Source organism: Cyanistes caeruleus, unplaced genomic scaffold, assembly GCF_971803275.1.
Source record: "Cyanistes caeruleus unplaced genomic scaffold, bCyaCae1.hap1.1 HAP1_SCAFFOLD_128, whole genome shotgun sequence".
In the NCBI taxonomy this organism is placed as follows: Eukaryota; Metazoa; Chordata; class Aves; order Passeriformes; family Paridae; genus Cyanistes; species Cyanistes caeruleus.
The window spans coordinates 60,605-129,465 of record NW_028255925.1 but is presented as its reverse complement, the minus strand read 5'-3'; the positions used below and the strand labels follow the sequence as shown (position 1 = coordinate 129,465).

At 46.7% G+C, this 68,861-nt stretch overlaps 3 protein-coding genes and 1 long non-coding RNA gene across 7 annotated transcripts; all 4 read right to left on the bottom strand.

Annotated features, from left to right (window-relative positions):
• Positions 1-17,902: 17,902 nt before the first annotated feature.
• LOC147646050 (maestro heat-like repeat-containing protein family member 7) lies at positions 17,903-57,169 on the bottom strand. 4 transcript variants are annotated; one of them, XM_086873978.1, is made up of 16 exons: positions 56,284-57,169; positions 56,026-56,184; positions 55,691-55,755; positions 55,424-55,573; positions 55,087-55,235; positions 54,615-54,762; positions 54,178-54,365; positions 53,951-54,088; positions 53,554-53,668; positions 53,235-53,375; positions 52,867-53,043; positions 52,574-52,729; positions 52,309-52,410; positions 18,849-18,951; positions 18,512-18,568; positions 17,903-18,227 (listed from the first exon to the last, which is right to left on the bottom strand). In XM_086873978.1, exons 1-16 carry the CDS (start codon positions 56,408-56,410, stop codon positions 18,028-18,030), a joined length of 2,175 nt encoding a protein of 724 aa, XP_086730104.1. In that variant the 5' UTR covers positions 56,411-57,169; the 3' UTR covers positions 17,903-18,027. The 4 variants fall into 4 exon arrangements, with proteins under 4 accessions (XP_086730104.1, XP_086730103.1, XP_086730102.1 ...); XM_086873977.1 differs by having other exon boundaries at positions 56,026-56,494; XM_086873976.1 differs by lacking the exons at positions 17,903-18,227; positions 18,512-18,568; positions 18,849-18,951 and adding exons at positions 50,902-51,239; positions 51,524-51,580; positions 51,861-51,963 and having other exon boundaries at positions 54,178-54,762; positions 56,284-57,125.
• Positions 28,965-30,085, bottom strand: LOC147646051 (uncharacterized). Its single transcript, XR_015281984.1, has 2 exons — positions 29,772-30,085; positions 28,965-29,453 (listed from the first exon to the last, which is right to left on the bottom strand). It is a non-coding gene; the product is annotated as an uncharacterized LOC147646051 (long non-coding RNA).
• A 2,990-nt stretch (positions 57,170-60,159) lies between the features above and the next one.
• LOC147646049 (uncharacterized) lies at positions 60,160-62,038 on the bottom strand. The gene is made up of 5 exons (XM_086873981.1): positions 61,783-62,038; positions 61,518-61,619; positions 61,103-61,205; positions 60,766-60,822; positions 60,160-60,481 (listed from the first exon to the last, which is right to left on the bottom strand). Exons 1-5 carry the CDS (start codon positions 61,888-61,890, stop codon positions 60,282-60,284), a joined length of 570 nt encoding a protein of 189 aa, XP_086730107.1. The 5' UTR covers positions 61,891-62,038; the 3' UTR covers positions 60,160-60,281.
• Positions 62,039-62,043: 5 nt separating this feature from the next.
• On the bottom strand, positions 62,044-68,126 carry LOC147646048 (uncharacterized). The gene is made up of 3 exons (XM_086873979.1): positions 64,900-68,126; positions 64,633-64,782; positions 62,044-64,444 (listed from the first exon to the last, which is right to left on the bottom strand). Exons 1-3 carry the CDS (start codon positions 65,617-65,619, stop codon positions 64,004-64,006), a joined length of 1,311 nt encoding a protein of 436 aa, XP_086730105.1. The 5' UTR covers positions 65,620-68,126; the 3' UTR covers positions 62,044-64,003.
• Positions 68,127-68,861: the final 735 nt, after the last annotated feature.

The window sequence follows — 68,861 nt, the reverse complement described above, 5'->3', positions numbered from 1 at the left end:
GTTTTTGGAATTTGTTAGGATTCTGAGAAGATTTTGGGAATTTTTTGGGAATTTTCTAGAATTTTTTGGGATATTGAGGAGACATGAATTATGATGGATTTTTGCTAGATTGTGTGGAATGTTGTCAAGATTTTGTGGTATGATTTTGGAATTTGATAGGGTTTTGAGAAGATTTCGGGAATTTTGTGGGAAGTTTCAAGAATTTTGTGGGAATTTTTGGGAATTTTGAGGGATATTGAGGACACATGAAGAATTTTGAGGGATATTTCCAAGAGAGTGTGAAAAGTTCTCAAGATTTTGTTAGATGTTTCTGGAATTTGGTAGGGTTTAGAGAAGATTTAGAGAATTTTGTGGGATGTTTCTGGAATTTGGAAAGATTTTCAGAAGATTTCGGGGATTTTGTGGGATGTTTCTGGAATTTTTTGAGATATTGAGGAGACATGAAGAATTTTGAGGGATTTTTCCGAGATTGTGAGGACAGTTATAGAGATTTTGTGGGATGTTACTAGAATTTCAAAGGGATTTGAGAAGAGTTTTGGAATTTTGTTGGATGTTTCTGGAGTTTGGTAGGGTTTTGAGAAGATTTTGGGAATTTTGTGTGATTTTTGTGGATTTTGTGGGATTTTGAGGAGACAAGAAGAATTTTGATGGATTTTTCCTAGATTGTGTGGAAAGTTCTCAAGATTTTGTGCGCTATTACGGGAACTTCGAAGGGTTTTGAGAAGATTTAGTGAATTTTGTGGGATGTTTCTAAAATTTGGTAGGGTTTTGAGAAGATTTGTGGAATTTTTTGGGATGTTTCTGGAATTTGGTAGGGGTTTGAGAAGATTTCGGGGATTTTATGGGGTGTTTTTGGAATTTTTTTAGATATTGTGGAGACATGAAAAATTTTGATGGATTTTTCCTGGATTGTGTGGAAAGTTGTCAAGATTTTGTGGGATGTTTCTGGAAGCTGGTAGGGTTTTGAGAAGATTTTGGGAATTTTGTCGGATATTTCTGGAATTATTTGGGAATTTTGAGAAGACATGAAGAATTTTGTGGGATTTTTCCTAGATTGTGTGGAAAGTTGTCAAGATTTTGTGGGATGTTTCTCGAATTTGGTAGGGTTTTGAGAAGATTTTGAGAATTTAGGGGGATATTTTAGGAATTTTGTGGGATATTGAGGAGACATGAAGAATTTTGACGGATTTTTACTAGATTGTGTGGAAAGTTGTCGAGATTTTGTGGGATGTTTCTGGAATTTGTTAGGGTTTCGAGAGGATTTTGTGAATTATGTGGGAGGTTTCGGGAATTTTGTGGAATTTTTTTGGATATGGAGTAGACATAAGGAATTTTGTGAGATTTTTCCTAGATTGTGTGGAAAGTTGTAGAGATTTTGTGGGATGTTTCTAGAATTTGTTTGGGTTTTGAGACGATTCATAGAATTTTGTGGGATGTTTCTGGAATTTTGTGGAATCTTTGTGTAATTTTGAGGGATTTTGAGGAGACATTAAGAATTTTGATGGATTTTTCTGAGATTGTGTGGAAAATTGTCAAGATTTTGTAGGATGTTACTGGAATTTCGAAGAGTTTTGAGAAGATTTTGGGAATTTTGAGGGATGTTTCTGGAATTTGTTAGGGTTTTGAGAAGATTTTGGGAATTTTGTGTGATGTTTCTGGAATTTTGTTGCATTTTCACAAGGTTTATCGCAATCTGTGGGATGTTTGAGAAATTTTGTGGGATTTTTGTGGGTATTTGAAAAAATTTTAATAATTTTGCAAGATTTTCCTGAAATTTAGTGGCATTTCTTTGCAATGATCTGGGATACTGAGGAGACTTGAACAATTTTGAGGGATTTTTCTTCTTTTGTGTCAATTTGTGGAGATTTTGTGGGATGTTTCTGGAATTCTGTGGGATTTCTGTAGAATTTTGTGAAATATTGACATGACTTGATGAATTTGGATGCATTTTTTTTAATTTGTGGGGGAAGTTGTCAAGATTTTGTGGGATGTATCTGAAATTTGGAGGGATTTTTGTGGAATTTTGATGAATTTTGAGGCGACCTGAAGAATTTTGAGGGATTTTTCTGAGATTATGTGGAAAGTTGTCAAGATTTTGTGGGATGTTTCTGGAATTTGTTAGGGTTTTGAGAAGATTTCAGGAATTTTGCGGGATTTTTCTGGAATTTTGTGGGAATTTTGTGGAGTTTTGAGGGATAATGATGAGACATGAAGAATTTTGATTGATTTTTCCTAGATTGCGTGGAAAGTTGTCAAGGTTTTGCGGGATGTTACTGGAATTTCGAAGGGTTTTGAGAAAATTTTGGCAATTTTGTGGGATGTTTCGGGAATTTTGTGGAATTTTTTTGGATATGGAGTAGACATAATGAATTTTGTGAGATTTTTCCTAGATTGTGTGGAAAGTTGTCGAGATTTTGTGGGATGTTTATTTAATATGGTAGGGTTTTGAGAAGATTCATAGAATTTTGTGGGATGTTTCTGGAATTTTGTGGGATCTTTGTGGAATTTTGAGGGATTTTGAGGAGACATGAAGAATTTTGATGGATTTTTCCTAGACTGTGTGGAAAATTGTCAAGATTTTGTGGGATGTTTCTGGAATTTTGTGGGATCTTTGTGGAATTTTAAGGCATCTTGATGGATTTTTCCTAGATTGTGTGGAAAGTTGTCAAGATTTTGAGGGATGTTTCTGGAATTTTGTGGGATATTGAGGAGACATGAAGAATTTTGAGGGTTTTTTCCGATATTTTGTGGAAAGTTCTCAAGATTTTGTAGGATGTTTCTGGAATTTCGAAAAGTTTTGAGAAGATTTCTCGAATTTTGTGGGATGTTTCTGGAATTTGGTAGGGTTTTGGGAAGATTTTGGGAATTTTGTGCAATGTTTCTGGAATTTGGTAGGGTTTTGGGAAGATTTGGGGAATTTTGTGCAATGTTTCTGGAATTTGGTAGGGTTTTGAGAAGATTTGGGGAATTTTGTGCAATGTTTCTGGAATGTTGAGGGATTTTTGTGGAATTTTGTGGGATTGTCAGTAGACATGAAGAATTTTGATGGATTTTTCCTAGATTGTGGGGAAAGTTGTTAAGATTTTGTGGGATGTTTCTTGAATTTGGTAGCGTTTTGAGAAAATTTTGGGAATTTTGTGGGATCTTTCTGGAATTTCATGTAATTTTGTGGAATTTTGAGGGATTTTGAGGAGACATGAAAAATTTTGAGGGATTTTTCCGAGATAATGTGTAAAGTTGTCAAGATTTTGTGGGATGTTTCTGGAATTTGGAAGGGTTTTGAGAAGATTTCTGTAATTTTGTGGGATGTTTCTGGAATTTTGTGTGATTTTGTGGAATTTTGTGTGATATTGAGGGGACTTGAAGAATTTTGATGGATTTTTCCTGGATTGTGTGGAAAGTTGTCAAGATTTTGTGGGATGTTTCTGGAATTTGTTAGGGTTTTGAAAAGATTTCAAGAATTTTGTTTGATGTTTCTGGAATTTTGTGGGATATTGAATTTACTTGAAGAATTTTGATGGATTTTTCCTAGATTGTGGGTAAACTTGACACAATTTTGTTGCATATTTCTGGAATTTGGTCGGGTTTTGAGAAGATTCATAGAATTTTGTGGGATGTTTCTGGAATTTTGTGGGATTTTTGTGGAATTTTCAGGTATTTTGACAAGACATGGAGAATTTTGCGGGATTTTTCCTGGATTGTGTGGAAAGTTGTCAAGATTTTGTGGGATGTTTCTGGAATTTGTTAGGGTTTTGAGAAGATTTTGGGAATTTTTTGGGAATTTTGTAAAATTTTTGGGGATATTGACTAGACATGAAGAATTTTGCTGGATTTTTCTTAGATTGTGTGGAAAGTTCTCAAGATTTTGTGGGATGTTTCTAGAATATGGTAGGGTTTTGAGAAGATTTCGGGAATTTTTTGGGGTTGTTTCTGGAATTATGTTGGATTTTTGTGGAATTTTGAGGTATTTTGAGGCGACCTGAAGAATTTTGATGGATTTTTCCTGGATTATGTGGAAAGTTGTCAAGATTTTGTGGGATGTTTCTGGAATTTGTTAGGGTTTTGAGAAGATTTCACGAATTTTGTGGGATTTTTCTGGAAATTTGTGGGAATTTTGTGGAGTTTTGAGGGATAATGATGAGACATGAAGAATTTTGATTGATTTTTCCTAGATTGCGTGGAAAGTTGTCAAGGTTTTGCGGGATGTTACTGGAATTTCGAAGGGTTTTTAGAAAATTTTGGGAATTTTGTGGGATGTTTCGGGAATTTTGTGGAATTTTTTTGGATATGGAGTAGACATAAGGAATTTTGTGAGATTTTTCCTAGATTGTGTGGGAAGTTGTCGAGATTTTGTGGGATGTTTATTTAATATGGTAGGGTTTTGAGACGATTCATGGAATTTTGTGGGATGTTTCTGGAATTTTGTGGGATCTTTGTGAAATTTTGAGGGATTTTGAGGAGACATGAAGAATTTTGATGGATTTTTCCTAGACTGTGTGGAAAATTGTCAAGATTTTGTGGGATGTTTCTGGAATTTTGTGGGATCTTTGTGGAATTTTAAGGCATCTTGATGGATTTTTCCTAGATTGTGTGGAAAGTTGTCAAGATTTTGAGGGATGTTTCTGGAATTTTGTGGGATATTGAGGAGAAATGAGGAATTTTGATGGATTTTTCAAAGAGAGTATGGAAAGTTATCGAGATTATTTTGGGGATGTTTCTGGAATTTGGTAGGGTTTTGAGAAGGTTTTTGAAATTTTGTGGGATATTGAGGAGACATGAAGAATTTTGAGGGTTTTTTCTGATATTTTGTGGAAAGTTCTCAAGATTTTGTAGGATGTTTCTGGAATTTCGAAATGTTTTGAGAAGATTTCTCGAATTTTGTGGGATGTTTCTGGAATTTGGTAGGGTTTTGAGAAGATTTGGGGAATTTTGTGCAATGTTTCTGGAATTTTGAGGGATTTTTGTGGAATTTTGTGGGATTGTCAGTAGACATGAAGAATTTTGATGGATTTTTCCTAGATTGTGGGGAAAGTTGTTAAGATTTTGTGGGATGTTTCTTGAATTTGGTAGCGTTTTGAGAAAATTTTGGGAATTTTGTGGGATCTTTCTAGAATTTCATGTAATTTTGTGGAATTTTGAGGGATTTTGAGGAGACATGAAAAATTTTGAGGGTTTTTTCCGACATTTTGTGGAAAGTTCTCAAGATTTTTGTGAGATGTTACTGGAATTTGGAAGGGTTTTGAGAAAATTTGGGAATTTTTTGGGATGTTTCTGGAATTTTGTGTGATTTTGTGGAATTTTGTGTGATATTGAGGGGAGTTGAAGAATTGTGATGGATTTTTCCAAGATTATGTGGAAAGTTGTCAAGATTTTGTGGGATGTTTCTGGAATTTGGAAGGGTTTGGAGAAGATTTCTGTAATTTTGTGGGATGTTTCCGGAATTTTGTGGGATATTGAATTTACTTGAAGAATTTTGTGAGATTTTTCTGAGATTGTGGGTAAACTTGACAGGATTTTGTTGCACATTTCTGGAATTTGGTAGGGTTTTCAGAAGATTCATAGAATTTTTTGGGATGTTTCTGGAATTTTGTGGGATTTTTGTGGAATTTTCAGGTATTTTGACAAGACATGGAGAATTTTGCGGGATTTTTCCTGGATTGTGTGGAAAGTTGTCAAGATTTTGTGGGATGTTTCTGGAATTTGGTAGGGTTTTGGGAAGATTTTGGGAATTTTTGAGGGATTTTTCCAGAATTTCTTTGGGTTTTTTTAAAATTTTTAACGATTTTTGTGGAGACATGAAGAGTTTTGACGGATTGTTCGTAGATTGTGTGGAAATTTGTCAAGATTTTGTGGGATGGTACTGAAATTTCGAAGGCTTTTGAGAAGATTTCGCGAAATTTGTGGGATATTTCAGGAATTTTGTGGGAATTTTGTGGAATATTCTTTGGGGATATTGAGGAAATATGAAGAATTTTCAGGGATTCTTCCTAAATTGTGTGGAAAGGTGTCCAAATTTTATTGTATATTTTTGTAATTTTTTAGGGTTTTGAGAAGATTTTGGGAATTTTGTGTGATTTTTTTGGAATTTTGTGGGATTTTGAGGAGACAGGAAGAATTTTGATGGATTTTTCCTAGATTGTGAGGAAAGTTCTCAAGATTTTGTGGGCTATTACGGGAATTTCGAAGGGTTTTGAGAAGATTTAGAGAATTTTGTGGGATGTTTCTAAAATTTGGTAGGGTTTTGAGAAGATTTGTGGAACTTTGTGGGATATTTCTAGAATTTGGAAGGGGTTTGAGAAGATTTTGGGGATTTTATGGGGTGTTTTAGGAATTTTTTTAGATATTGTGGAGATATGGAGAATTTTGCGGGATTTTTCCTGGATTGCGTGGAAAGTTGTCAAGATTTTGTGCAATGTTTCTGGAATTTGTTAGGGTTTTGAGAAGATTTCGGGAATTTTGTCGGATATTTCTGGAATTATTTGGGAATTTTGAGAAGACATGAAGAATTTTGCGAGATTTATCCTAGATTGTGTGGAAAGTTGTCAAGATTTTGTGTGTTATTTCAGGAATTTGTTACTGTTTTGAGAAGATTTTGTGAATTTTTTTGGGATGTTTCGAGAATTTTGAGGGATTTTTGTAGAATTTTGTGGGATTGAGGACACATGAAGAATTTTGATGGATTATTCTTAGATTTTGTTCAAAGTTGTGAAGATTTTTGGGGGTGTTTTTGGAATTTGGTTGTGTTTTGAGAAGATTTTGGGAATTTTGTGGGATGTTTTTGGAATTATTTGGGAATTTTAAGGAGATATGAAGAATTTTGATGGATTTTTCCTCGATTGTGTGGGGAGTTGTGAAGATTTTGTAGGATGCTTCTGGAATTTTGAAGGGTTTTGAGAAGATTTCGGGAATTTTGTAGGATGTTTTGGGAATTTTGTGGGATATTGACTTGACTTCAAGAATTTTGATGGATTCTTCCCAGATTGTGTGGAAAGTTGTCAAGATTTCATAGGATGTTTCTGGAATTTTGAGGGACATTGAGTTGACTTGAAGAATTTTGGTAGATTTTTCCTAGATTCTGTTGAATGTTGTCAAGATTTGCTAGGAGGTTTCTAGATATTGGTGGGGTTTTGAGAAGATTTTGGGAATTTTGTTGGATGTTTCTGGAATTATTTGGGAATTTTGAGGAGACATGAAAAATTTTGATGGATTTTCCCTAGATTGTGTGGAAAGTTGTCAAGATTTTGTGGAATGTTTCAGGAATTCTGTTGGATTTTGATATGATTTGGGGAATTTTGCGGGTTGTTTCTGGAAGTTTGTGCGATATTGAGTTGGCTTGAAGAATTTTGATGGATTTTTCCTAGATTGTGTGGAAAGTTGTTGAGATTTTGTGGGATGTTTTTGGAATTTGGTAGGATTTTGAGAAGATTTTGGGAATTTTGTGGGATGTTTCTGGAATTTGGGAGGGTTTTGACATGACTTTGGGAATTTTGAGGGATGTTTCAGGAATTTTGTGGGATATTGAGTTAAGTTGAAGAATTTTGATGGATTTTTCCTAGATTGTATGGATCGTTGTCAAGATTTTGTGGGATGTTTCTGGAATTCTGTAGGGTTTTGTGACAATTTTTTAAATTTTGTTGGATGTTTCTGCAATTTTGTGGGATTTTTGTAGAATTTTGAAGGATTTTGAGGATACATGAAGAATTTTGCGGGTTTTTTCCTAGATTGTGTGGAAAGTTGTTCAAGATTTTGTAGAATGTTTCTGGAATTTTGAGGGACAATGAGTTGACTTGAAGAATATTGTGGGATTTTTCTGAGATGGTGTGGAAAGTTGTCAAGATCTTGTGAGATGTTTTAGGAATTTGGTAGGGTTTTGAGAAGATTTCAGGAATTTTGTCCGATGTATCTGGAATTATTTGGGAATTTTGAGGAGACACATTGGAATTTGAGGGATTTTTCTGAGATTGTGTGGAAAGTTGCCACGATTTTTTGGGTAGTTTCTGGAATTTGGTAGTGTTTTGAGATGATTTTGGGAATTTTGTGGGATGTTTCTGGAATTTTCTGTGATTTTTGTAGAATTTTGTGGGATTATGAGGAGACATGAAGAATTTTGATGGATATTTCCTAGATTTTGTTCAACGTTGTCAAGATTTTGTGGGATGTTTCTGGAATTTGGTCGGGTTTTGAGAAAATTTCAGTAATTATTTGGGATGTTTCTGGAATTTAGAGGGATTTTTCTTAGATTGTGCAGAAAATTCTTGATATTTTGTGGGATGTTTCTATAATTTCATAGGATTTTTCTGGAATTTTAAGGCATATTGAGTTGTCTTGAGGAATTTTGAGGGATTTTTCCTAGATTGTGGGGAAAGTAGTCAAGGTTTTTTGGGATGCTTCAGGCATTTTTTAGGGTTTTGAGAATTTTTGGGGAATTTTGTGGGATGTTTCTTGAATTTTGTGGGATTTTTGTGGATTTTGAGTGATTTTGAGGAGATATGAAGAATTTTGATGAATTTTTCCTTGATTGTGTGGAAATTTGTCAAGATATTTTTTGATGTTTTTGAAATTTGGTAGGGTTTTGGGAAGATTTCAGGAATTTTTTGGGTTGTTTCTGGAATTTCTTATGTATTTGAGAGAATTTTGTTGGGCTTTTTGTTGTAATGCAGTTAGGAAAAATGGTATGACCCAAAGAATGTACCCCTAAAAATGTAGATTTGTAAGTTCTTTCCCTTATCTTGTTCTCCCCAGGTTCCCTTATTGTTTGTGTAAATTCCCACAGCCCCTTCCCCTGTCCTGAAAAAGGAGTGCCTGTCCATACCTCTTCCTCTTTCCCTTCTGCCATCTCACCCTGAAGGATCCCAAGAAATAAAGCTGCAACTGCCATCTCAGCATAGGGAAGGAGCCTCGTTTTTAGGGCCTCGTCTGGCAAGCTAAAACTACCTCCCCAGCCTCCCTGCCCGCTGCGGGGTGGACAGAGGTAACAGAGGGGCTGGGGACTGAGTTATAATAGCAGGTGGTGTGATGAGTATGTAAGGAGTTTGCTCGTAAAAACAAGAAAATAAAGGGTTAAGCAAGATATTGGCAATTGAAAAGTTCCAAGCAGAACTGGCAGAAACTCCAAGGACATCCTGTTGTTGAGCATAACTTGTATACTCATTACCTTAGCCAGATATGGAGCTTGAAGCATAACTTGTGTATCCAATATTTTAGCCAAAAATGGAGCTTGGCTTGCAGATCAAGGGCGATGCTGTGACGAAGAGGAGCATCTTCCTCCCCACGACCACCGAAAAGCAAAACACGACCACCTAGCAACAAGCCGCGCAGAAGCAGAATCAACCCGGATGACGCAGAAACCGGAACTGAAGACACTGTAAGGGCTCTGAAGTTTGGGGAGGGGGGCGCTAGCCGTTGGTGGAGCGGTGATTCCCCGGCCGCCCAGCGCTGTTTTGCTTGCTGCCGCTTGCTAAAATAAATCCAATTATTTTTATTCAACAAGGATCTTGATTTTTTTATTAATATAATCCATAACAACCACAATTCCCTTCATTAATTAATTGACCACTCTTTCTCCCTCTTTATGCTAATTAGTCCTATTTTTAGTCTTCTGATCCTAACTTTTGTCATTTTCTCAGACAGGGTAAAAGGGGCCACTTTGGGGCCCATGGAAACTTTTCTGAGGAACATTTAGGGCAGTTTTGGGTCTGGGCAGGGAATTTAGAAAGAACTTGCGGGTCTGGAGGACACTTGGGGGAGCCAGGTGTGAAGTAGCCCCACTTTGTCCCTCCTGATTAATCCTGGCTAGCTCTGTCGAGGGGAGGGCAGGGAGGCTCTTCATGACCAAGATAAAGACCAAACAGCTGCTTTTCCCTCCGGCATAACGTCAGATGTTTATTCAGGCTGGGATCCAGGAGGAAAAAAAGAGAGGGAGGAAATATTTCCCGGGTACTTTCAAACCTTGGGAGAGGGGCGGGGAGACATATAACACCAAGCAATGGGATAACATTTCAGGGACAGGGAGGGGAAGGGAAAAACACGTCACAGCTGCAGGGAGGGTTTACACAGAAACTAAAGCACACCCAGGATTGTGCACTAGCACATCTCCCCCTATTTTGTTCTATATAATTCATGAAATGAGCTTATATGACTTACTGACCTGAAGTGGCCCACCAAGTACCATTTGCAGGCTGGTGAGGGTTACTCTGGTCTGCCAGCTCTATATGGTTGACATCTGAGGTAGCTGAGATCAGCTTAATTATGCTTTTGTATAGTATCCTGCTTAAAACTCCAAACTCCGTTAGCAAAATAATGACTAGCAGTGACAGAATAGTTTTCACTACTGAAGCCCACCACCCCGAGAGTCCCCAGTTTTTAAACAGTCCATTAAACCAGTCATCTGCTTCTTGCTTGACTTGTCCGATCATGCTTTTCATCTCTTGGAGTGTGGCATGGATGTTAGGAGCTTTCGATGTCAGATTCATGCAGCAGAGACCCTCCAACTCCTGGCACTTGTGCCCGTGGAGCAATAGGAGAAAGTCTATCGCTGCACCATTTTGGAGTGTTGCCTGCCTGCTAACTTCCTCATCTTCTAGGAGGGCACTTATGGCGCTAGATGTTAAATTGGCTTGTTTTACCACCCAGCATTCTAGGTGTCCCAATTCACCTAGGGCCTTGGCTGCAGCCACCCCAAGAAGGAAAATGGATGCAGCAATTCTTTTTGATTTGGACCAATGAAAAATCTCCGAATCACAATTCTCATCTAAATTTGTAGCACTTCTCTTCTGAATTTTCCTCGTCAAATTATTTTTATTGGTCCATTCGCCAATTAATGTTTGATTGGGTGCTAACAGTGATAGACGCCCTCTGGTACACAGCCCTCCGAGGAGACAGGGTGGAATTCCTGCCCATGCGCTATCCCCACAAATGAGGAACAGTCCTTTGGGGAGGCTTTTGAGATGTGTATGAGCTGAGGAGTGCACTTTTGATGTAGCTTAGGACGTGGCACCACCTTTTTGCTGTGAATTCTTCTCAATATTGTACTATATTGTGGAAGGTTTCTTTATTAATTGGAAGACTGACCCTAAAGTGTACACAGTGTAATGCTGGAGAGGAACCCAGTAGCTCTAACTCCTGGGGTTCCTGGCTTGCCTTAGGAAAATGTGGCAGCCACTCTTTGACGGGGTTTTTAAACTCTGCTTCTATTTGAGTGCTGTGGAAATTCATTACCTGCTTCAGGAGTCAGTGTATTAAAGCGATGTGTAAATTCATCATGCTGCAATGGAATTCCTACCAGGCAGGTAGACATAGGATTTTTCGCTGCTCAAGTAGATAGACATATGTTTTCTTGATGAAGTGTTTGTGCCAGGGTCACCCAGATGTTCTGGCGTGGCTGTGTGACGATCCAGGCCGCTGTCAGGCTGCTCAGTGCGAGCAGGATGACAGCAGGGTTAAGGCTCATCATGGATTTGAGTGAGAGGTAGGTTATTTCTAAAAACAAGGAAACAGACATTTTTGGAAACTTATTTACTGCCAAAGCATGCAGGTCAGAGGCTAGAAAGGTTTCTTCTTGCTCTCTTCGGTGGCGTCTTCTCTTGGAAGCAACAGCCACTTGCTTCTCATCTCTTATTGCTGGGGCTGGATTCTTTGGAACAAAAGGTTTTACCCGTTTCTGAGGAATCCATCAGGGGCCTGCAGGGGTGGAGACACATGTGTAACCACGCCCCCAGGTGACAAGTTCATAGGGGCCCTTGGTTTGCCAAGTTTCAGGGTCCCTGATTAAAACTGGTGGACGCTGTGACAATTAAAACTGATCATCACTGTTAAAATGCCGAGTCACAGGAGGCTTCATGTTTTCAAATGAGCAGTTTAGGAAATTAATGGCAAACAGAGTTTTACAGGGTTTTTGTTGTGGAGACATCCACACTGCCTCGCTACCTTACCTGGCTAGGACTTGTTTGAGCGTCTGGTGTGCACACTCAATCACAGCTTGACCTGTGGAGGAGTGGGGGATGCCAGTTTTATGTTCCACTCCCCACTGCTGGACAAATTCCAGGAACTCCTTGGATTGATACGCTGGGCCATTATCTGTTTAAATTTCTTTAGGGATTCCCAATACAGAAAAGGCCTGTACTAAGTGTTGTTTGGCATGTACAGATTTTTCTCCTGCATGAGCAGAGGCATACACTGCTCCTGAGTATGTATCAATGCTCACGTGTACATACTTAAGGTGACCAAAACTGGGGATGTCAGTGATATCTGTTGGCCACACTTCACAGCTTTCAATTCCTCGGGGATTAACCCCCAGGCCTAATGATGGCACTGCCTGGAGCTGACAACTGGGACAGGTAGCCACGATGGCTTTAGCCTGACCCCGTGTCAGCTGGAGCTGATGAATCAGTCCTGGCACATTTTGATGGTATCGCTGGTGACTTATCTTTGCCTGTTGGAACACATCTGGGAGACGTGCCTTTTCAGCTGGGGCAGCAAGGGAATCAGCCTCCCGGTTTCCCTCAGCGATTTCACCTGGCAATGGGGTATGCAACTTTATATGCATCACATAGAAAGGTTGTTCTCGATTTGAAACCAAATAAATCAGTTTTGAAAGCAATCTAAAGAGATGTTCGTTCTCAATGTCCTTGAGAACTGCCTGCTCCGCTCTGGACACCACTCCTGCTACGTAGGCTGAGTCAGTAACCAAATTAATCGGTTCTGAAAACTTCTCAAAGGCTCTTATGGCCGCAGCCAGTTCAGCTATCTGGGGTGACCCCTCTACAAACTCAACATCAGCTTCCCAAAGCTGAGTCTGTGGATTTCTCCAAGTCATCACCGACTTGTGAGATGTCCCAGATGCATCAGTGAACACTGTGAGAGCTTTGAGTGGCCTTTGGCTCCTTTTCTCACAAGGAATGAGGTGGAATTCCTCATGAAACAATTCGTGTGCTGGCGCATGAACTGAAATTTGCCCACTAGAGCTGTCCAGAGCAAACTGGAGGGTAGCATTGCTCTGCAGCAGATGCTCAAACATCTCTTTGGTCAGTCTCTCAGGGGAGTTTTTGCCTTCTCCAAAGAGCCTGACTGGGAGGTGAATACACATAAAGTCACAACCTGCCAGTTCATGCAGCCTTACCCTGGCCAACTGAATCAGCTGAGCCATCAGCTCTTGTGGCTTGGTGATAGTTTTGGGTCATTGATGGGAGAGGAAAACCCATTCTGTTATTAAGAGTGGATCTCTCTGCCCCTCGGCCCAGTGGAATATTAACCCAGGTAGGTGTGGCAATTTGCCCAGGACAATAAATTTGAAAGGCAGCTCAGGTTTGAAGCGATGTGCCTGTCTTTCTGTCAAGGCCTTTTGTGCCTTTTCAATCACAATTTTTGCTTCTGGAGTCAGCTCCCTGGGAGACAGCAGCTCTCTCTCCCCTTTCAATAAATTGAGCAGGGGGCCCAGGTCCTCATTGGTGAGACCTAGCCAGGGTCTGACCCAGTTTAGTGACCCGCATAGGGAATGGAGATCTGCTAGAGTTTTAGGATTACCAATAATTTCCAATTTTTGTGCAACAACCATCCTTACGGTAATTTCCAGGCCCAGGTATTTCCAAGGTGGCATCCTTTGAACTTTGTCTTCCTGCAATTGGAATCCAGCAGAGGTTAAAACTTTAACCACTACATCAAGGGTGTCTTGCAGCATGTTGTGTTTGGGACAGCATACCAAAACATCGTCCATGTAATGCAAAATGATGGCATCTCTCTTTTCAGCACGCACTGAGGACGGCAAAGACCCCACATATCACTGGCAGATGAAGGGGCTTGCTTTCATCCCCTGAGGTAATAACTGTCCAGTGGTACCCTTTCATTGGGGCTTCTCGGTTAATTGTGGGAATGGAAAAGGCAAACCTTGGCGCATCAGCTGGGTGCAGGGGAATTTGAAAAAACCAATCTTTAATATCCAGTACTGCTAGTAGCCAATTTTGTGGTAACATAGTTGGGGATGGCATACCTGGTTGAAGAGACCCCATGTCCTCTATTTTTTTGTTTCTTTCTCTCAAATCCTGAAGGAGGTGCCATTTATCCTTCCCTGGTTTTTTTATTACAAACACCGGGGAATTCCAAGGGCTGGTTGTTTCTACTATGTGTCATTTGGCCAATTATTGTTCTACTAACTTTTCTAGCGCCCCAAGTTTTTGTCTGCTGAGAGGCCACTGGTTCACTCAAACTGGATTATTATCTACCCAAGTGTCTTGGGTTGATTAGGAGGTTAAATTGTATCCCCATTCATCCACCTAACCCAGACACAGGTTTTGTATTCTTAAAATTTCATCTAAGAGTAAAAGTGAGTGGAAAAGAAGTACCAAGTCTGTTATCAGAGACTGTACTTGCTCCCCCCGCATCGGGAGTTTTGACTTCCACACAGACAGACAACAAGACACAGATCGCTTTGGCTTTCCAGCTAGCCGGAGCAGAGAGGTCTTCCTGGACTGTTTTCTTTCCCCTTTTCTGAAACGAATCGAACCTGCTCTGAACTGGGGACTCGAGGGAGCACCGGGAGCTTGCACCCGTGGACTACCGGGAGCCCAGACTGGGCAGCGGCATTTTCCAACACCAGAGAGACTGATAACAGAGCAAACACCCACAGCAAAGAGACCCTCTGAAGTTTGTCATCTCTTCTGAACGGCAAGAGGTTTTGTAATTTGATATCGTTCATTCTTGTGCCGGGTAGTGCTGTGGATGTGAAATAAACAGGTTTTTTCCACTTCACTCAGAGAAATCTCTTCCCGAACCGGTTGGAGGGTGGGAGAAAAGGGCCACGTGGGTTTGCTTCCCTGGGGGAGCCCCACTGGAGGTTTTCTCCCAAATCTGCCCTAAACCAGGACACCAAGATAACTTTTGGACCGGACACTCTACAGTGGCCTCCATCAAAAATCCAGAGGTGTCTCAGGAATTGATAATTTCACTCCCCACTGGGACATGGTGTCTCTTCCCCACAGCGGGCACTTGTAGTCAATAACAAAAGGTCGGACACTAGCTAACCTACCCTCCGGACCTTCAATCTGGACGATACCTTTAGCAATTTTAGCCAGTTTCATTCCTCCAACACCCTGTATTTTTCCTGCCATGGGTTACAGTTCCCAATGTGAGGGCCACACCTTTTCAGGTATGATAGTCACATCTGCTCCAGTATCAATTAACCCTTCTACATGGAGATGTTCTGATTTATGTGTTAAGTTCCATCCCATAATGGGTTTGTCTTCACCCACTACTTCTGCCCAGTAGACTCCTGGTGCTTTGTCATCTACTGGGATTTCTGTTGGAACAGGGATCACCTGGGCTATTACCTGCCCTTTGTCTACATAGAAAGGTGGTTGAGGGCACCTAGCTAAGAGAGTGAGGTGTGTTAGGTCTCCCTTAATTGTCATGGGAGCCACCTCAATCTCTATTGGTGAATGTGCTGTGTCTCCAATAGCAAAATACCTACTATCCAGTCCAGACGGGTCTTGTGAATTATCCTGCAAGTCTACTCCAATGACAGTCCAACGATCAGATCTGAAGCAAAAAGCTTTAGAAGTTATGTCGTGGTTTTAAACCAGTAACTAAGAAAATTACTTATTTCTTGCTGTGAGATATGGATTAGAACAAGAGCAAAACAGGCATAAAACTTAAAAGGAATAAAGAACGTTTATTCACAAACTACAATAATAAGAACAACAGAATAAACTTCCAGAAAAACCTTTTTTATCCCCCACTACCCACTATTCCCTTGTTCACATGACCACAGAGACAAAAACTTTGGAACTTGGATGGTTAGAACAGTCCCAATTCCTGCTACAGTCTTTTCACCAGTCTTTGTAGAGAAACAGAAGTCTCTTTCTGTTAATTTATGGAGTTTCTCACTAGAAAACTACTTCTGTTATAGTTTTCTATTGCCCTGATGTCAGCTGCCCAGAACTGCTGTTATCAGAGCTCACTCCTCCCATTTCACATCACTCTGAAGTGTGTATGGGCCATGAGTCTAGGGATGGCATTTTAAGGACGAGTTATTCAAAAGCAAAAGTCTTCTTCATCTGTCTCCGTAAGCTTCACTAGAAAACAGTTTTCTCATTGCCTCTTAAGGCTTCAAATCCTCCAGCACTTCACTGTACCACAATTACTCTACTTTTTACTCAAAATTTACACTTTGAACACTTTATTCCCCCCTACATACTCTATCATGAATTAAAGGAGTTCTTTCAGGACTTTATTGTCCATCTCCATAACTTGAACAGAAAAATATTTCATCTTAATTAAAGCACCTCCTTATTCTCTACCTTTTCTGAAGCTTCTTTTCTTTTCTGTCACTGGTAGTTTATAAAGTCTCTTTTCATGTTGATCACTCTCTTTTTCCCTCTCTGGATAAAAAGATTAATCTGCAAGTCTCATCTGGGTAATGAAAGGGTTAAAATCTTGCCCAGGCTTTGTAGATGGTTCTGTGACTTCTGTCAGTGCAGGAGCTGGAGCTGTCATTGATAGAAGATTCCTCATGGCTGTTCTGGAAAGTGTAGTCGCCGCCTTAGCCTGCCGCAGGTTCAGAGCCTCTTTCTTTCTTCACTCGGCAGTCTCTAGTAAATTTAGTCACAGCAAAACCTGCAGCCGAGCCAGAGATCGGCTTGGCTTGGCCAGAGCCCGGGGAAAGCCCCCCGCAAGCCCCCATCTCCTGGCCGAGAGCCGCTGGGTCCAGCCCAGCCCCCGCCCGGCCACATGACCGGGCAGAGAACGGGAGGCCTGGAGCTCTGTTACCTTTCACAGCCAGGAAACAAAGAGCCCAAGAGTGCTCTGACTTTACATCTTAAGGTAAATCTCCCTTTTCAATGCTCAAAACTGCTGTCAATTCCCAGTAATGACCGATAATTGGTCAGGAGAAAAGACTCTCATCAGCCACCAGCAACTTCAACTTCCTTAGCTCTTAAAACCACCTTAAAGGTAAAGTCACCTCATGACAAGTTACAAATCACCTACTGAATCACTTTTGCGGTTGCCAGACCTTATTAGGCAAACCTTCCTCACAATTATATTTCTGCAGCCTCTCAGCCCGCTCCCTTTCCTCCCCTTTTCCCATTAAAATAGAGTCTTTTTTCTGCTTCAGGTCTGTCATTTTTATGTCTCTGCGCTTGACAGAAAAGCGCTGAGACTTTAGTTTCTTGGTTGACTGGCTAGAGCTTCTTTCTAGTGTTTCCCTTGTTGCTGGGTTTGAGGACAGTTCCTTGCAAAATGTCCTGGCCTCTTGCACTGGAAACAGACGATGTGCTGCAGCTGTTCTGGTGACATCTGTGGCTTATTCATTCCTGGTGTCACTGCTGCCACTGTCCTTGGGTTGCCTGGTTTCTTGCCGTGTACACTGTACAAGTCTGCTTTCTGGGCACATGGCTTCAATCATATCTGCTATGGTGGGTGTAGGGTTAATAGGTAGACTCAGAATTGCTCTACGACAAGCGTCGTTGGCATTTCTTTGGGCCATTTCTTGAAGCAGTTCTGTCTGGGCCACTGGTTCTTTAACTTGTCTCTGTATCTGTAGTCTCAGTCGATCTACAAACTGTAAGAAACTATCAGATGGCAGCTGGTTAATATTAACATAACTGACTTGAATATCAGCTGCTATTGTATACTACAGGAGCCGCTGTTAGCATACCTTCATCTTCTCCAGGGCTGGTATTCCCTGGGTTTCTCTGCCTGCACCCCCCCACGCCGGGCTCTGGGGGCTCCATTCCCTCACCAAGCCTGTGGAGAGACCCAGCTCCTCCCCTGCAGGAGCCAGGCGGGGGCCCGCACCCTGCCACGCCAGGCTCGGTAGGCTGGCACCCCCCCATCGGGAGGCAGGGCCGGGACACCCCTCTCCCTGCCCCTCTGCACCATGGGCAGCAAGATAAAGGTCTTGGGAAGTGACTGCCTATTATAATATATACTATATTTATATCCTAAAAGAAAATGAAAAGAAGAAAAGAACAATATTTAAGAAACAAAAAAAATCTCTGCTGGTTCAGGTGGCCCCAGCAGACAGAGCCTGCCGGGTCAGTTGCCAGCAGAGCTCCAGCAGCGCAGCCAGCTGAGGCCCAACAGACGAGGCCGTGTCCTCCATGCCCTGCGCAGCTGAACTTGCAGGTTCTCCAAGATGGAATATCGAGCCGTCTCTACTGCCTGGGTGATGTAAAATGTTTGAATTGCCAGGTTTCCGATGGCAGGGCTGGTGTCACAAACCACGTTCTTAAGGGCTGGAAGAGAGAACAACAGAGCCACGGTCAGATTCCCAGACCTGCGGAGGCCCACGGAGAGCCCCCGGCCAGGGCCATCCCAGCCGGCTCTTGCCATGGCCAGCAGGGAGCAGGGACCAAGGGGATCAGCCCGAAGCTGCTGGCCACGAATGCCCCACGTGAAACCTCGGAGTGATCCACCCACGCCGCCCCTCATCCGCACATTGAGCAGAGACCTTCGCAGACAGTCCAGGACTTGCAGCTCCACCCAGCAGCCCCGCTGACAGCCCGCTGCCCTCACTCACATTTGTAAATTAGCTGCAGGTCTTCTTTCTGCCGCCTCAGGAGCCGCCCGGCCATCCCTGGGAACACAGAGCCTGTCAGGGCCCCAGCGGCACAGCTCCCTGCCAGCGGCGCTGCCAGCCCTGTGCTCACACGCCCTCCCGCCCCGGCAGGGCTCAGCCCGGGCCCGTGCCGCATCCTGACTCAGCCCAAGGGCACGGCTGCCAGAGGCCGGCAGCAGCAGCCCCGAGGGCAGGCGGGGCTCCAGGGCACCGGGCCCGGGTGCCGCTGCCGGGGCAGCAGTCGGGGCCGGGGCCGAGCTGTGGCGGGGCGGGGAGGGAGCCCGGGCTCGTGGCTCACCGATGAACCTGATGGCCGCCGCTCGCAGGGGCTCCTGTGGGCTCTGCAGGTACGGCAGGGCCCGACGCAGGTCCTCCGCCGCTCGGTTCCTGTCCTGTGCCAGCTGGAGAGAGCGGCAGGAGGGAATGGTTGGCGCGGGCTCTGCCCCTCGGCCGGGCACTACCTGCAGCCAGCCCCAGCCTCCTATGCCCGGCCAGCCCTGAGGCCCGGCCAGCAGCCGCTGGTGCCGAGCTCTGGAAGGGGCAGAGGGTTGGCTGCTGTCCAGGGAGCCGCGGAGCCATCTCGCCCCACAGCCCCGCTGGGCCGGGGCTCCATCGGCTAGTTGTGCTAGTATAAAAGTCTTGGAGCTAACCCTTAGCAATCCATAAGTGACGTAAAATTCTATTGAGAATGACCAGATACAACAAGTAACAAATGGAAAGCCCCTGACATAATATATTGGATTTGTGAGCCAAGAGTGTATAGGGAATTACCTCAGAAGTGGAAAAGATCCTGTACCTTAGGAGTTATAAAACCCTCCTTCTTCGTTATACTGAGGTGCCCCACTGCACTAGATATTGTGCAAATATATGAAAAAGGGGATTACCATCACAAGGAGTTTAATTCTACCTTTCAGCTTGGTTGTTCTAGAGCAGAAATTGTAGTAGGTTTAAGCTAGCAGCTGGTGGTCATATAAGAGCAGTGAATTATAACACTTTCTAATGCCACAAATATTGTATGCAATTCCCTGTGAAGTTTCCTAGGAGCTGTGCCTAGAAAATGCTGCTTTGGCATGTCAGCCTTACCACTTAATTTCATGTACCCATGGTGTGCCACAGCTCTTGCATGTCGTGCCTGGGCCACAAACTCCCGAGGACGGGGCACAGAGGCAGCTGGACAACTCAGGGGATTCACATGAAATAATCTGGATGCAGCTCCCTGTCACGATCCGCAAGGTGGGATTCGTGATGTGGTTCTTTTAGTCGGTCTTAGAGTACAAAAGATTATCAGCAAAGCAAGGACTTAAACAGCAAAACACACTTTATGGAGTGTTCATCAGCACTAATATGCGATAGAGGGAGAGAAAGGAGAAAGCAAAGCATAAGGAAAAGAGAGTAAGGGGATTAGAGCTACCAATGTCAAAGTCCACTCAGCCGTCCAACGATGCAGAGTCTTCTGTCCGTTGGGGAGATCTCAAAGGAAGGTAAGTTTGGGGTATAATTTTATGGTCTTCTGCAAAGCGAGGGGCGCAGGGCCAAAGCCAGAGGAGATTGATGATCATTGTGATGAATTCCATTGCGCGGGGAGCAGGTGTAGGGTACAGAGCGATCCATGTCTTGCAAGTCTTTGCTCACCAGCAGGAACGAGGGCAAGGTGTTGTGGAAAACCCATTGCACAGGGTACCACGCACAAGCCTCTGCTCACCAGCAGGAACGAGAGCCATGAGTCCTGGTGAACTCGTTGCACAGGTTACCAAACCTCTGCTCACCAGCAGGAACGAGGGCAGTGTACCGTGCAACCTCCTGCAAACAATCACTGAGCAAACATCCATCTCAGCTAGGCCCAAAGCCCCAAACCAAGTCCCTTGTGATATTCAGGGTCTCAGTCTCTGTCCTTGAGACGGTTGTGAGACAGATGAGGGAATCTTCAGACCGTCTCTTACACCTACCAAATTCCAGAAACATCCCACAAAATCTTGACAACTTTCCACACAATCTCAGAAAAATATCTCAAACTACTTCAAGTCAACTCAACATCCCTCAAAAGTCCAAAAGCATCCCAAAAATTTCAGGAAACATCCCACAAAATTCCCAAAACCTTCTCAAAACCCTTCCAAATTCCAGAGACATCCCACAAAATCTTGACAACTTTCCACACAATCTAGGAAAAATCCCTCAAAATTCTTCATGCCTTTTCAAAATCCTTCAAAATTTCAAAAAATCACATGAAATTCCAGAAAGATCCCACAAAATTCTCAAAATCATCTCAAAACCCTGCCAAATACCAGAAACATCTCACAAAATCTTGACAACTATCCACACAATCTAGGAAAAATCCATCAAAATTCTTCATGTCTCTTCAAAATCCTTCAAATTTCCAAAAAAATGCCACAAAATTCCAGAAACATCCTACAAAATCCCCACAAATTTCCACACAAACTAAGAAAAGTCCCTCAGAATTGTTCAAGTGTCCTCAACATCCCAGAACATTACAAAGAAATGCCACAAAATTCCAGAAAAATCTTGCAAAATTATTAAAATTTTCTCAAAATCCTACAGAATTACACAAAAAATCCCACAAAATTCCAGAAACATCCCACAAAATTCCCGAAAACTTCTCAAAACCATACCAAATTCCAGATAAATTCCACAAAATTCCCAAAATCTTATCAAAACCCTACCAAATTCCAGATAAATTCCACAAAATCTTGACAACTCTCCCTACAATCTCAGAAAAATACCTCAAAATCCTTCAAGTCAACTCAAAATCCCACAAAATTCCACAAAGATCCCACAAAATTCCAGAAACATCCCACAAAATTCTATGAATCTTCTCAAAACCCTAACAAATTCCAGAAACATCCCACAAAATCTTGACAACTTTCCACACAATCTGGGAATTATCCCTCAAAATTCTTCATGTCTCTTCAAAATCCCACAAAATTCCACAAAAATCCCACAAAATTCCAGAAACCTCCCACAAAAATCCCCAAAACCTTATCAAAACCCTACCAAATACCAGAAACATCCCACAAAATTCCCAAAAACCTCTCAAAACCCTACCAAATTCCAGAAACATCCCACAAAATCTTGACAACTTTCCACACAATCTTGAAAAAATCCATCAAAATTATTCATGTCTCCTCAATATCCCACAAAATTCCCACAAAAAATCCCACAAAATTCCTGAAACATCCCAAAATATTCCCAAAATCTTCACAAATCCCTACCAGATTCCAGAAACATTCCACAAAATCTCGACAACTTTCCACACAATCTAGGAAAAATCCATCAAAATTATTCATGTCTCCTCAAAATCCCACAAAATTCCAGAAACATCCCACAAAATCCCCAAAACCTTATCAAAACCCTACGACATTCCTAAGACATCTTACAAAAAAAAGAAAACTTTCCACACAATCTAGGAAAAAATCCATCAAAATTCTTCATGTCTCCTCAATATTCCAAAAAATTCCACAATAATCCAAAAATTTCAAGAAAAAAATTCCTGAAATCTTCTCAAAACCCTTCCAAATTCTAGAAATATCTCACAATATCTGTACAAATTTCCACACAATATATGAAAAATCTTTCAAAATTACTCAAGTGTTCTCAAAATTCCACAAAATCTTATAAAATTCCACAACATTCCAAAAAAATCCTATAAAATTCAAGGAAAATCCCACAAAATTATTAAAATTTTCTCAAAATGCCACAAAATTATTGCGAGACCACCAGCTATTCACCAGCCTTCACAGAAGTAAACGTGAACGCCTTTTATTTCTACCTTTTGCACACTTATATGGGGTTTTACAGGGTCTGCGGGCTAAGCAAGCTACTATTGGCTAATGCACACAGGTATACATTTTTTGTCCTGTACACACGGATATTGTTTTGCTTTACTCTCTCTCCTGCAGGAAGGTTTCAAGGACTTTAGCCTTTAATATCACGACGTATTTCAAAGACTGGTTTGTGCAGACAGGCCCTTACTAATATATAAAATAGATCAACACATAATGAGCTGAAATAGAGAATTTCATCTTCATAAGACTTCTCTTAAAATGTTGCTAGGGTCCTTAACTTTGATGACATTGATTTTCTTTTTGGCCACCATTCCATATTGCATGCCAAATATTTTATTGTTAGAAACTTTATTCCAAGGCTGTAGGGCTGTGTTGCTAACACAGAGACCATATGATATCGTCAGTCATATCATCGGATAATGCCCCTAAACTAAAACTACTCCTACAAGCCTATGGGACAGTCCCTTTGTAAATTTGTATTTCCAATGGCAATGTCCCTACATCCATTTAGTACAAATGAGTGCAGACCCTCAGTACTATCAAGTCATTTGGATCCACTAACCCAAGAACACTCGGTAGAGATATTTTCCAGCACAGCATCCTGCTAGGATGCACAAATGTAGATCTCTCTCTGCCTTCCCCAATGACTTTGAGCTTATGAAAATAAGATTATAGGACAGGATGTAAAATTTGGTGGCAGATAGCAAACACTGCTGTTTCTTCTTCTCTGGCAGGCTGTTCAAGGGGAAGTTTACTTGTAGTAATACTTTTTGGACCCAAAAAATAAAAGTAAAATTTAGAAAGGAAGTACCTCTGAGAAGAGATGAGCTCAGAATGTGGTTTAAAATGGCAGATAAACACAAGATGCAGAGCAGGTATTTTTCTTTATTTTTTTTTCACATTAATTGCAACAGGGGGAAAAGGTCCTACGTCCTTGTTCTGAATGAGACTCTTTTTTTCTTTTACAAACTGTGCAGGAGCGGACCAGCGGACCTAGGAATGAGTTGTGGAGGAAAAAGGACTGAACTGTTCTTTACTTTTGCCTCTGGAGAATCAAAGTTGTGGCCTGAAACCTACCTGAGCCAAGCGTATTTTCAGTTTGTAGAAGCTTATTCTGCTATGAATTTCTGTCTCTTGGCTGGATACTCAGCATCTCTAAGTGCAGAATCCTCCCTGGCACCGTATATCCTCGCCTTGTCCCTGCCACCACCACTAAACTATTTTCCTTTCATTGTAAAGTGAGTGAGATTCTACTTGGGTGGAATTCTGCAGAGTTAGGGAATGAAGGCTTTTTCCTTCTTCATATTTTTTATTATTAAATTCTTATTTATTCTATTCGCACCTTCTGAGTGAGCCTTTCATAAGGGCTTCTGTATTTCACAGAAGCTACACCTATTTGGGTCTGAAGACTTTGATACAATTCGAATCACTTGAAAATCCAACCTGTTTGATTTGTATGGAAGGCAGCCATTCTCCCTGTTCCAAACTTCATAAAATAGATAATCCATGTTGAAAAAAATAAATACCTCTGGGAGATAGTTGAGACAGTGCATCAGGGTGATTCCAGGGATGGATAAGAAGACCATCAACTTCCTCATGCCATCAAACTTGAGACCAATACTCAGGTCTGCAGTTATAATTTTAATCCACAGTAATCTACAGACAATCCTTTATTATCTAAAAAAGTTAATACCGGAAAGTTGGAAGCAAGCTGAAGATGGAAGAGTTAAGTGTCTTAAAAGCTCTTGTTTACAGCAGGATTGGAGAGCCTTTACATCTTGTAACAGTAAGGTTTTAAATTTGTAATCCTGACCTTGCAACTAGAAATTGGTGGCTCCATTGTTGCACTTGCAGCAGCCACATGACATCCAAGGAGAAGCGCATTGATCTAACTTCTGTGGAACCAGTGGCTGCAAATACCATCAGGAAGTGCTGGACTGGCAGGACATTGGATGGATGCTCTAAGCCCACAGAGCTGGAAATATCAGTTCTAGCCACATGAGAAGTCCATTTATGGAATTCCAAATCTGTTCCTCCCACTATCTGTGCTCCTCTATTCTGTATCAGCTTGGTGAGGAGGTAGATGAAACTGTTGGGGAAAAAAAACACTTAAATTTAAAGCAGAGTAACTGTTCCATTATAAATGATGAAGACAAACCTGTGAGGCTCCCAAAGAAATCTTTCTTTGGCTTCCAGTAACAATTTAAAATGGACAACAAATCTATGCGTATAATCTGCTTTGAATGGATTTCCTTTGGAACGTGTACTTCTTACTGGATGACAGAACTGCAATATTTTCACACTTGCAATTGCACCCTCCAATGGCCACAGGAAATGCAGCAGCTTCTGTTTTCTGTTGCTTCTGTTTGTTAATGCTTCAAGGTGTTGCTCTGGATTTGTACCCAGCTGTCATGACCTTAGAAAGAGAATGTTCTAAAAATAGGAGTAAAAAAGCCAGAGAGCTCCTCCTTGCACCAGACACGGGCAACATTGGATCTTAATTGTTTTTGCAAAGCATTCTAATGGGGAGAGGCAGATATCAATAATGGAAACTTCAGAAGGTGTGTGGCTGCTTCGTACCTTAGGCTGGATTCAGGAAGGGCCGTGTTACAGAGAGCAAAGTCAAGAGTTTGAATCAAGGAAGTGTGAGCTGTCCAGAAAGTCAGGGCCCACACTGCTCATGTGTATCAGGGGAAGGTGAGAATCAGGCCCATCTGCTGATAGAAATGCAAGTTACAGCTTTAGCAGCCAAAGGATATGCAAATAAATGGCTTCTATGTATTGGAGAGCATTAAGCATGAAGTTAGTGTTTCATACAGGTGTTTGAAGGCAATGTAGGACTCCAGAGCTCAGTGTTTGAATTGTAACTTGAATTTCTTTATTTGCTGTTATTTAGACTGCTCTGAAGTAGTAATGAGAAGAAAAAAATGAAAGAAAATGTTGTTTGACAGGGACTGTGGTAGGGCTTTCTTGACAGATTTGAAATGGCTTGAATTCATTAAAATCTCCAGGTGAGGGGAAGATTGTATCTATTCCTCTCTTTTTAAAGCAAATTTTCCAAGAGGGATCTAAAATTGCATTTGAGGATTGGGGTGTGTTTTTTTTCCCTTCTTTCATGTGCAACCTAACAACTCCAGCTTCACAGGCCTATTTAACATTTGATCCATCAAAATCAGTCCTTTGATTTGTGTTTTGGAAGCTTGTTCATCTTGGGGTATTTGTCATCTTCTCAGGGTATTGAAGGTCCATCAAATGCTGCAGGTTTCATTCTTCCTTTAATATGGTCTATGTGCTGGAGTTTGACTCTTAAGCAGAGCTAATTGTTTATTTTGCAGCCTAGCAGTTCTACTGTGGGGCTCTGGGCATTGTGAATTGTCAATTCACTTGAGAACGATGGGTAAATCAGCTCCTGGGAAGCTGTGCACTGCCTGGCCCCGATGCTTCAGCATGCTTGAGGTCAGCTTGGCTGTCTCCGACTGTCTAATAATATGCAGAATAATAGAATTAAGTATTCATTTTAATTGCTGATCAATAAGATTTGTTTTCAGCTAAGTCTGCGTGCTAGTTTCTAAACCACTACAGTCTGTTTCATCAATGACCTTCTTGATTTTAGCTTAAGCTTTCTAGTTTCTGCCGATCTCATTTTCTCGCCTGTCCCTGGGAGAGGAAGGGATGATGGCTGGAGGTTTGGCAGTCAGCGAGGGCCTGGCCACCACTACAGTTCTGGACTCTCAGCCTTGGAGATGTGATCAGGAATCGGCTGTTAGTTCCCAGTTTTGTATTGCAAAGACTGACCATGCTGCCAGCACTGTGTTTTATGAGTGAATTTTCATTTGGTCAAACTCCAAAGCAGCCTTAATTTTAAGGTGGAATTCTTTGTGGATGAGGCTGTGAAGAACATGGTGTTTATACTCCCATCCTACCGGCAGTACAGTAGAACAACTCCTAACGGATTTGGTAATAAAGACCTAGTTTTTCTTCACTAAACCTGCCCTAGCAAAATTCATAAGCTGGTGATAGCTATCTCTGGAGTGGAAAATCTTTATTGAGTTCATTGACAATTTAATATATGTTGTCAAGCTTTGTTGTTTAGTTTCTGTTTGTCCAGAGACACTTGGGGCTACCTTTGCTTCCTAAGGGATTAAACTAGCAAGCACTTAGAATCAGATTTTGGGAAGATGGGTGCAGGAGACTTGGTAATTCACTTCAGAAAAACATAATAATGATGAACACTTCAGATGGAAATGATAGTATTTGACATACTATGTGAAATGCTTTTATATGATTTTTTCATTTTTCTTTTATTTTTAATCCTGGATAAATTAAACGAGGCTTTTGGGGAAAGCATGAGCTGGATTTTATATTGAGTTTGATAACCTCTGATTCTGCTCTCGTTTCTCTATCTGCTGGAACTTGTAGCAAACTAGCTATGTCCATGTTTAATTCTGTAATAATTATCTTTCAAATCAAGCCTTTCTCACTTGGTGTTGATATATTTGGGAGAGGGAGGGGAATGGAGAAAAAAGAGCTACTTTCATGAATACAATTGAAATTTCATATTGCTGATTTGACCCTTTCCAAGATTCAAGTGACCACTGGATCAGGTTGGAACTGAGGGGATGACTCATGACTCTGGCAAAAAAACTACGTTTCATTCCACATATTAGGAGTTTTCTGTTGCCCACAAGAAAGTTCTGAAAAAAAAAAAACCAAAAGAGAAATGGGTTTCAAATTTCCTCTGCTATTTTCAGTCGTCTCCTCTTTCTGGAGATCCCTTAGCAAGTGTAGGACATCTGAAAAACTTGGAACTGCAACTTTATTGTTGAGGCTCTGATGAACATTGCTTTTGTCATCAAGTTCTTGTGTTAATACTTTCAACTTAGCTGAGTAATGTTGGTATCAGCAGACTGATAAAGCCATGCCTTCCTAATTTATAATGCATTCTTAATTAAAAAAAAATAAATCTGTTTCTTCATGTATTTAATTACCTAGTGAGTATAAGAGGGAATGAAGTTAATACCGCGCAGATTTCAAGCAAAACATGGCTTTCTAATGTGCTTCAGTATAGGCTATGCACAAGTAAATAGACATGATCTTTAAGCTTCAGTTACCTTGAATTACCTTATGCATATTCAAATTCAGATTGATGAATGCTGAACCAAAAGCAGACATCATATACTTAATTAAAGTTCTTTTCATTCAGAGGCAAACTATTTTCATTGCTTTGTTTTGAGGGTGGGTTGGTTTTGATGGGGTTTTTTTCTGCTAAGGCAATGGCAAGCATTTATTTATCCAGCTCCCTCCACATTTTCCACCATCGTTATTGCCAGTGACCCCTGCAGTGATAAGTGGTCAATGACCCTCAGCCAGGGTGAGCTGCAGGAGCCTTACAGACGTGCCTGTTCTTTCTCACAGGGGTAGAACAAGTGCAAGAGCACAGTGGCATTTTGCTAAAAGCTACTATTTTTCCCAACAGGTTCTTCTACAGGCAGAATCAAATGCTTTCTTCAAGAGCAACCACATCTTTTCTCTGCCTGAAAGGTTGTGTTTGTTTGGGTTTTTTTCTCTTCCCTTAGGTGAGAGATAAAAAAGTGAAGAGGAAAGCCAGTGGAAATGTCAAAAGTACCAACTGGTAGTAATTTGGTGTGAGTGTCTCCATTTACACTTCACACTTGCTCTTTGAGAACTTGGAGCTGTATTTAAAATGGATTTTGCTAGGTGGTCTGCTGCTGATGATCTGCATTTCTTCTTCCATTTCTTTGCTGTGCTTGTTTGCTATTGCTGCTGAATGTCCCCAAAAAGTAAAGTGGTGTGGAAGAGTTGAGGAACCAGCTTCTGAACCAGCTTCTGAAATTCTAAAGCTGATCTGTAAGTTTTATTCCTATGGGATTTTTAAAAGTAGATATGTCATCAAAGTTAACTTTCTTCAGAAAGCAACAAGATTGTCGTCCTTCCACTGATACTCTTTTTATTTAACAGAGGTATTTGATGGTGCTGTAAAGGGGCAAGATGCAGAATGAGTTTGAGAGAAGTCATTGAAACTGGGAGCACAGATGGTTGATTCCTACAAATCAAAAAACGGATGTTTTGTAGGCAAATGAAATCTAATCCTATTTGGAGGGTCAACAGGATAAATAGAAAGAACTAAATACAGATCTATATAGATAAACTCCCCCCAGAAATCTATGAAGCAGGACTGATAGCTGCCATAGCCCAGGCAGCCTGTGGATCTAATTGCCTGCCTGAATTCAGCCCTTGCCTGGATCCCAGGGGAGACGTCTCTGCATTTCTCTCCCAGCATTCCAGGGATGATCCTGCTCCTTTCATGGTGCCCCAGAGTCCTGCGAGCCCCCCGTCCTGGGGCCATCCTGATGCCTGCCGGGGCCTTTAGGGTCCCCCCTGACGTGCAGACAGGGTTTGACTCCAAGCTTCCTTGGAAGGTGGAGGCAGGTGAATATTGGCCACCTTCTTCTTTCCCGCTGCCCTCCATACTCTTGCAAACCCTGCTGGGGCACTCGGGCTCTCCATTGCAGGCAGTCTGGAGCTGCCATGCAAACCCATCTCTCAAGTAGTCCCCAGGTCTCAGGTGCAACATCAAGAAAATGACACAGCAATGTGTAGAAAACGTGAACTTTATTCACTTGACTACTTCTAAAATCTACACTACAACGTTACTTGAAGACTATGGGGTAAGAATCTTAAGCCTAAAATACTTCAATACTTCAACTGTTTAGAACTGAACACTAAGGGAAAGGTCAACTTCTTGGGGGAAACGTGGTGGGGAAAACTACAACTAACAATAGGGGTGTGGCTAAATTCTAAGATGGGGAACGTCGCAGTGCCTGGGCTGGGCACTGGTCACACATTCCCCATAATGTTCTGAAGACAGAGTGCCGCGCTGGAGGTCAGAGCTGCGGGGAGGTGCGGAGTCTCCTGCCAATGCCCTCTTTTGCCGCCGTCTTGGTTGTTGGTCTCGGCTGAGAGCGAAGGCACAACCGCATCAAGTCACGGTTGTGCCTCAGCAGCTGCATCAACTTCTTTGGACAGCCGTGTCTTCGATGGCGGCGGGGCCCTGCACGGCCTGAAGGGCTCCGGAGATTCCGCTGCAAGGCAAAGCGCAGGGATCCCCATGGAATAGGCAGAGGGGCAGAGCGGGGCCGGCACCCACAAAGTGGGGCTGCCTTTGGCCTCGGAGACAGAGACTCGGGCTCAGTTGGGCTGGGCTGCCCCGGGGAAGAGGCTGCAGCATGCAGAGCTCTGGCCGCCTCTGCTTGGTGCTGTCCATGGGGCTCAGCCCCTGGGCCGGATTCCCCAGCCAGGAGCTCAGGCCCCTTCTGCCGCAGGGCATTGGCCAAAGGGTGCCCAAGAGGCCCTCAAGGTCTGCCCCATCCCGCCTCCCTGACCCCCCAGCCCTGCCTCACCTCTCCCCAGCATCTCTGAAATCTTCTCTCAAGGGCCCATCCCATGGCCATGCCTATGATGAGCACGCCAACCAGCAGGACTGCCCAGGACACCCACAGGATCTGCTCAGGGTCCGTCTCCTCCGGGTAGAAATCCTCCGGAAGCATAGGAGAGGCATCCGTGCTCTGCTCGAGTTTGCTGGAAGGGTCGAGGGGATGGGCCAAGAGCAGCAGCACGTAAAGCTGCAGCAGCGAGGAAGAGCCGTGAGCAGCCATAGAGTTCTGCCGGCAGCACAGAGACTCTGGGCGTCTCTCTGCAAGCAGGTCTGCCTGGGCTCTGGGGCGCAGCAACAGCTGGCGACAGTTGCCAGGCACCGTGCCGTCGCCAGAGGCTGTGATGTCACAGAAGCACAGAACGCCCTGGCCTCAGAGAGCCCTGAGAGAATGTTGAGTCCAACCTGTGAGCCATGGCGGCAAGCATGGCCAGCAGAGCGGGGCCCGAGCGCTGCGGCCTGGCTTGCCTTGCCCACCTGCCACAAGGATGACTCCAGCAGCCCCCTGTCAGGCCATTGCAGGATCTAATGGCCCTTTCTGGGCACAAGTTCTTGCCAACGCCCAGCGTAAACCTCCCTTGGCACAGCTTCAAAGCCTTGTTGGCATCTGCTCTCTCTTGTCCTTGCCCATCTGGCTGGCGCTGCCGTGTTGCTCACTGGCCTGTCTGTGGGAGAAGAGGCTGTGCCAATGAGTGCTGCTCAACTTTGAGGCCATCCAAAGGAGGATTTGATTGTGCCTGCTGTGGGAAGGAAGATGCGTGCACATGGCCACTTCCCATAGGTTTTACCGCAGATTTTCATCAACAGCTGTCCTACTGAAAGTAAAGTCTGTTTTAGTGAGTATTTGAGGGGTTCCAGAACACAATGGCATCTCAGGGAAATTCTGCTGGTTCAGTTCTACTGAAGTTTTGAGATGAGTTGCAAATCCTGAAAATTTTCTCCTTGCCGAGGTGGTAATTTCACAGTTTAGATTGTGGGGATATTGATTGCTCAGTGTTGAGGACCTAATGTAACTTTCAGCAGCAGAAATTTTCAACATCCAGTGATTGTCTTTGAGACAAAAACATTTGAAATCTTTTTTTCTGTGGACAGGAATTGCTTCTGTGTTACTTCACATCATCCATTAAAAATTTGATGTCTGGAAAAAGTCCCGAGTGCTGTGTGATTTCCTTGGTCGTGTTCTTTGGAATGGCTTCCCCCCCATTTTCTGAAGCTGGCCACAGAAAGGTAATAGATGGGTGAGAAGTTATGAAAGGCCAACTGGTGTAGATCTTTGCCTCCTGTTTCGAGGTCTGTGGTGAGCTGTGAGTCAAAGAGCTGATTTGACGCTCTGGAGGTCAGAACTGAGGGGAGATGCGGAGTCTCCTCCCAATGCCCACTTTTGCCGCTGACTTGGTTCTTGGCCTCGGCTGAGAGCAGTAACGAAGGTGCAGCTGCATCAGGTCACGGTTCTGCCTCAGCAGCTGCATCAACTTCTTTGGACAGCCCTGTCCTCGGTGACGGCGGGGCAATATAAATACAATATAAATCCAGCTCATGCTTTCCCCAAAAGCCTCATTTAATTTATCCAGGATTAAAAATTAAAGAAAAACTAAAAAATAACTTAAAAGCATTTCACATATTATGTCAAATACTATCATTTCCATCTGAAGTGTTCATCATTATTATATTTTTCTAAAGTGAATTACCAAGTCTCCTGCACCCATCTTCCCAAAATCTGATTCTAAGTGCTTGCTAGTTTAATCCCTTAGGAAGCAAAGGTAGCCCCAGGTGTCTCTGGATAAACAGAAACTAAGCAGCAAAGCTTGACAAAGTATATTAAATTGTCAATGAACTCAATAAAGATTTTCCACTCCAGAGATAGCTATCACCAGCTTATGAATTTTGCTAGGGCAGGTTTAGTGAAGAAAAACTAGGTCTTTATTACCAAATCCGTTAGGAGTTGTTCTACTGTACTGCCGGTAGGATGGGAGTATAAACACCATATTCTTCACAGCCTCATCCACAAAGAATTCCACCTTAAAATTAAGGCTGCTTTGGAGTTTGACCAAATGAAAATTCACTCATAAAACACAGTGCTGGCAGCATGGTCAGTCTTTGCAATACAAAACTGGGAACTAACAGCAGATTCCTGATCACATCTCCAAGGCTGAGAGTCCAGAACTCTAGTGGTGGCCAGGCCCTCGCTGACTGCCAAACCTCCAGCCATCATCCCTTCCTCTTCCAGGGACAGGCGAGAAAATAAGATCGGCAGAAACTAGAAAGCAAAAATCAAGAAGGTCATTGATGAAATAGACTGTAGTGGTTTAGAAACTAGCACGCAGATTTAGATGAAAACACATCTCATTGATCAGCAATTAAAATGAATACTTAATTCTACTATTCTGCATTATTATTAGACAGTCGGAGACAGCCAAGCTGACCTCAAGCATGCTGAAGCATCGGGGCCAGGCAGTGCACAGCTTCCCAGGAGCTGATTTACCCATCGTTCTCAAGTGAATTGACCTGCCCAGAGCCCCACAGTAGAACTGCTAGGCTGCAAAATAAACAATTAGCTCTGCTTAAGAGTCAAACCCCAGCACACAGACCATATTAAAGGAAGAATGAAACCTGCAGCATTTGATTGACCTTCAATGCCCTGAGAAGATGGCAAATTCCCCAAGATGAACAAGTTTCCAAAATACAAAGCAAAGGACTGATTTTGATGGATCAAATGTTAAATAGGCCTGTGAAATTGGAGTTTTGATGGATTTTTCTGAGATTGTGTGGAAAGTTGTCAAGATTTTGCGGGATGTTTCTGGAATTTGGTAGGGTTTGGAGAAGATTTCTGTAATTTTGTGGGACGTTTCTGGAATTTTGTGTGATTTTCTAGAATTTTGTGGGATGTTGAGGGGACTTGAAGAATTTTGATGGATTTTTCCGATATTGTGTGGAAATTTGTCAATATTTTGTGGGATGTTTCTGGAATTTGGTAGGGTTTTGGAAAGATTTCAAGAATTTTGTTTGATGTTTCTGGATTTTTGTGGGATATTGAATTTACTTGAAGAATTTTGATTGATTTTTCCGAGATTGTGGGTAAACTTGACACGATTTTGTTGCATATTCCTGGAATTTGGTAGGGTTTTGAGAAGATTTCAGGAATTTTGTCGGATTTTTCTGCAATTTTGTGGAATTTTTGTTTAATTTTGAAGAGACATGAAGAATTTTGAGTGATTTTTCCTAGATTGTGTTGAAAAGTTTTCTCGTTTCTGTAGGAAGTTTCTGGAATTTGGTAGGGTTTTGAGAAGATTTCGGGGATTTTGTGGGATGTTTCTGGAATTATTTGGGAATTTTGAGGAGACCTGAAGAATTTTGATGGATTTTTCCTAGATTGTGTGGAAAGTTTTCAAGATTTTGTGGGATATTTCTACAATTTGGTAGGGTTTTGAGAAGATTTCGGGAATTTTTGAGGGATTTTTCCAGAATTTCTTTGGGTTTTTTTAGAATTTTGAGGGATTTTTGAGGAGACATGAAGAGTTTTGACGGATTTTTCGTAGATTGTGTGGAAATTCGTCAAGATTTTGTGGGATGTTACTGAAATTTCGAAGAGTTTTGAGAAGATTTCGCTAATTTTGTGGGATGTTTCAGGAATTTTGCGGGAATTTTGTGGAATATTTTTTGGGGATATTGAAGAGATATGAAGAATTTTGAGGGATTTTTCCTAAATTGTGTGGAAAGGTGTCCAAATTTTGTGGAATGTTTTTGGAATTTGGTAGGGTTCTGAGAAGATTTTAGGAATTTTGTGGGACGTTTCAAGAGTTTTGTGGGAATTTTTGGGAATTTTGAGGGATATTGAGGACACGTGAAGAATTTTGAGGGATATTTCCAAAAGAGTGTCAAAAGTTCTGAAGATTTTGTGGGATGTTTCTGGAATTTGGTAGGGTTTAGACAAGATTTAGAGAATTTTGAGAGATGTTTCTGTAATTTGGTAGGGTTTTCAGAAGATTTCGGGGATTTTGTGGGATGTTTCTGGAATTTTTTGAGATATTGAGGAGACATGAAGAATTTTGAGGGATTTTTCCGAGATTGTGAGGACAGTTATAGAGATTTTGTGGGATGTTACTATAATTTCGAAGGGTTTTGAGAAGAGTTTTGGAATTTTCTTGGATGTTGCTGGAGTTTGGTACGGTTTTGAGAAGATTTTGGGAATTTTGTGTGATTTTTGTGGAATTTGGCGGATTTTGAGGAGACAAGAAGAATTTTGATGGATTTTTCCTAGATTGTGTGGAAAGTTCTCAAAATTTTGTGGGCTATTACGTGAATTTCGAAGAGTTTTGAGAAGATTTAGAGAATTTTGTGGGATGTTTCTAAAATTTGGTAGGGTTTTGAGAAGATTTGTGGAATTTTGTGGGATGATTCTGGAATTTGGTAGGGGTTTGAGAAGATTTCGGGGATTTTATGGGTTGTTTTTGGAATTTTTGTAGATATTGTGGAGACATGAAGAATTTTGATGGATTTTTACTAGATTGTGTGGAAAGTTGTCGAGATTTTGTGGGATGTTTCTGGAATTTGTTAGGGTTTCGAGAGGATTTTGGGAATTGTGTGGGATGTTTCGGGAATTTTGTGGAATTTTTTTGGATATGGAGTAGACATAATGAATTTTGTGAGATTTTTCCTAGATTGTGTGGAAAGTTGTAGAGATTTTGTGGGATGTTTCTAAAATTTCGTAGGGTTTTGAGAAGATTCATAGAATTTTGTGGGATGTTTCTGGAATTTTGTGGGAACTCTGTGGAATTTTGAGGGATTTTGAGGAGACATGAAGAATTTTGATGGATTTTTCCTAGACTGTGTGGAAAGTTGTCAAGATTTTGTGGGATGTTTCAGGAATTTTGTGGAATATTTTTGTGGGATTTTAAGGCATTTTGATGGATTTTTCCGAGATTGTGTGGAAAGTTGTCAAGATTTTGTGGGATGTTTCTGGAATTTGGAATGGTTTGGAGAAGATTTCTGTAATTTTGTGGGATGTTTCTGGAATTTTGTTGCGTTTTCACAAGGTTTATCACAATTTGTGGGATGTTTGAGAAATTTTGTGGGATTTTCGTGGGTATTTGAAAAAATTTTAATAATTTTGCAAGATTTACCTGGAATTTAGTGGCATTTCTTTGCAATGTTCTGGGATACTGAGGAGACTTGAACAATTTTGAGGGATTTTTCTTATTTTGTGTCAATTTGTGGAGATTTTGTGGGATGTTTCTGGAATTCTATGGGATTTCTGTAGAATTTTGTGAAATATTGACATGACTTGATGAATTTGGATGCATTTTTCCTAATTTGTGGGGGAAGTTGTCAAGATTTTGTGGGATGTATCTGGAATTTTGAGGGATTTTTGTGGAATTTTGAGGAATTTTGAGGCGACCTGAAGAATTTTGAGGGATTTTTCGGAGATTATGTGGGAAGTTCGCAAGATTTTGTGGGATGTTTCTAGAATATGGTAGGGTTTTGAGAAGATTTTGGGAATTTTGTGGGATGTTTCTGGAATTATGTTGGATTTTTGTGGAATTTTGAGGAATTTTGAAGCGATCTGAAGAATTTTGAGGGATTTTTCTGAGATTATGTGGAAAGTTGTCACGATTTTGTGGGATGTTTCTGGAATTTGTTAGGGTTTTGAGAAGATTTCACGAATTTTGTGGGATGTTTCTGGAATTTTGTGGGAATTTTGTGGAGTTTTGAGGGATAATGATGAGATATGAAAAATTTTGATTGATTTTTCCTAGACTGTGTGGAAAGTTGTCAAGGTTTTGCGGGATGTTACTGGAATTTCGAAGGGTTTTGAGAAAATTTTGGCAATTTTGTGGGATGTTTCGGGAATTTTGTGGAATTTTTTTGGATATGGAGTAGACATAAGGAATTTTGTGAGATTTTTCCTAGATTGTGTGGAAAATTGTAGGGATTTTGTGGGATGTTTCTGGAATTTGGTAGGGTTTTGAGATGGTTTTTGAAATTTTGTGCGATATTGAGGGGTCATGAAGAATTTTGAGGGTTTTTTCCGATATTTTGTGGAAAGTTCTCAAGATTTTGTAGGATGTTACTGGAATTTCGAAAAGTTTTGAGAAGATTTTGGGAATTCTGTGGGATGTTTCTGGAATTTGGTAGGGTTTTGAGTAGATTTTGGAATTTTGTGCAATATTTCTGGAATTTGGTAGGGTTTTGAGAAAATTTTGGGAATTTTGTGGGATGTTTCTGGAATTTTGTGGGATCTTTGTGGAATTTTGAGGGATTTTGAGGAGACATGAAGAATTTTGATGGATTTTTCCTAGATTGTGCGGAATGTTGTCAAGATTTTGTGGGATGTTTCTTGAATTTGGTAGCGTTTTGAGAAAATTTTGGGAATTTTGTGGGATCTTTCTGGAATTTCATGTAATTTTGTGGAATTTTGAGGGATTTTGAGGAGACATAAAAAATTTTGAGGGATTTTTCCGAGATTTTGTGGAAAGTTCTCAAGATTTTGTGGGATGTTTCTGGAATATGGAAGGGTTTGGATAAGATTTCTGTAATTTTGTGGGATGTTTAAAGAACTTTCTGGGATTTTTTGTGGAATTTCTTTGGATTTTTAGGAGACATGAAGAATTTTCATAGATTTTTCTGAGATTGTGTGGAAAGTTGTCAAGATTTTGTGGGATGTTTCTGGAATTTGGAATGGTTTGGAGAAGATTTCTGTAATTTTGTGGGATGTTTCTGGAATTTTGTGGGATATTGAATTTACTTGAAGAATTTTGATGGAGTTTTCCTAGATTGTGGGTAAACTTGACACGATTTTGTTGCATATTTCTGGAATTTGGTAGGGTTTTGAGAAGATTCATAGAATTTTGTGGGATATTTCTGGAATTTTGTGGGATTTTTGTTGAATTTTGAGGAGACATGAAGAATTTTGAGGGATTTTCCCTAGATTGTGCGGAAAGTTCTCAAGATTTTGTGGGATGTTTCTGTAATTTGGTAGGGTTTTGAGAAGATTTTGGGAATTTTGTCGGATTTTTCTGCAATTTTGTGGGATTTTTGTTTAATTTTGAAGAGACATGAAGAATTTTGAGTGATTTTTCCTAGATTGTGTTGAAAAGTTTTCTCGATTTTGTAGGAAGTTTCTGGAATTTGGTAGGGTTTTGAGAAGATTTTGGGAATTTTGCGGGATGTTTCTGAAATTCTTTGGGATATTTAGTTATGCCGTAGAATTTTGATGGATTTTTCTGAGATTGTGTGGAAAGTTTTCAAGATTTTGTGGGATGTTTTAGGAATTTGTTAGGGTTTTGAGAAGATTTCGGGGATTTTGTGGGATGTTTCTGGAATTATTTGGGAATTTTGAGGAGACCTGAAGAATTTTGATGGATTTTTCTGAGATTGTGTGGAAAGTTTTCAAGATTTTGTTGGATATTTCTACAATTTGGTAGGGTTTTGAGAAGATTTTGGGAATTTTTGAGGGATTTTTCCAGAATTTCTTTGGGTTTTTTTAGAATTTTGAGGGATTTTTGAGGAGACATGGAGAGTTTTGACGGATTTTTCGTAGATTGTGTGGAAATTTGTCAAGATTTTGTGGGATGTTACTGAAATTTCGAAGAGTTTTGAGAAGATTTCGCTAATTTTGTGGGATATTTCAGGAATTTTGCGGGTATTTTGTGGAATATTTTTTGGGGATATTGAAGAGATATGAAGAATTTTGAGGGATTGTTCCTAAATTGTGTGGAAAGGTGTCCAAATTTTGTGGAATGTTTTTTGGAATTTGGTAGGGTTCTGAGAAGATTTTGGGAATTTTGTGGGAATTTTCTAGAATTTTTTTGGATTTTGAGGCGACAAGAAGAATTTTGATGGATTTGTCCTAGATTGTGTGGAAAGTTCTCAAGATTTTGTGTGCTATGACGGGAATTTCGAAGGGTTTTGCGAAGATTTAGAGAATTTTGTGGAATGTTTCTAAAATTTGGTAGGGTTTTGAGAAGATTTATGTAATTTTGTGGGATGTTTCTGGAATTTGGTAGGGGTTTGAGAAGATTTCGGGGATTTTAGTGGGTGTTTTTGGAATTTTTGTAGATATTGTGGAGACATGAAGAATTTTGATGGATTTTTACAAGATTGTGTGGAAAGTTGTCAAGATTTTGTGGGATGTTTCTGGAAGCTGGTAGGGTTTTGAGAAGATTTCGGGAATTTTGTCGGATATTTCTGGAATTATTTGGGAATTTTGAGGAGACATGAAGAATTTTGTGAGATTTTTCCTAGGTTGTGTGGAAAGTCGTCAAGATTTTGTGGGTTATTACCGGAATTTGGTAGGGTTTTGAGAAGATTCATAGAATTTTGTGGGATGTTTTAGGAATTTTGAGGGATTTTTGTAAAATTGTTTGGGATTTTGAGGAGACATGAAGAATTTTGATGAATATTTCCTAGATTTTGTTCAAAGTTTTCAAGATTTTTGGGGTTGTTTTTGGAATTTGGTTGTGTTTTGAGAAGATTTTGGGAATTTTGTGGGATGTTTTTGGAATTATTTGGGAATTTTAAGGAGACATGAAGAATTTAGAGGGATTTTTCCTAGATTTTGTGGAAAGTTGTGAAGAATTTGTGGGATATTTCTGGAATTTGGTAGGGTTTTGAGAAGATTTCGGGAATTTTGCCAGATGTTTCTGGAATTATTTGGGAATTTTGAGGAGACATATTGGAATTTGATGGATTTTTCTGAGATTGTGTGGAAAGTTGTCAAGATTTCATAGGACGTTTCTGGAATTTTGAGGGACATTGAGTTGACTTGAAGAATTTTGGTAGATTTTTCCTAGAGTGTGTTGAATGTTGTCAAGATTTGCTAGGAGGTTTCTAGATATTGGTGGGGTTTTGAGAAGATTTTGGGAATTTTGTTGGATGTTTCTGGAATTATTTGGGAATTTTGAGGAGACATGAAAAATTTTGAGGAATTTTTCCTAAATTGTGTGGAAAGTTGTCAAGATTTTGTGACATGTTTCAGGAATTCTGTTGGATTTTGAGATGATTTGGGGAATTTTGTGGGTTGTTTCTGGAATTTTATGGGATATTGAGTTGGCTTGAAGAATTTTGATGGATTTTTCCTATATTGTGTGGAAAGTTGTAGAGATTTTATGGGATGTTTTTGGAATTTGGTAGGGTTTTGAGAAGATTTTGGGAATTTTGAGGGATGTTTTAGGAATTTTGTGGGATATTGAGTTAAGTTGAAGAATTTTGATGGATTTTTCTGAGATTGTATGGATAGTTGTCAAGATTTTGTGGGATGTTTCAGGAATTCTGTAGGGTTTTGTGACAATTTTTTGAATTTTGTTGGATGTTTCTGGAATTTTGTGGGGTTTTTGTAGAACTTTGAAGGATTTTGAGGATACATGAAGAATTTTGCGGGTTTTTTCCTAGATTGCGTGGAAGGTTGTTCAAGATTTTGTAGAATGTTTCTGGAATTTTGAAGGACAATGAGTTGACTTGAAGAATATTGTGGGATTTTTCCGAGATTGTGTGGAAAGTTGTCAAGATCTTGTGAGATGTTTCTTGAATTTGGTAGGGTTTTGAGAAGATTTCGGGAATTTTGTCCGATGTATCTGGAATTATTTGGGAATTTTGAGGAGACACATTGGAATTTGAGGGATTTTTCTGAGATTGTGTGGAAAGTTGTCAAGATTTTGTGGGTTATTTCAGGAATTTGGTAGGGTTTTGAGAAGATTTTGGGAATTTTGTGGGATGTTTCTGGAATTTTGTGTGATTTTTGTAGAATTTTGTGGGATTTTGAGGAGACATGGAGAATTTTGATGGATATTTCCTAGATTTTGTTCAAAGTTGTCAAGATTTTGTGGGATGTTTCTGGAATTTGGTAGGGTTTTGAGAAAATTTCAGTAATTATTTGGGATGTTTCTGAAATTTAGAGTGATTTTTCTTAGATTGTGTGGAAAGTTCTTGATATTTTGTGGGATGTTTCTATAATTTCATAGGATTTTTCTGGAATTTTAAGGCATATTGAGTTGTCTTGAGGAATTTTGAGGGATTTTTCCTAGATTGTGGGGAAAGTTGTCAAGGTTTTTTGGGATGCTTCAGGCATTTTTTAGGGTTTTGAGAATTTTTGGGGAATTTTGTGGGATGTTTCTTGAATTTTGTGGGATTTTTGTGGATTTTGAGTGATTTTGAGGAGATATGAAGAATTTTGATGAATTTTTCCTTGATTGTGTGGAAATTTGTCAAGATTTTTTTTGATGTTTCTGAAATTTGGTAGGGTTTTGAGAAGATTTCAGGAATTTTGTGGGATATTTCTGGAATTTCTTGTGTATTTGAGAGAATTTTGTTGGGCTTTTTGTTGTAATGCAGTTAGGAAAAATGGTATGACCCAAAGAATGTACCCCTAAAAATGTAGATTTGTAAGTTCTTTCCCTTATCTTGTTCTCCCCAGGTTCCCTTATTGGTTGTGTAAATTCCCACAGCCCCTTCCCCTGTCCTGAAAAAGGAGTGCCTGTCCATACCTCTTCCTCTTTCCCTTCTGCCATCTCACCCTGAAGGATCCCAAGAAATAAAGCTGCAACTGCCATCTCAGCATAGGGAAAGAGCCTCGTTTTTAGGGCCTCGTCTGGCAAGCTAAAACTACCTCCCCAGCCTCCCTGCCCGCTGCGGGGTGGACAGAGGTAACAGAGGGGCTGGGGACTGAGTTATAATAGCAGGTGGTGTGATGAGTATGTAAGGAGTTTGCTCGTAAAAACAAGAAAATAAAGGGTTAAGCAAGATATTGGCAATTGAAAAGTTCCAAGCAGAACTGGCAGAAACTCCAAGGACATCCTGTTGTTGAGCATAACTTGTATACTCATTACCTTAGCCAGATATGGAGCTTGAAGCATAACTTGTGTATCCAATATTTTAGCCAAAAATGGAGCTTGGCTTGCAGATCAAGGGCGATGCTGTGACGAAGAGGAGCATCTTCCTCCCCACGACCACCGAAAAGCAAAACACGACCACCTAGCAACAAGCCGCGCAGAAGCAGAATCAACCCGGATGACGCAGAAACCGGAACTGAAGACACTGTAAGGGCTCTGAAGTTTGGGGAGGGGGGCGCTAGCCGTTGGTGGAGCGGTGATTCCCCGGCCGCCCAGCGCTGTTTTGCTTGCTGCCGCTTGCTAAAATAAATCCAATTATTTTTATTCAACAAGGATCTTGATTTTTTTATTAATATAATCCATAACAACCACAATTCCCTTCATTAATTAATTGACCACTCTTTCTCCCTCTTTATGCTAATTAGTCCTATTTTTAGTCTTTTGATCCTAACTTTTGTCATTTTCTCAGACAGGGTAAAAGGGGCCACTTTGGGGCCCATGGAAACTTTTCTGAGGAACATTTAGGGCAGTTTTGGGTCTGGGCAGGGAATTTAGAAAGAACTTGCGGGTCTGGAGGACACTTGGGGGAGCCAGGTGTGAAGTAGCCCCACTTTGTCCCTCCTGATTAATCCTGGCTAGCTCTGTCGAGGGGAGGGCAGGGAGGCTCTTCATGACCAAGATAAAGACCAAACAGCTGCTTTTCCCTCCGGCATAACGTCAGATGTTTATTCAGGCTGGGATCCAGGAGGAAAAAAAGAGAGGGAGGAAATATTTCCCGGGTACTTTCAAACCTTGGGAGAGGGGCGGGGAGACATATAACACCAAGCAATGGGATAACATTTCAGGGACAGGGAGGGGAAGGGAAAAACACGTCACAGCTGCAGGGAGGGTTTACACAGAAACTAAAGCACACCCAGGATTGTGCACTAGCACATCTCCCCCTATTTTGTTCTATATAATTCATGAAATGAGCTTATATGACTTACTGACCTGAAGTGGCCCACCAAGTACCATTTGCAGGCTGGTGAGGGTTACTCTGGTCTGCCAGCTCTATATGGTTGACATCTGAGGTAGCTGAGATCAGCTTAATTATGCTTTTGTATAGTATCCTGCTTAAAACTCCAAACTCCGTTAGCAAAATAATGACTAGCAGTGACAGAATAGTTTTCACTAGTGAAGCCCACCACCCCGAGAGTCCCCAGTTTTTAAACAGTCCATTAAACCAGTCATCTGCTTCTTGCTTGACTTGTCCGATCATGCTTTTCATCTCTTGGAGTGTGGCATGGATGTTAGGAGCTTTCGATGTCAGATTCATGCAGCAGAGACCCTCCAACTCCTGGCACTCGTGCCCGTGGAGCAATAGGAGAAAGTCTATCGCTGCACCATTTTGGAGTGTTGCCTGCCTGCTAACTTCCTCATCTTCTAGGAGGGCACTTATGGCGCTAGATGTTAAATTTGCTTGTTTTACCACCCAGCATTCTAGGTGTCCCAGTTCACCTAGGGCCTTGGCTGCAGCCACCCAAAGAAGGAAAATGGATGCAGCAATTCTTTTTGATTTGGACCAATGAAAAATCTCCGAATCACAATTCTCATCTAAATTTGTAACACTTCTCTTCTGAATTTTCCTCGTCAAATTATTTTTATTGGTCCATTCGCCAATTAATGTTTGATTGGGTGCTAACAGTGATAGACGCCCTCTGGTACACAGCCCTCCGAGGAGACAGGGTGGAATTCCTGCCCATGCGCTATCCCCACAAATGAGGAACAGTCCTTTGGGGAGGCTTTTGGGATGTGTATGAGCTGAGGAGTGCACTTTTGATGTAGCTTAGGACGTGGCACCACCTTTTTGCTGTGAATTCTTCTCAATATTGTACTATATTGTGGAAGGTTTCTTTATTAATTGGAAGACTGACCCTAAAGTGTACACAGTGTAATGCTGGAGAGGAACCCAGTAGCTCTAACTCCTGGGGTTCCTGGCTTGCCTTAGGAAAATGTGGCAGCCACTCTTTGACGGGGTTTTTAAACTCTGCTTCTATTTGAGTGCTGTGGAAATTCATTACCTGCTTCAGGAGTCAGTGTATTAAAGCGATGTGTAAATTCATCATGCTGCAATGGAATTCCTACCAGGCAGGTAGACATAGGATTTTTCGCTGCTCAAGTAGATAGACATATGTTTTCTTGATGAAGTGTTTGTGCCAGGGTCACCCAGATGTCCTGGCGTGGCTGTGTGACGATCCAGGCCGCTGTCAGGCTGCTCAGTGCGAGCACGATGACAGCAGGGTTAAGGCTCATCATGGATTTGAGTGAGAGGTAGGTTATTTCTAAAAACAAGGAAACAGACATTTTTGGAAACATATTTACTGCCAAAGCATGCAGGTCAGAGGCTAGAAAGGTTTCTTCTTGCTCTCTTCGGTGGCGTCTTCTCTTGGAAGCAACAGCCACTTGCTTCTCATCTCTTATTGCTGGGGCTGGATTCTTTGGAACAAAAGGTTTTACCCGTTTCTGAGGAATCCATCAGGGGCCGGCAGGGGTGGAGACACACGTGTAACCACGCCCCCAGGTGACAAGTTCATAGGGGCCCTTGGTTTGCCAAGTTTCAGGGTCCCTGATTAAAACTGGTGGACGCTGTGACAATTAAAACTGATCATCACTGTTAAAATGCCGAGTCACAGGAGGCTTCATGTTTTCAAATGAGCAGTTTAGGAAATTAATGGCAAACAGAGTTTTACAGGGTTTTTGTTGTGGAGACATCCACACTGCCTCGCTACCTTACCTGGCTAGGACTTGTTTGAGCGTCTGGTGTGCACACTCAATCACAGCTTGACCTGTGGAGGAGTGGGGGATGCCAGTTTTATGTTCCACTCCCCACTGCTGGACAAATTCCAGGAACTCCTTGGATTGATACGCTGGGCCATTATCTGTTTAAATTTCTTTAGGGATTCCCAATACAGAAAAGGCCTGTACTAAGTGTTGTTTGGCATGTACAGATTTTTCTCCTGCATGAGCAGAGGCATACACTGCTCCTGAGTATGTATCAATGCTCACGTGTACATACTTAAGGTGACCAAAACTGGGGATGTCAGTGATATCTGTTGGCCACACTTCACAGCTTTCAATTCCTCGGGGATTAACCCCCAGGCCTAATGATGGCACTGCCTGGAGCTGACAACTGGGACAGGTAGCCACGATGGCTTTAGCCTGACCCCATGTCAGCTGGAGCTGATGAATCAGTCCTGGCACATTTTGATGGTATCGCTGGTGACTTATCTTTGCCTGTTGGAACACATCTGGGAGACGTGCCTTTTCAGCTGGGGCAGCAAGGGAATCAGCCTCCCGGTTTCCCTCAGCGATTTCACCTGGCAATGGGGCATGCAACTTTATAAGCATCACATAGAAAGGTTGTTCTCGATTTGAAACCAAATAAATCAGTTTTGAAAGCAATCTAAAGAGATGTTCGTTCTCAATGTCCTTGAGAACTGCCTGCTCCGCTCTGGACACCACTCCTGCTACGTAGGCTGAGTCAGTAACCAAATTAATCGGTTCTGAAAACTTCTCAAAGGCTCTAATGGCCGCAGCCAGTTCAGCTATCTGGGGTGACCCCTCTACAAACTCAACATCAGCTTCCCAAAGCTGAGTCTGTGGATTTCTCCAAGTCATCACCGACTTGTGAGATGTCCCAGATGCATCAGTGAACACTGTGAGAGCTTTGAGTGGCCTTTGGCTCCTTTTCTCACAAGGAATGAGGTGGAATTCCTCATGAAACAATTCGTGTGCTGGCGCATGAACTGAAATTTGCCCACTAGAGCTGTCCAGAGCAAACTGGAGGGTAGCATTGCTCTGCAGCAGATGCTCAAACATCTCTTTGGTCAGTCTCTCAGGGGAGTTTTTGCCTTCTCCAGAGAGCCTGACTGGGAGGTGAATACACATAAAGTCACAACCTGCCAGTTCATGCAGCCTTACCCTGGCCAACTGAATCAGCTGAGCCATCAGCTCTTGTGGCTTGGTGATAGTTTTGGGTCATTGATGGGAGAGGAAAACCCATTCTGTTATTAAGAGTGGATCTGTCTGCCCCTCGGCCCACTGGAATATTAACCCAGGTAGGTGTGGCAATTTGCCCAGGACAATAAATTTGAAAGGCAGCTCAGGTTTGAAGCGATGTGCCTGTCTTTCTGTCAAGGCCTTTTGTGCCTTTTCAATCACAATTTTTGCTTCTTGAGTCAGCTCCCTGGGAGACAGCAGCTCTCTCTCCCCTTTCAATAAATTGAGCAGGGGGCCCAGGTCCTCATTGGTGAGACCTAGCCAGGGTCTGACCCGGTTTAGTGACCCGCATAGGGAATGGAGATCTGCTAGAGTTTTAGGATTACCAATAATTTCCAATTTTTGTGCAACAACCATCCTTGCGGTAATTTCCAGGCCCAGGTATTTCCAAGGTGGCATCCTTTGAACTTTGTCTTCCTGCAATTAGAATCCAGCAGAGGTTAAAACTTTAACCACTACATCAAGGGTGTCTTGCAGCATGTTGTGTTTGGGACAGCATACCAAAACATCGTCCATGTAATGCAAAATGATGGCATCTCTCTTTTCAGCACGCACTGAGGACGGCAAAGACCCCACATACCACTGGCAGATGAAGGGGCTTGCTTTCATCCCCTGAGGTAATAACTGTCCAGTGGTACCCTTTCATTGGGGCTTCTCGGTTAATTGTGGGAATGGAAAAGGCAAACCTTGGCGCATCAGCTGGGCCCAGGGGAATTTGAAAAAACCAGTCTTTAATATCCAGTACTGCTAGGAGCCAATTTTGTGGTAACATAGTTGGGGATGGCATACCTGGTTGAAGAGACCCCATGTCCTCTATTTTTTTGTTTCTTTCTCTCAAATCCTGAAGGAGGTGCCATTTATCCTTCCCTGGCTTTTTTATTACAAACACCGGGGAATTCCAAGGGCTGATTGTTTCTACTATGTGTCATTTGGCCAATTATTGTTCTACTAACTTTTCTGGCGCCCCAAGTTTTTGTCTGCTGAGAGGCCACTGGTTCACTCAAACTGGATTATTATCTACCCAAGTGTCTTGGGTAGATTAGGAGGTTAAATTGTATCCCCATTCATCCACCTAACCCAGACACAGGTTTTGTATTCTTAAAATTTCATCTAAGAGTAAAAGTGAGTGGAAAAGAAGCACCGAGTCTGTTATCAGAGACTGTACTTGCTCCCCCCGCATCGGGAGTTTTGACTTCCACACAGACAGACAACAAGACACAGATCGCTTTGGCTTTCCAGCTAGCCGGAGCAGAGAGGTCTTCCTGGACTGTTTTCTTTCCCCTTTTCTGAAACAAATCGAACCTGCTCTGAACTGGGGACTCGAGGGAGCACCGGGAGCTTTCACCCGTGGACTACCGGGAGCCCAGCCTGGGCAGCGGCATTTTCCAACACCAGAGAGACTGATAACAGAGCAAACACCCACAGCAAAGAGACCCTCTGAAGTTTGTCATCTCTTCTGAACGGCAAGAGGTTTTGTAATTTGATATCGTTCATTCTTGTGCCGGGTAGTGCTGTGGATGTGAAATAAACAGGTTTTTTCCACTTCTCTCAGAGAAATCTCTTCCCGAACCGGTTGGAGGGTGGGAGAAAAGGGCCACGTGGGTTTGCTTCCCTGGGGGAGCCCCACTGGAGGTTTTCTCCCAAATCTGCCCTAAACCAGGACACCAAGATAACTTTTGGACCGGACACTCTACAGTGGCCTCCATCAAAAATCCAGAGGTGTCTCAGGAATTGATAATTTCACTCCCCACTGGGACATGGTGTCTCTTCCCCACAGCGGGCACTTGTAGTCAATAACAAAAGGTCGGACACTAGCTAACCTACCCTCCGGACCTTCAATCTGGACGATACCTTTAGCAATTTTAGCCAGTTTCATTCCTCCAACACCCTGTATTTTTCCTGCCATGGGTTACAGTTCCCAATGTGAGGGCCACACCTTTTCAGGTATGATAGTCACATCTGCCCCAGTATCAATTAACCCTTCTACATGGAGATGTTCTGATTTATGTGTTAAGTTCCATCCCATAATGGGTTTGTCTTCACCCACTACTTCTGCCCAGTAGACTCCTGGTGCTTTGTCATCTACTGGGATTTCTGTTGGAACAGGGATCACCTGGGCTATTACCTGCCCTTTGTCTACATAGAAAGGTGGTTGAGGGCACCTAGCTAAGAGACTGAGGTGTGTTAGGTCTCCCTTAATTGTCATGGGAGCCACCTCAATCTCTATTGGTGAATGTGCTGTGTCTCCAATAGCAAAATACCTACTATCCAGTCCAGACGGGTCTTGTGAATTATCCTGCAAGTCTACTCCAATGACAGTCCAACGATCAGATCTGAAGCAAAAAGCTTTAGAAGTTATGTCGTGGTTTTAAACCAGTAACTAAGAAAATTACTTATTTCTTGCTGTGAGATATGGATTAGAACAAGAGCAAAACAGGCATAAAACTTAAAAGGAATAAAGAACGTTTATTCACAAACTACAATAATAAGAACAACAGAATAAACTTCCAGAAAAACCTTTTTTATCCCCCACTACCCACTATTCCCTTGTTCACATGACCACAGAGACAAAAACTTTGGAACTTGGATGGTTAGAACAGTCCCAATTCCTGCTACAGTCTTTTCACCAGTCTTTGTAGAGAAACAGAAGTCTCTTTCTGTTAATTTATGGAGTTTCTCACTAGAAAACTACTTCTGTTATAGTTTTCTATTGCCCTGATGTCAGCTGCCCAGAACTGCTGTTATCAGAGCTCACTCCTCCCATTTCACATCACTCTGAAGTGTGTATGGGCCATGAGTCTAGGGATGGCATTTTAAGGACGAGTTATTCAAAAGCAAAAGTCTTCTTCATCTGTCTCTGTAAGCTTCACTAGAAAACAGTTTTCTCATTGCCTCTTAAGGCTTCAAATCCTCCAGCACTTCACTGTACCACAATTACTCTACTTTTTACTCAAAATTTACACTTTGAACACTTTATTCCCCCCTACATACTCTATCATGAATTAAAGGAGTTCTTTCAGGACTTTATTGTCCATCTCCATAACTTGAACAGAAAAATATTTCATCTTAATTAAAGCACCTCCTTATTCTCTACCTTTTCTGAAGCTTCTTTTCTTTTCTGTCACTGGTAGTTTATAAAGTCTCTTTTCATGTTGATCAATCTCTTTTTCCCTCTCTGGATAAAAAGATTAATCTGCAAGTCTCATCTGGGTAATGAAAGGGTTAAAATCTTGCCCAGGCTTTGTAGATGGTTCTGTGACTTCTGTCAGTGCAGGAGCTGGAGCTGTCATTGATAGAAGATTCCTCATGGCTGTTCTGGAAAGTGTAGTCGCCGCCTTAGCCCGCCGCAGGTTCAGAGCCTCTTTCTTTCTTCACTCGGCAGTCTCTAGTAAATTTAGTCACAGCAAAACCTGCAGCCGAGCCAGAGATCGGCTTGGCTTGGCCAGAGCCCGGGGAAAGCCCCCCGCAAGCCCCCATCTCCCGGCCGAGAGCCGCTGGGTCCAGCCCAGCCCCCGCCCGGCCACGTGGCCGGGCAGAGAACGGGAGGCCTGGAGCTCTGTTACCTTTCACAGCCAGGAAACAAAGAGCCCAAGAGTGCTCTGACTTTACATCTTAAGGTAGGGTTCACAAGTTGATCTCCCTTTTCAATGGTCAAAACTGCTGTCAATTCCCAGTAATGACCGATAATTGGTCAGAAGAAAAGACTCTCATCAGCCACCAGCAGCTTCAACTTCCTTAGCTCTTAAAACCACCTTAAAGGTAAAGTCACCTCATGACAAGTTACAAATCACTTACTGAATCACTTTTGCGGTTGCCAGACCTTATTAGGCAAACGTTCCTCACAATTATATTTCTGCAGCCTCTCAGCCCGCTCCCTTTCCTCCCCTTTTCCCATTAAAATAGAGTCTTTTTTCTGCTTCAGGTCTGTCATTTTTATGTCTCTGCGCTTGACAGAAAAGCGCTGAGACTTTAGTTTCTTGGTTGACTGGCTAGAGCTTCTTTCTAGTGTTTCCCTTGTTGCTGGGTTTGAGGACAGTTCCTTGCAAAATGTCCTGGCCTCTTGCACTGGAAACAGACGATGTGCTGCAGCTGTTCTGGTGACATCTGTGGCTTATTCATTCCTGCTGTCACTGCTGCCACTGTCCTTGGGTTGCCTGGTTTCTTGCCGTGTACACTGTACAAGTCTGCTTTCTGGGCACATGGCTTCAATCATATCTGCTATGGTGGGTGGAGGGTTAATAGGTAGACTCAGAATTGCTCTACGACAAGCGTCGTTGGCATTTCTTTGGGCCATTTCTTGAAGCAGTTCTGTCTGGGCCACTGGTTCTTTAACTTGTCTCTGTATCTGTAGTCTCAGTCGATCTACAAACTGTAAGAAACTATCAGATGGCAGCTGGTTAATATTAACATAACTGACTTGAATATCAGCTGCTATTGTATACTACAGGAGCCGCTGTTAGCATACCTTCATCTTCTCCAGGGCTGGTATTCCCTGGGTTTCTCTGCCTGCACCCCCCCACGCCGGGCTCTGGGGGCTCCATTCCCTCACCAAGCCTGTGGAGAGACCCAGCTCCTCCCCTGCAGGAGCCAGGTGGGGGCCCGCACCCTGCCACGCCAGGCTCGGTAGGCTGGCACCCCCCCATCGGGAGGCAGGGCCGGGACACCCCTCTCCCTGCCCCTCTGCAGGAGCAAGGGGTGTAACTCTCTCTCTCCCTGCCCCTTCTCCCTGGGGAACAGGGGCCGGAGGGATAAGTGGATACAACACGGACTCAAAGTATCTAGACACAGGAGGCCCAAACTTGCTGGAATAATCCAAATTGCAGGTTTATTGTCTGTCGTCCATCCGGGGCAAGAAAGAGACAGAAATGCCCTGGATCTTATCTCTTATACAAAGGGGTGGGGGTGATCGGGGGATACAGAGAGGTCACAGCCAATGGGAAGGGGGAAGGGAGAAGGTTCTCAGGTAGGAACTAACATTACACAAAACAGAGGTGAGTTTTACTCTTGGGAGATACCAAGATTTTTAGACGCACTACAACAACACATGACAGGTGGAAGGCGAGCCCGCCCTCAAGCACGGCCATCCAAGTCAGTCAGGGGCACAGGCTGCAGCTGAAGCTGCCAAGCGTTGCTGTGAGGCTGGCAAGTGAAGAGAAAGCCATTGTGGTCAATTCTGCTGAAGCCTTTTGCCAAACCAAAGGCAACTGTGCCCACAGCCTCCCCCTGTTTGGCACTCAGCTGCTGCAGACGCCTCACTGTGCAGGTGCCGACGTTGGGGCTGCTGCTGTTTCTGTGCACACTCTGCTGCTGTTCCTGTGCACACTCTGCTGCTGTTTCTGTGGGCTCCTGAGTCGCTTCAGCAGCAGCGACTGGGCAGCCCTGCTGGAGGAGACATCACCACCCTCCCCTTGGTGGCAGCAGCTCTGCGGACCCCGAGCTCTGTGTCAGGGGAGCCTCAGTCACAGCACCGTGTCCTGGGCAGCCGCGAGGGCCCGGGCTGGCGGCCAGCCCTGCCTCTGCCCACTGCCCCTTATCGCAGGCACCCAGTGGCCGTGGCCTGGCAGCACCCCCCTGCCCTGCATGTCCCCAGCCAGCCCAGCCTGGGCACACCTTGGGCTGTCCGCACCCTCCTGGAGGGGTGTTGTCCCAGCCTCGAGGGCTTCTGCTGCAGGCCTGGGAGACATTCTGGGGAAGTGCCAGGTCGGCCGGCTGTCAGGAAAAAGGTGGCTGCCCGGGGGCTGCTTATGCCCTCTGACACCCAATTCCTCAGGTCTTCCCACCGGTCCGGCCTTTCAGGGGCCTCCTGTCCCCTTTGGAGCCTCCAGCCTCCACACATGCCCCTCACGCCTTCCCACGCTTTTGTCCCGCCTGGGCCTCCACAGACCCTCATCCATTTACAGCCTCCCAGTGCCCTGTTCCCTCAGAGTCTCCCCCAGCGTGGACCAGCAGCAGCGCCACAGCCCCACAGGAGCTCCAGAGGAGCAGGATCAAGAGGCACGTGGGAGCCCTCAGCAACCCAGCCAGCACCACATGGGCACGAGGACACAGATGGCGGCGCTTCCTGGCTGAGACAGGGTTTGTGCCTTCAGCAGAACCACCAAAGGCCAAGGGTTTCTGGCCATTTTCCCTGCACCACTGCATGCCTGGGCAGCTTGCTGAGCTGTGATTCCCCAAGTGGAATCACATTTTCCCCGCTTCCTCTATGCCCTGTACACCATGGGCAGCAAGATAAAGGTCTTGGGAAGTGACTGCCTATTATAATATATACTATATTTATATCCTAAAAGAAAATGAAAAGAAGAAAAGAACAATATTTAAGAAACAAAAAAAAATCCCTGCTGGTTCAGGTGGCCCCAGCAGACAGAGCCTGCCGGGTCAGTTGCCAGCAGAGCTCCAGCAGCGCAGCCAGCTGAGGCCCAACAGACGAGGCCGTGTCCTCCATGCCCTGCGCAGCTGAACTTGCAGGTTCTCCAAGATGGAATATCGAGCCGTCTCTACTGCCTGGGTGATGTAAAATGTTTGAATTGCCAGGTTTCCGATGGCAGGGCTGGTGTCACAAACCACGTTCTTAAGGGCTGGAAGAGAGATGAACAGAGCCACGGTCAGATTCCCAGACCTGCGGAGGCCCACGGAGAGCCCCCGGCCAGGGCCATCCCAGCCGGCTCTTGCCATGGCCAGCAGGGAGCAGGGACCAAGGGGATCAGCCCGAAGCTGCTGGCCACGAATGCCCCACGTGAAACCTCGGAGTGATCCACCCACGCCGCCCCTCATCCGCACATTGAGCAGAGACCTTCGCAGACAGTCCAGGACTTGCAGCTCCACCCAGCAGCCCCGCTGACAGCCCGCTGCCCTCACTCACATTTGTAAATTAGCTGCAGGTCTTCTTTCTGCCGCCTCAGGAGCCGCCCGGCCATCCCTGGGAACACAGAGCCTGTCAGGGCCCCAGCGGCACAGCTCCCTGCCAGCGGCGCTGCCAGCCCTGTGCTCACACGCCCTCCCGCCCCGGCAGGGCTCAGCCCGGGCCCGTGCCGCATCCTGACTCAGCCCAAGGGCACGGCTGCCAGAGGCCGGCAGCAGCAGCCCCGAGGGCAGGCGGGGCTCCAGGGCACCGGGCCCGGGTGCCGCTGCCGGGGCAGCAGTCGGGGCCGGGGCCGAGCTGTGGCGGGGCGGGGAGGGAGCCCGGGCTCGTGGCTCACCGATGAACCTGATGGCCGCCGCTCGCAGGGGCTCCTGTGGGCTCTGCAGGTACGGCAGGGCCCGACGCAGGTCCTCCGCCACTCGGTTCCTGTCCTGTGCCAGCTGGAGAGAGCGGCAGGAGGGAGGGGTTGGCGCGGGCTCTGCCCCTCGGCCGGGCGCTGCCTGCCCGGCCAACCCTGAGGCCCGGCCAGCAGCCGCTGGCGCCGAGCTCTGCAAGGGGCAGAGGGCCGGCTGCTGCCCAGGGAGCCGCGGTGCCGCCCTGCCCTGCAGCCCCAGTGGATCGGGGCTCCATCGGAACCAGGCTCGGGACCACAGGAGCCTGAAGAAGAAGCCGTGCGGCCCCCGGGGGCGGCACTGGGCAGGGGCGCAGCTGCCAGCCCCACACACCGAGCGCTGGGGACAGGGGGCTTCTCCAGGCTGAGGCTGGGCCTTCCAAGCCGTCCTTACCAGGCACTCGGTGATCATCCACAGCTTCTTCTTTTTCACAGGTCTTTCAAGATCTCTCCTCTTCAGGAACTCGGCCGCACAAAGCAGCGTTGCCCAAGAAGCCTGGAGAGCAGCAGAGACCCGCAGATGGCCCCACAAGTCAGGACACAGGACCCGCCCGCATTCGTGTGCCAAGGCCAGGAGGAGGCTGCAGCCGGCAAGGTGCCAGGGCAGGAGGCGGCCGAGCCCCCTCCCCGGGTGACAGCAGCAGCCCAGGAATCCTCACCTCTGCCACCTGCTGGTTCTCGTCATGGCAGTGGAAGAAGAGAGGCAGCAGGCTGTGGTGCACGTGTGACTTCAGGGCCTTTTTTTCCTTTTCTGTTAGAAGAGTCATCAATGATCGGAAGAATAATATGGACACCAGCTGCACCTGGCTATTATTCTATATGAAAGGAAGGAAGGAAAAAAGACCTCAGCCCTGTCTGCATGGGGCTCAGCAGGGCGCAGGCCTGAGAATCCCCAGGGCACCAAGTGTCTGGGCAGCAGCCAGTGGCCTCGGCTGGGGGCACAGAGCCTTACGTGGTCAAAGAGTGGCAGGAGCGCCTCAGCCAGCTGCAGGGCAATGGGGCTGGGTATCAGCATGTCCTTGTCCAAGACGATAAAGCTGAGCACCACGACTGTCATCCTGACTATCTCTCCATCTGCATCCCACAGGAAATCTACAAGACTTTCAGTCAGGCTCCGCATTTTTTCAGCCTGTGTGGAAGACAAGTCTGTGAAACGCCACCCTGCTGCCACAGGGCCAAGAGGCCAAAGGCCTGTCCCAAAGCACTCAGGAAGAAGCAGGAGGCAGGAGAGCTGGCAGCAGCTGCCTCGGGGCCCGAAGCCCAGCCGAGCCCAAGGGACTGCGTTTCCCGGCGCAGCTTCAGCCACTGCCCACTTCTCACCATCGAGGGATCGTCAATCAACTTGAAAAGGGCCCTGAGTGCCAGGTGACGCTTGTCCCTGCTCTCGCTCCGCAGGTGCCTTGAGAAGATTTCCAGGACTCTGTTAGCGCTGCGTTCGCTCAAGTCCAGGTAGTCCAGGATCTGAAAGGCACAGGGCAGTGACAGGGGAGGCAGCCGGCAGGAGCCCAGAAACAAGACAGGAAACAGGGCCCGGGCAGCAGCACAAGGCATGGGCACCGTCCCAGGCAGCTGCAGCTATGAGAGGGCAGAGAGGTGGCAGGCAGCTCTGCAGGGAGGCACTTTTGGCCATCAGGCTCACCTCCACAAGGAATGCCAGGGCAGGCAGATCCCAGCGTGCCTCCTGTGTGCTGAGCAGCTGGAGCAGGTAGGGAACGATGCGGGAACACAAGGGGATAGAGGCAGACGACATCTCCCTGCCAGGGTGAAAAAGTAGCCCAGACTGTGAGCTGGGAGGACAAACATCTCCCAGGACTGATTGACAGAGTTCACATCTTTGAGCACCATCCTGCAAGGATAGGGGACCTGGGCCCTTGGGGAGGTGACTCCTTGTGGGCACCCTCCTTTCCCAGCCTTTTCCAGTCTCCTTAGCCGTCCCTCGGTGACGAGGCCCTCTGGCCCACGACAGTGGGGACTGTGTTGGGCAACCTCAGCACGGGGCACAAATGCCAGAGGCAGTGGGGAGAAGGGGGTCTCACCTGGCCAGCAGACCCACGGCATAGTGGTGGGTGTCAGCAGAGAGCAGCTTGTCCCAGCCACGCTTGTGTTCCATTTCCACCACCACTTCCTCACGATGCATTTGGCACAGCAGGGACTTCAGGGCCTGCACTGCAAAGCTGTGTGCACAGCAAAGCCCAGGTCACGCTGGGAGCACTGGCTCGTGCCGTGGAGACATGGCAGGGACAGGAGGAGTGGGATAGAGCACCTGTTGGGGCTGATGGCAAGGCCGTGTTGCTCCTGGCATCCCTTCCAGAAGGCATTGAGATCCTCTGGCATCTCCAAAGTGCTGAAGAACACTTGGAAGAGCAGATGCACAAAGAGGCGGGGGAAATGCACCGTCACTACATGTGGGACGCAGGGCATCTGAAGGATCTTCCACATCAGCACAGTTGCCTGCAGAGGACAGAGAACCCTGAGACAGCGCTCAGTGCCGAGGTGTGCGGGTGGCAGGGCCTGAGTGTGGCAGGGAGCGGTCAGGGGAAACCCCTGGGGAGCTCCACGCCTGGTGCCCCTGAAGCTGCCCCTAGGCCAGGTTTCAGCCCAGTGCCTGAGGCAGGGAGATGCAGTTGGGGAAGGAGGAAACAGAGCTGCTGAAGAGGTGGCTTGCCATGGGCTGAGCAAAGGCCAGTTGCAGAAACTCACAGCCAGGGCAAAGACACCCGTGTTGTCTCCATCAGAGGTGCGCGTGCTGTGCTCTGGCCAGTTCCCCAGCACATCGAGGACTATCCGGTATGCCCGCTCCGCTGTCCTGGGCGAGCACAAGATGGTCTTCCACATGGTCATAGCAGCTCTGCGGGGCGACAGCTCTGTCTCACGGGGGTCTCAGACACATCCCCGTGGCCTGGGCAGCAGTGGGGGGGAGCTGAGCTTGCTGCCAGCTCTGCCTCTGCCTGCTGCCCCTCGCCAGCAGCAGCAGCCAGGCAGCCCAGCCCTGTGGGGACAGGGCCCTGAGGGCCATGGCATGGCAGCAGGCTCGGGGACCGATGTAGCAGGGCTGGGAAAGGTCCCAGGTAGACAGGACCCTGGAAGTCTCTGTTGGTCAGACACCTGGGCCAGGCTGTGCAGGCTGATGGGCTGAGGAGCCCTGAGCCCTCTGGGCACGTGGGCCCCGTACCTGTCACACGTTGGGGCCACACGCAGGAGAGCAATGACCACGTCAGCGGGCTGTGCCTCGCTCAGATCCAGCAGGGTCCTGTTCAGCCTGTGCTCAGAGAACTGATTGGCCATGAGCCACTGGTGGATGTACCTCACCATGGCAGGCACCTGGAGAAAGCACAAGGGGAGACTTGGAAAGCTGCCACAGGGAGTCAGGAATGTCCCCAGCTTCCCCAGAGAAGTGCTTCCCTTCTCAGCACGCTGCAATGGCCTCAAAGGCTTCGAGTGATCAGCAAGCGTGGCTTGGGAGGCCAAGCGATCCCTGGAGGATCAAACCCTGGCCACAGGCTGCTTACTTGCTTTTGACTGTAAAAACCCTCCTCTACAAGCATATCCAGCAGGGCAGCAGTGGCCTTGGTGTTGAAGATGTATGAATAAGGTCTGAGCCCAGTGGCCATGGCGCTGGTCCCTTCTTCCCGAATTCTCTTGATGAAGCTGCAAACCAGCTGTAGGAGAAGGGCGGGAGACAGAAACATCGGGGATGTTCCATGGAGTGCTCCAGGCGTGCTGCTGGGCTGAGCAGTGCCAGCAGGCCCAGCCCAGTTGGGGATGGCTGCAGGTACCTGCGCTGTTCTGCGGAAGAGGCCACCGCCAAGGTCCTGCTCTTGTGTCTGGGCCATGGCTGCATCTGGCAAAGAGCAGCCAGAGCTGAGGGGCTGCGGGAGAGGCCGGAGAACGCAGCCCAGCCCTGCGATCCCCAGGCAGGGACAGCCCCGCGGATGCCCCAGGGGATGGAGCACGGCCACTGCTGGGGGGGCAGCCCCAGCCCCTCTTTTATGCTGTCCATGGGTGTGTCTCCACAGGACAGGGTGGGATGGGATGAGATGGGATGCAATGGGATGGGATGGGGCCAAGATGGCCGCAGGCACCAGCCCTGTGGCCCAGCTCTGCCACTCACCCTCCTCCAGCGGCCGGAACTGCTGCACCTCTTCGGTCTCTGGTGCTGGGGCAGCTCCAGGGCCTTCTTCCTCTTCCTCCTCCTCCTCCTCCTGCACCCAGGCCAGCTTGGGCACTCTTGGGGGTCGCTGCTCCATATCATCTTCAACACTCTCCCATCCTTTCCATAGGAACAGCACCAGGGGATGGCATGGCATGCAATGGGATGGGGCCAAGCTGGCAACAGGCGCTAGCCCTAAGGCCGAGCTCTGCAACTCACCTTCCCGTGGTGCCTGGAACTCCTGCACCTCTTCAGTCTCCTGTGCCAGGACAGCTCCAGGGCCTTCTCCTTCCTCCTCCTCCTCAACCCAGGCCAACTTGGGCACTCTTGGGGGTCGCTGCTCCATGGCAGGGACTGGATTTATAGCTACTTGCAGGAGAGATGGCTCGGAAAAGCTCCGAGTCAGCAAGTCCTGCAGTCGTGCCTGGAAGGCACCTGCAAGACTCAAGTCCGGGCAAGACGGCAGGACAGCGAGTCCTGCACTTGTGTCTTGAGGGCTCCTGCCACAAGGACAGGAGGCTCCTCGTCAAGGTTTGAGGTCTGGTCTCAAGGGCAGTGACTGCAGGGATGGGCGACACCTCGGAAAAGCTCCGGGTCACCAAATCCCACGGTCTGCCTTGAGAGAACCTTGAGAAGCCTCGGCAAGGCCACAGGTCAGCAAGTGCTGCAGTCGTGCCTGGAAGGCACCTGCAAGACTCAAGTCCTGGCAAGACGGCAGGACAGCAAGTCCTGCACTTGTGTCTTGAGGGCTCCTGCCACAAGGACAGGAGGCTCCTCGTCAAGATTTGAGGTCTGGTCTCAAGGGCAGTGACTGCAGGGATGGGCGACACCTCGGAAAAGCCCCGGGTCACCAAGTCCCACGGTCTGCCCTTGACAGAACCTTAAGAAAGAAGCCTCGGCAAGGCCACAGGTCAGCAAGCCCTGTGGTCTGGCCTCGAGGTCACCTGTTGGAATAACGCTTCGGAAAAGCTCCGGGTCCGACACAAACGAGTGTGCTGTGCGGGGGCTCCTCACAGCACCGCTCTGACGCGTCCTGTCCCGTCGCGTGCACCGAGCACTGTGGCGTGGTCCTGTCACCGCCAGCTCCTATGCCACCACATGTCACAAAGGGCCCTCTGACACCCTGTCCCTTTCCATCCCACGGTGACCATATGTCACAAAGGGCCCTCACGCACCCTGCCAGCTGCCCTGGTTCCCCCTGCCCCCATCCCCCCAAAAATGGCCCAGGTTGGGAGGAATCTCTTGCCCAAAGGGTCTAAGACAGCCCAACAGGATCTTTAGGAATGCCTCAAACCATCAGCCAACGCTGCCCTGCTCTGCAGGCTCAGGGCAGCAGAAGGAGCCCCCAGGGCTGCCGACGCAGCCGCAGCAGGAAGGGCACGGGGCCTTGCACAGAAGCTGGCACGGCCTCCTTGGGACACGTCCCAGCTGGTGGCCATTCTAAACCTGCAGGTGTGACACAGACAAGGAACGTGTGGGCCAGGGCACGAATGCTGCTCTGAGCCCTGGGGCCCGGCCAGCACTGAAATCAGCAGGTGTGGCAGAGTCCCCGCCAAGGCAGACCTGCCACCCCACCCGAGCCCTGGCAGTGCTGGCACTCGTCTCCTGCCCCAGAGACCTGTACCCCTGGGGGGCTTCTGTGCCAGAGGGCAGCCAAAGCCCACATCTTTTTAGAATTTTTCCAAAGCCTGCCGACTGTTTTCAAGGTTTTCTTCCTATTTTCTCCCTAGTGCACAATCTCCAGAAATTGTGCTTTTCCATCCTTTTGCATTTATTAAATTGACCTGCAATGACCAATCAATCAAAATCCTGGGAAAACTTGAACTTCAGCTTGAACCCGGGCAAAATATTTATCTCCCACACTTGAAGCCATGAATTGCCAAGTACTGTCCCCGCTGTCATACCCTGTCCCCTGTAGGTGTGCTGATGCCATTTCAAAGGGGTTGCCAATGAAAACCAGTTTGAAGATTTTTGTAGTTTCCACATTGGCATTCAAATCCTTGACTAGAAAAATCACATGTCAAAATTTCTAGGATTCTTCCATACCAAAGCTGTCATCTTCACCCTGGATTTTAGAGTGTCTGAACAGTCACACAAGGTTTGAGTTTTAGACACTACAGAAGAAGTCTTTGCTGTTGGGCTATACCATGACATCAGCATATAGTCCTGATGATTCCTTTAGGCAGGAGCAGCAAACACAAGAATGAGCCAAACAAGCTATTCCTGTGTTCTCATGTCCTGCACAGCAGTAACTGGGAATTCAAGAATGGATTCAGGAAGCAATGGGTGCACAGGGAGCCACAAAGACTTTGGGATGCTGAAATGGACCAGCCTGGTGCCTGTGCCTGGGCTGCACCGGGCTGAGCTCCAACTGGACGATCTAACAATGGCTGAATGGACACACCGTGGGCCACAGGAGACTCCTGCTGCCAGTTCTGTGAGCTACAATATTCATTTGTGATTCACCAGATGATTTTTTCATCTTTGCTTGAAATCCAGGAGAGGAAAAGGTCAACATGGAGAAATGTTCTTCCAATTCTAGTGACAGTTGTGTCTGCACACCACCTGTGCCCATGGCAGGGTGGTTGGAAGTGGATGATGTTTATGATACTTTGCAACACAAAATGTTCTGAGATTCTGTGATTCTCCAAGTGGAGTGGAAAACTAAGCCATGTAAGTCCCTGCTTTTTTTCAGTGCATGCTGCTTACTCCTTTGTTCCAAGCAAGTCCAGGATTTTGTTTCATGTGTCTTTAAGGTGCCTGGACAGAAGAGATGGAGGGCAGCTGCAGCACAGGGCTCATGTCCCATCAGAGTCTCTTACTCTCTCTCTCACGATGGCGCTGATGCCGCTGCCTTGGGACACCTGAGTGTGGAAGGCGAGCCCGCCCTCAAGCACGGCCATCCAAGTCAGTCAGGGGCACAGGCTGCAGCTGAAGCTGTCAAGCGTTGCTGTGAGGCTGGCAAGTGAAGAGAAAGCCATTGTGGCCAATTCTGCTGAAGCCTTCTGCCAAACCAAAGGCAACTGTGCCCACAGCCTCCCCCGGTTTGGCACCCGGCTGCTGCGGACGCCTCACTGTGCAGGTGCCGACGTTGGGGCTGCTGCTGTTCCTGTGCACACTCTGCTGCTGTTCCTGTGCACACTCTGCTGCTGTTCCTGTGCACACTCTGCTGCTGTTTCTGTGGGCTCCTGAGTCGCTTCAGCAGCAGCGACTGGGCAGCCCTGCTGGAGGAGACATCACCACCCTCCCCTTGGTGGCAGCAGCTCTGCGGACCCCGAGCTCTGTGTCAGGGGAGCCTCAGTCACAGCACCGTGTCCTGGGCAGCCGCGAGGGCCCGGGCTGGCGGCCAGCCCTGCCTCTGCCCACTGCCCCTTATCGCAGGCACCCAGTGGCCGTGGCCTGGCAGCACCCCCCTGCCCTGCATGTCCCCAGCCAGCCCAGCCTGGGCACACCTTGGGCTGTCCGCACCCTCCTGGAGGGGTGTTGTCCCAGCCTCGAGGGCTTCTGCTGCAGGCCTGGGAGACATTCTGGGGAAGTGCCAGGTCGGCCGGCTGTCAGGAAAAAGGTGGCTGCCCGGGGGCTGCTTATGCCCTCTGACACCCAATTCCTCAGGTCTTCCCACCGGTCCGGCCTTTCAGGGGCCTCCTGTCCCCTTTGGAGCCTCCAGCCTCCACACATGCCCCTCACGCCTTCCCACGCTTTTGTCCCGCCTGGGCCTCCACAGACCCTCATCCATTTACAGCCTCCCAGTGCCCTGTTCCCTCAGAGTCTCCCCCAGCGTGGACCAGCAGCAGCGCCACAGCCCCACAGGAGCTCCAGAGGAGCAGGATCAAGAGGCACGTGGGAGCCCTCAGCAACCCAGCCAGCACCACATGGGCACGAGGACACAGATGGCGGCGCTTCCTGGCTGAGACAGGGTTTGTGCCTTCAGCAGAACCACCAAAGGCCAAGGGTTTCTGGCCATTTTCCCTGCACCACTGCATGCCTGGGCAGCTTGCTGAGCTGTGATTCCCCAAGTGGAATCACATTTTCCCCGCTTCCTCTATGCCCTGTACACCATGGGCAGCAAGATAAAGGTCTTGGGAAGTGACTGCCTATTATAATATATACTATATTTATATCCTAAAAGAAAATGAAAAGAAGAAAAGAACAATATTTAAGAAACAAAAAAAAATCCCTGCTGGTTCAGGTGGCCCCAGCAGACAGAGCCTGCCGGGTCAGTTGCCAGCAGAGCTCCAGCAGCGCAGCCAGCTGAGGCCCAACAGACGAGGCCGTGTCCTCCATGCCCTGCGCAGCTGAACTTGCAGGTTCTCCAAGATGGAATATCGAGCCGTCTCTACTGCCTGGGTGATGTAAAATGTTTGAATTGCCAGGTTTCCGATGGCAGGGCTGGTGTCACAAACCACGTTCTTAAGGGCTGGAAGAGAGATGAACAGAGCCACGGTCAGATTCCCAGACCTGCGGAGGCCCACGGAGAGCCCCCGGCCAGGGCCATCCCAGCCGGCTCTTGCCATGGCCAGCAGGGAGCAGGGACCAAGGGGATCAGCCCGAAGCTGCTGGCCACGAATGCCCCACGTGAAACCTCGGAGTGATCCACCCACGCCGCCCCTCATCCGCACATTGAGCAGAGACCTTCGCAGACAGTCCAGGACTTGCAGCTCCACCCAGCAGCCCCGCTGACAGCCCGCTGCCCTCACTCACATTTGTAAATTAGCTGCAGGTCTTCTTTCTGCCGCCTCAGGAGCCGCCCGGTCATCCCTGGGAACACAGAGCCTGTCAGGGCCCCAGCGGCACAGCTCCCTGCCAGCGGCGCTGCCAGCCCTGTGGCCACACGCCCTCCCGCCCCGGCAGGGCTCAGCCCGGGCCCGTGCCGCATCCTGACTCAGCCCAAGGGCACGGCTGCCAGAGGCCGGCAGCAGCAGCCCCGAGGGCAGGCGGGGCTCCAGGGCACCGGGCCCGGGTGCCGCTGCCGGGGCAGCAGTCGGGGCCGGGGCCGAGCTGTGGCGGGGCGGGGAGGGAGCCCGGGCTCGTGGCTCACCGATGAACCTGATGGCCGCCGCTCGCATGGGCTCCTGTGGGCTCTGCAGGTACGGCAGGGCCCGACGCAGGTCCTCCGCCGCTCGGTTCCTGTCCTGTGCCAGCTGGAGAGAGCGGCAGGAGGGAGGGGTTGGCGCGGGCTCTGCCCCTCGGCCAGGCGCTGCCTGCCCGGCCAACCCTGAGGCCCGGCCAGCAGCCGGCTGCTGCCCAGGGAGCCGCGGTGCCGCCCTGCCCTGCAGCCCCAGTGGATCGGGGCTCCATCGGAACCAGGCTCGGGACCACAGGAGCCTGAAGAAGAAGCCGTGCGGCCCCCGGGGGCGGCACTGGGCAGCGGCGCAGCTGCCAGCCCCACACACCGAGCGCTGGGGACAGGGGGCTTCTCCAGGCTGAGGCTGGGCCTTCCAAGCCGTCCTTACCAGGCACTCGGTGATCATCCACAGCTTCTTCTTTTTCACAGGTCTTTCAAGATCTCTCCTCTTCAGGAACTCGGCCGCACAAAGCAGCGTTGCCCAAGAAGCCTGGAGAGCAGCAGAGACCCGCAGATGGCCCCACAAGTCAGGACACAGGACCCGCCCGCATTCGTGTGCCAAGGCCAGGAGGAGGCTGCAGCCGGCAAGGTGCCAGGGCAGGAGGCGGCCGAGCCCCCTCCCCGGGTGACAGCAGCAGCCCAGGAATCCTCACCTCTGCCACCTGCTGGTTCTCGTCATGGCAGTGGAAGAAGAGAGGCAGCAGGCTGTGGTGCACGTGTGACTTCAGGGCCTTTTTTTCCTTTTCTGTTAGAAGAGTCATCAATGATCGGAAGAATAATATGGACACCAGCTGCACCTGGCTATTATCCTATATGAAAGGAAGGAAGGAAAAAAGACCTCAGCCCTGTCTGCATGGGGCTCAGCAGGGCGCAGGCCTGAGAATCCCCCGGGCACCAAGTGTCTGGGCAGCAGCCAGTGGCCTCGGCTGGGGGCACAGAGCCTTACGTGGTCAAAGAGTGGCAGGAGCGCCTCAGCCAGCTGCAGGGCAATGGGGCTGGGTATCAGCATGTCCTTGTCCAAGACGATAAAGCTGAGCACCATGACTGTCATCCTGACTATCTCTCCATCTGCATCCCACAGGAAATCTACAAGACTTTCAGTCAGGCTCCGCATTTTTTCAGCCTGTGTGGAAGACAAGTCTGTGAAACGCCACCCTGCTGCCACAGGGCCAAGAGGCCAAAGGCCTGTCCCAAAGCACTCAGGAAGAAGCAGGAGGCAGGAGAGCTGGCAGCAGCTGCCTCGGGGCCCGAAGCCCAGCCGAGCCCAAGGGACTGCGTTTCCCGGCGCAGCTTCAGCCACTGCCCACTTCTCACCATCGAGGGATCGTCAATCAACTTGAAAAGGGCCCTGAGCGCCAGGTGACGCTTGTCCCTGCTCTCGCTCCGCAGGTGCCTTGAGAAGATTTCCAGGACTCTGTTAGCGCTGCGTTCGCTCAAGTCCAGGTAGTCCAGGATCTGAAAGGCACAGGGCAGTGACAGGGGAGGCAGCCGGCAGGAGCCCAGAAACAAGACAGGAAACAGGGCCCAGGCAGCAGCACAAGGCATGGGCACCGTCCCAGGCAGCTTCAGCTATGAGAGGGCAGAGAGGTGGCAGGCAGCTCTGCAGGGAGGCACTTTTGGCCATCAGGCTCACCTCCACAAGGAATGCCAGGGCAGGCAGATCCCAGCGTGCCTCCTGTGTGCTGAGCAGCTGGAGCAGGTAGGGAACGATGCGGGAACACAAGGGGATAGAGGCAGACGACATCTCCCTGCCAGGGTGAAAAAGTAGCCCAGACTGTGAGCTGGGAGGACAAACATCTCCCAGGACTGATTGACAGAGTTCAGATCTTTGAGCACCATCCTGCAAGGATAGGGGACCTGGGCCCTTGGGGAGGTGACTCCTTGTGGGCACCCTCCTTTCCCAGCCTTTTCCAGTCTCCCTAGCCGTCCCTCGGTGACGAGGCCCTCTGGCCCACGACAGTGGGGACTGTGTTGGGCAACCTCAGCACGGGGCACAAATGCCAGAGGCAGTGGGGAGAAGGGGGTCTCACCTGGCCAGCAGACCCACGGCATAGTGGTGGGTGTCAGCAGAGAGCAGCTTGTCCCAGCCACGCTTGTGTTCCATTTCCACCACCACTTCCTCACGATGCATTTGGCACAGCAGGGACTTCAGGGCCTGCACTGCAAAGCTGTGTGCACAGCAAAGCCCAGGTCACGCTGGGAGCACTGGCTCGTGCCGTGGAGACATGGCAGGGACAGGAGGAGTGGGATAGAGCACCTGTTGGGGCTGATGGCAAGGCCGTGTTGCTCCTGGCATCCCTTCCAGAAGGCATTGAGATCCTCTGGCATCTCCAAAGTGCTGAAGAACACTTGGAAGAGCAGATGCACAAAGAGGCGGGGGAAATGCACCGTCACTACATGTGGGACGCAGGGCATCTGAAGGATCTTCCACATCAGCACAGTTGCCTGCAGAGGACAGAGAACCCTGAGACAGCGCTCAGTGCCGAGGTGTGCGGGTGGCAGGGCCTGAGTGTGGCAGGGAGCGGTCAGGGGAAACCCCTGGGGAGCTCCACGCCTGGTGCCCCTGAAGCTGCCCCTAGGCCAGGTTTCAGCCCAGTGCCTGAGGCAGGGAGATGCAGTTGGGGAAGGAGGAAACTGAGCTGCTGAAGAGGTGGCTTGCCAGGGGCTGAGCAAAGGCCAGTTGCAGAAACTCACAGCCAGGGCAAAGACACCCGTGTTGTCTCCATCAGAGGTGCGCGTGCTGTGCTCTGGCCAGTTCCCCAGCACATCGAGGACTATCCGGTATGCCCGCTCCGCTGTCCTGGGCGAGCACAAGATGGTCTTCCACATGGTCATAGCAGCTCTGCGGGGCGACAGCTCTGTCTCACGGGGGTCTCAGACACATCCCCGTGGCCTGGGCAGCAGTGGGGGGGAGCTGAGCTTGCTGCCAGCTCTGCCTCTGCCTGCTGCCCCTCGCCAGCAGCAGCAGCCAGGCAGCCCAGCCCTGTGGGGACAGGGCCCTGAGGGCCATGGCATGGCAGCAGGCTCGGGGACCGATGTAGCAGGGCTGGGAAAGGTCCCAGGTAGACAGGACCCTGGAAGTCTCTGTTGGTCAGACACCTGGGCCAGGCTGTGCAGGCTGATGGGCTGAGGAGCCCTGAGCCCTCTGGGCACGTGGGCCCCGTACCTGTCACACGTTGGGGCCACACGCAGGAGAGCAATGACCACGTCAGCGGGCTGTGCCTCGCTCAGATCCAGCAGGGTCCTGTTCAGCCTGTGCTCAGAGAACTGATTGGCCATGAGCCACTGGTGGATGTACCTCACCATGGCAGGCACCTGGAGAAAGCACAAGGGGAGACTTGGAAAGCTGCCACAGGGAGTCAGGAATGTCCCCAGCTTCCCCAGAGAAGTGCTTCCCTTCTCAGCACGCTGCAATGGCCTCAAAGGCTTCGAGTGATCAGCAAGCGTGGCTTGGGAGGCCAAGCGATCCCTGGAGGATCAAACCCTGGCCACAGGCTGCTTACTTGCTTTTGACTGTAAAAACCCTCCTCTACAAGCATATCCAGCAGGGCAGCAGTGGCCTTGGTGTTGAAGATGTATGAATAAGGTCTGAGCCCAGTGGCCATGGCGCTGATCCCTTCTTCCCGAATTCTCTTGATGAAGCTGCAAACCAGCTGTAGGAGAAGGGCGGGAGACAGAAACATCGGGGATGTTCCATGGAGTGCTCCAGGCGTGCTGCTGGGCTGAGCAGTGCCAGCAGGCCCAGCCCAGTTGGGGATGGCTGCAGGTACCTGCGCTGTTCTGCGGAAGAGGCCACCACCAAGGTCCTGCTCTTGTGTCTGGGCCATGGCTGCATCTGGCAAAGAGCAGCCAGAGCTGAGGGGCTGCGGGAGAGGCCGGAGAACGCAGCCCAGCCCTGCGATCCCCAGGCAGGGACAGCCCCGCGGATGCCCCAGGGGATGGAGCACGGCCACTGCTGGGGGGGCAGCCCCAGCCCCTCTTTTATGCTGTCCATGGGTGTGTCTCCACAGGACAGGGTGGGATGGGATGAGATGGGATGCAATGGGATGGGATGGGGCCAAGATGGCCGCAGGCACCAGCCCTGTGGCCCAGCTCTGCCACTCACCCTCCTCCAGCGGCCGGAACTGCTGCACCTCTTCGGTCTCTGGTGCTGGGGCAGCTCCAGGGCCTTCTTCCTCTTCCTCCTCCTCCTCCTCCTGCACCCAGGCCAGCTTGGGCACTCTTGGGGGTCGCTGCTCCATATCATCTTCAACACTCTCCCATCCTTTCCATAGGAACAGCACCAGGGGATGGCATGGCATGCAATGGGATGGGGCCAAGCTGGCAACAGGCGCTAGCCCTAAGGCCGAGCTCTGCAACTCACCTTCCCGTGGTGCCTGGAACTCCTGCACCTCTTCAGTCTCCTGTGCCAGGACAGCTCCAGGGCCTTCTCCTTCCTCCTCCTCCTCAACCCAGGCCAACTTGGGCACTCTTGGGGGTCGCTGCTCCATGGCAGGGACTGGATTTATAGCTACTTGCAGGAGAGATGGCTCGGAAAAGCTCCGAGTCAGCAAGTCCTGCAGTCGTGCCTGGAAGGCACCTGCAAGACTCAAGTCCGGGCAAGACGGCAGGACAGCGAGTCCTGCACTTGTGTCTTGAGGGCTCCTGCCACAAGGACAGGAGGCTCCTCGTCAAGGTTTGAGGTCTGGTCTCAAGGGCAGTGACTGCAGGGATGGGCGACACCTCGGAAAAGCTCCGGGTCACCAAATCCCACGGTCTGCCTTGAGAGAACCTTGAGAAGCCTCGGCAAGGCCACAGGTCAGCAAGTGCTGCAGTCGTGCCTGGAAGGCACCTGCAAGACTCAAGTCCTGGCAAGACGGCAGGACAGCAAGTCCTGCACTTGTGTCTTGAGGGCTCCTGCCACAAGGACAGGAGGCTCCTCGTCAAGATTTGAGGTCTGGTCTCAAGGGCAGTGACTGCAGGGATGGGCGACACCTCGGAAAAGCCCCGGGTCACCAAGTCCCACGGTCTGCCCTTGACAGAACCTTAAGAAAGAAGCCTCGGCAAGGCCACAGGTCAGCAAGCCCTGTGGTCTGGCCTCGAGGTCACCTGTTGGAATAACGCTTCGGAAAAGCTCCGGGTCCGACACAAACGAGTGTGCTGTGCGGGGGCTCCTCACAGCACCGCTCTGACGCGTCCTGTCCCGTCGCGTGCACCGAGCACTGTGGCGTGGTCCTGTCACCGCCAGCTCCTATGCCACCACATGTCACAAAGGGCCCTCTGACACCCTGTCCCTTTCCATCCCACGGTGACCATATGTCACAAAGGGCCCTCACGCACCCTGCCAGCTGCCCTGGTTCCCCCTGCCCCCATCCCCCCAAAAATGGCCCAGGTTGGGAGGAATCTCTTGCCCAAAGGGTCTAAGACAGCCCAACAGGATCTTTAGGAATGCCTCAAACCATCAGCCAACGCTGCCCTGCTCTGCAGGCTCAGGGCAGCAGAAGGAGCCCCCAGGGCTGCCGACGCAGCCGCAGCAGGAAGGGCACGGGGCCTTGCACAGAAGCTGGCACGGCCTCCTTGGGACACGTCCCAGCTGGTGGCCATTCTAAACCTGCAGGTGTGACACAGACAAGGAACGTGTGGGCCAGGGCACGAATGCTGCTCTGAGCCCTGGGGCCCGGCCAGCACTGAAATCAGCAGGTGTGGCAGAGTCCCCGCCAAGGCAGACCTGCCACCCCACCCGAGCCCTGGCAGTGCTGGCACTCGTCTCCTGCCCCAGAGACCTGTACCCCTGGGGGGCTTCTGTGCCAGAGGGCAGCCAAAGCCCACATCTTTTTAGAATTTTTCCAAAGCCTGCCGACTGTTTTCAAGGTTTTCTTCCTATTTTCTCCCTAGTGCACAATCTCCAGAAATTGTGCTTTTCCATCCTTTTGCATTTATTAAATTGACCTGCAATGACCAATCAATCAAAATCCTGGGAAAACTTGAACTTCAGCTTGAACCCGGGCAAAATATTTATCTCCCACACTTGAAGCCATGAATTGCCAAGTACTGTCCCCGCTGTCATACCCTGTCCCCTGTAGGTGTGCTGATGCCATTTCAAAGGGGTTGCCAATGAAAACCAGTTTGAAGATTTTTGTAGTTTCCACATTGGCATTCAAATCCTTGACTAGAAAAATCACATGTCAAAATTTCTAGGATTCTTCCATACCAAAGCTGTCATCTTCACCCTGGATTTTAGAGTGTCTGAACAGTCACACAAGGTTTGAGTTTTAGACACTACAGAAGAAGTCTTTGCTGTTGGGCTATACCATGACATCAGCATATAGTCCTGATGATTCCTTTAGGCAGGAGCAGCAAACACAAGAATGAGCCAAACAAGCTATTCCTGTGTTCTCATGTCCTGCACAGCAGTAACTGGGAATTCAAGAATGGATTCAGGAAGTAATGGGTGCACAGGGAGCCACAAAGACTTTGGGATGCTGAAATGGACCAGCCTGGTGCCTGTGCCTGGGCTGCACCGGGCTGAGCTCCAACTGGACGATCTAACAATGGCTGAATGGACACACCGTGGGCCACAGGAGACTCCTGCTCCCAGTTCTGTGAGCTACAATATTCATTTCAAAGGTGAGATAACCTTTATAAAGTACATAGTTGAAAAAGTTAAAATTTTTGATATTGTGTTTTACCTTAAGATTATTGTTTCTACCTTGTATGATTCCATAATCCATTCAGTAATTCAAGGAATACTGAACAGAAAGTAGCTATAATAGCTCAAAAAAATGTTAACCAAATTTGAGAGAGAGTGGAAAAAACTTGATGCAGCACAAGAAATGTTAAAGAAATTAGAAATGGAAATAAAGTGAATGCAAAAAATGAGATTATTGAGAATATAGAAAAAATACTAAGATTCAAGTTGGTTTTTTTTAAAAGCATGAATCAATGTGGTCAAAAAGAGAAATGCGGGATTGCAGTAAAAGGAATTGATTTGTCCTAACTAAATAGTAACTGTTATTATTCGAATCAATCAAAAGAATCAGTGTTACAAGGCAGATGCAGCGCTTTACAGATGTTACATGTTAAAATTGAGGTACAGGATGTAGTCTGGAAGATAAGTGATGTCCCAAGATGAAAATGGCCTTGAGATAGACTGTCGCCCTGAAAACTCAGCTTCTGAGCTTGCTGACATAGTTTTCTAAGGACTTTCCCAGGAGAGTAACTGTAAACATAGATATGTGTACATTCTTTCTGTTACACGTCTTGTGATGGGCATCTCTCATGGCCAGTGCAGTGAGAAAGTGTTATCCTGACCATCCAATCCCTGGCTGTGGTCAGAAGCCTATAAATCCTGGGAGGAAAAATAAATTCTGCACTTTCTTTCACCACACCTCAACCTGTGTCCGTGTGATCTATTCATCTTCAGCGGTAACATCTGGGGAACCCCGACGTGTCTTGCACGTGTGTTACAGGGTACTGTCTAGCCTGTGGCTATGGATGGTTTTGGGCTTTCTCTCAGCGAGGGCCTGGTTCTGGAAATATGGCATGCGGTGTCTGATCAGAGAGGGATTGATGTTTCATATGCTGACTTTCAGCGATTGTGTGAGTATGGGAGAATTGAGGGGTTTTTCCCTGTGGTTGAAGCGATTTTTTCACAGTCAGCTTGGGACCCTTTAGGCGATTCCCTGATTGAGGCTCTGCTGGTCGGTTATGAGCCCCGGCTGCTCCGGCTGCTCGGGATCTGGCGAAGGTGCGA

Excerpts from the sequence above, each read along its gene's own strand:
- LOC147646050 (XM_086873975.1), bottom strand. The coding sequence starts at position 56,410 with ATGGAGCAGCGACCCCCAAGAGTGCCCAAGTTGGCCTGGGTTGAGGAG. Across the intron at positions 55,236-55,423 it reads GTTTTTACAGTCAAAAGCAA|GTGCCTGCCATGGTGAGGTA; the intron begins GTAAGCAGCCTG and ends TGCTTTCTCCAG. Across the intron at positions 51,964-52,308 it reads GGATGATCACCGAGTGCCTG|CTGGCACAGGACAGGAACCG; the intron begins GTAAGGACGGCT and ends CGCTCTCTCCAG.
- LOC147646049 (XM_086873981.1), bottom strand. The coding sequence starts at position 61,890 with ATGACTCTTCTAACAGAAAAGGAAAAAAAGGCCCTGAAGTCACACGTG. Across the intron at positions 61,620-61,782 it reads AGAACCAGCAGGTGGCAGAG|GCTTCTTGGGCAACGCTGCT; the intron begins GTGAGGATTCCT and ends GCTGCTCTCCAG. Across the intron at positions 61,206-61,517 it reads GGATGATCACCGAGTGCCTG|CTGGCACAGGACAGGAACCG; the intron begins GTAAGGACGGCT and ends CGCTCTCTCCAG.
- LOC147646048 (XM_086873979.1), bottom strand. The coding sequence starts at position 65,619 with ATGGAGCAGCGACCCCCAAGAGTGCCCAAGTTGGCCTGGGTTGAGGAG. Across the intron at positions 64,783-64,899 it reads TCTTCCGCAGAACAGCGCAG|CTGGTTTGCAGCTTCATCAA; the intron begins GTACCTGCAGCC and ends CTTCTCCTACAG. Across the intron at positions 64,445-64,632 it reads GTTTTTACAGTCAAAAGCAA|GTGCCTGCCATGGTGAGGTA; the intron begins GTAAGCAGCCTG and ends TGCTTTCTCCAG.